Source organism: Mytilus galloprovincialis, chromosome 6, assembly GCF_965363235.1.
Source record: "Mytilus galloprovincialis chromosome 6, xbMytGall1.hap1.1, whole genome shotgun sequence".
NCBI classification, from domain to species: Eukaryota; Metazoa; Mollusca; class Bivalvia; order Mytilida; family Mytilidae; genus Mytilus; species Mytilus galloprovincialis.
In genome coordinates this window covers 98,207,054-98,268,001 of record NC_134843.1, presented here as the reverse complement: position 1 = coordinate 98,268,001, position 60,948 = coordinate 98,207,054, and the positions used below count along the sequence as shown (strand labels likewise).

Below are 60,948 nucleotides of genomic sequence, written 5' to 3'. Positions count from 1 at the left end.
TTGTTTAACTTTAAATATTCACGTTCTAGAAGAGCATACGATACTTTTTTTTCTTTTTTCTTTTTAAAGCGTTGGTATTTCGGAAAAGTCTTAAAAAATGAAAGTTTGCGTTTTTTACATGAAACATCAAAATTTAAAACTGGTTATTTTTTTTTTATTTTTTTTTTTGTGTATATATTTCGATTGTGCATATCAAAGTTGACTTTAAGTCAAAATTTGAAGGAATAATCAAAGTAAGTCGTATGCTCTTAATCGCTCATTCAACCATGACGATTGGCCTTTGATTTGCTTTCTATATGAGGATGTTAAACTGTCGAATAATATCATAAGATCATCGTATGTTTTAGAAGTTTTGATTGGACAAATAAAAATAGAAACCCAATTATGTATTAGATAACATACCTTAATTTAACCCAAATACACATCCGGGTAACTTAATAACTAGAAAAGAAGATGGCTGCGATTAGTGAATCGAGTTCCACTGAATCGCTGATTTCTAGTGTCCAGGACTCAGTTGATCGTATAAAATCTTTATATCCAGCAGTTAACGAAGAAGAGACACCACTGCCTAAATGTTGGAGCCAAAAAGACAAATTTACTTGCATCGGATTATCTCAAAATAACCTTCGGGTTCACTACAAAGGTATCGACTTTTTGTTGACTTTACGAAATCAACGTAAACAAACAAAAGAAAACGCAATTTATGAAAGTGTAAAATCACAACTTAGTGAAAAAAGAACGGAAACATATTCAAAATACATTTTTTGTACTATCGAAGAAGTTATTAGCTATGTTTTAATTTTGTGAACCAAAGAAGGCAAATGAACAAAGAGAATCTAAAAGTTGTCAACATGATCAGCTGATCATCTGTAGAGTGTTCAGTGACGCATTTAAATTCATCAATCTGATCAAAACAATAGATTTACCTGTCTGTTAATCAAGTGATTAACTCATTTTCATACAGTTAACTTGTTTGCCAGTTCATTTTTGTATTTAAAAAAGTAGAAATTTGTAAACAATAAGACTGATCTGCTTTCACTTCAATGGCCCCAGACTTGATATGATAATTTATTTAAATAATTAATTTTCACCTCATGTACTGTACATTTAGCTTCTTTTCTCTTTAATACAATCCTAAAGGTTCCACTTGTCAAACTGTAGGACAATTCCTAATCATCTAAACTTTACCTGTATTTTTCAACCTATAATGAATAAAATCCTAAACTATAGGAACATATGTTCATTTAAACATATGTAGCATATACACACTGTGTAAATTGTAAATAAACTTGAAATTGTTATGTTGTGGCCAAATCGGTTCTTGGGGTGAACAATAAATTTTCAAAAAATTCTGGAGGCCTGCGAGACGACTTAATTTGTTTAAAATTGGTATTGATGAATACTGTTATATCTTATGCAGGGCATTAGCTCATGTTGAATGAAGTTGTCTGTGCCATATAGTTTTACCCTTGTCTGTAATTCCGTCATTCTGCAACAAACCATTATACACATTTTTTTCTAAACACCTTCAGATATTGGGCTGATTTTTGGTATGCGAGTTAACCATAATGAGTTACAGATCAAGTTTAAGTTTCCTTCCGCTCCACTAATTTTTGCCGAAATTAAGGGCTTTGGACTTAGATAAATTGTTGAAAATCACAGTTATCATGGTTATACAGACTTTTTTTCTAAACTCTTTCAGATATTGGGCTGATTTTTGTATGTGAGTTAACCATGATGAGTTACAGATCAAGTTAAAATTTTTGTTCCACTCCCGTAATTTTTGCTGAAATTAAGGGCTTTGGACTTTGATAAATTGTTGAAAATCAGTTATACGGACTTTTTAAACTTTCAGATATTGGGATGTTTTTTGGAATGTGAGTTTTTCAACTTCAAAGACGGGGCCAATCGGCTTTGACACATCTAGTTAGAAAATGTATTGATTTTAGAGTTTCAGTTAATTTCATGTATCTAGGTGAACGAATATTGAAGGTACAAAACAGGAAATTGGACAAATATGACATTAAAACATATGTATGTGATAAATCAACATGAGCTTACATGTATTGATGTAACACAGAGATGCAAACAGTTTTTTTTTCCTGTCAGACAATGGGGCCTACAGGGTACCAAGTTTTGCCAGACCCATATTTTCACTCAAAAATCAAATGAAATTATGCTATTGAACAAACATTAATTTTGATTTTGTTGATATTATTATTATTTTAAAATAACCTGTGATTCATAACAATTGTAGTTTATTGAATAATACATTACATAATATTGATCTGATTAAAAGTTAATGATCTCCCCTCTTGCCATTTTGGGTTGAATGACCTTTCAGGTCGTTTCTCCTTTTCGTACAAAGACCGCTTTACAGCTTTATCAACTTGAATAGGTGACTGGTTTGGTCTTTTACCGGGTTTCGACCCACTTACAAATTTTATCGGCCATGACATATTTCCTGAACTTATCAACTATGCTTAATAGACCTCCTTCCTAGAGAGCGAATTTCTAAAACAAAAAACATGACGGAAATACAGAGAATTGTTCGGGGCGAGATGGACAAGGTACGAAAGACTATTACTGGGCGGAAATACTGGTTCCCGGAGTTAGAAAATGCGGGGGAACAGGACATTTACTTTTATTAAAGATGATCGCAATTTTATAAACAAAATACTCTGCCGGGGCCGACGGGGATTTCAGTTTTGGCGGACCCAAGCGGACTTAAATATTGCCGGCCATCAGGTCCTGCACAGCTATGAGTTTTGCCGGACCTGCATAAATTCTGCCCCTTAGGTCCGACGGGTCCGACGATTAGTTGCATCTCTGGTAACAGTATTTTATTCATTGGTAATCATACCACACTTCAGTAGAAAAATCATTTAGTTTCACTGGTGAGTTGTAACACAAATCCATGAAATTTAATAATAATAACGTGTTTTTTCCTGTAAATAAATTTTGTGCATGTGCAACTTCTTTAAAAAAAATTTGCTTGTTCTTCAAATTTACTGTAGTGGCAAATAAAAATGTAAAAATAGGGGTTTAAGGGACCCCTTTAAAGCTAGACATTAAAGTGCAATTTTTATAGAAATTTTATTGTTTTTTTTTATAAAATCATTTGTAAGCATATGCCTACAATGCTATATAGGGTGCTACAATGCATGCTACTGAACTTATGACCATATTTTGTACATTTAAAAAAAAATGGTGTGCACAACTCACCATATACATGTATATGTTTATTTTCTTCATTTTGATTTTGATTTTTTAAGGGATAGGAAAAGCTGCCAAAGATGCTGCCAGTGTGAGAGCTACACATGCAATACCTGCATCATGTGGGATATATTATTATGAAATCAAGATCATCAGTAAAGGCAGGGATGGGTAAGTTATGATTATTTAAATATGATCTATAATCAAAAGAGGAATTAAATTTGGTTTGTCAAGGACACATTATTTCTGTAGCAGTCAAAATTAGTTTATTTGTGATGTGTAATTTATTCCAGAAACAAATATATGTTGTACATTTATAGTCCCATTTTAAAATGGTTTGGTGGGGTTCATGTTGTTATGCCCCTATTTGAGACATTTTATTCATGCATATTTGTTGATTTAATGGAATTTGACATGACTGTCGTACAAGTGAGAGGTTTAGCGCTATAAAACTAGGTTCAATCCACCATTTTCTACATTTGATGTCTGTACTAAGTCAGGAATATGACAGTTGTTGTCCATTCATTTCATGTGTTTTGTCATTTGATTTTGCAATGTGATTAGAGACTTTCTGATTGAATTTCCTCGAAGTTCAGTATTTTTGTGATTTTACTTTTTGATTTGTAGATACACAATGCACCATACAGGATTAAATATTTCTCAATAAAGTAAATTCAGGAGAGTCCTTTTGTGAGATACCACATCTTTGCAGTGATAAATGCTCATTTTCACACATTGCCATATCTTCTGAAGTTTCCAACTGTCTTGTTTGTAAAATGTATGACTTATGTTCTTGATCTAAATTTCATGGTTCAATATCTGCTAAAAAAAAAGGATCAGTTAAGAATTGTAACAACAAAAAATCAGTTACAAGCATTTTTGATAAAATGTAGGTCAAATTTGATTAGTAAAATGAATCAGTGGAAGCTGATTAACAACTACATCAATCTGTGGTTCTGACTCTGATCTCTTTTCATTGGTCATTGAATAACACTGATCAACCTTATGTTAATATGATTAGGTCTTTGTCAGAGAGTATAAAAATGAATTATTAGATGATGTAGTTGTATGTACACGATGATGTACAGTAAAGGTGACTGTAAATTACCCTTCATCCTAAATCCCTTATCAAAATGTCTTTCTGAAATCTACTACAAAAGAACAGACTCATTCTGAAACCCTACAGACATCTTATTCTGAAATCGCATACTTCATGTATCATGTCCATGTGTATAAACACTTCTTTCTGAAGCCCCTGTATCATATATTATTGTCATCATCATGTCTTAGCTAAATATTATAACTTCTCCCTGTGGTATTATTAAAATGAGATAATGCTATTGATGTCAGCCTATGGGAATAGTTTAAAATTCAAGATATATGAATCATCATTTAAAGCTGTTTTTCAAGTTTATTGCCTTTCATTGATAAATAGAAGCATGCCTTGTCTTAATTGTTGTATACATGTATAATAGTGCAGAATAGATGCAATTTAGTACGACAAGTGTTCTCCATTAGGGCCCTGTAATTGGCATTAAGGTAAAGTGGTGCTTTATATTATTTGAATGTAATGCTACAATGATTTCCTTATACATGTTATAGATTGTGTGAGGAATATAAAATGCCATAATTTCAGTGAATTTAGGAAAATGGTATTTAAAGGTTCCTTGTTTACAGAATGCCATTTATAAGAAATTTATAGGGAGAACACCGAACTATAGCCCCTCTCTATAATGAGTGTATGTATAAAAAAAAACATCTTTTTACTACTTGTTTACCATCACACATTAAGGTGAATGATGCAGTGATGTTTGTAGATAACTTTATTGAAAAGAATGACAAATTATTGATTAATGTATATTATGACTAACAGGGGATTTTCATAAATGAATTGTTGTAACACATCTAGTTTACAAAATCATTAAAGGAAAATATTTGTGATACCTAGAAAAAGACTTTTTATACGACCGCAAAATTTAAAAAAAATTTCGTCGTATATTGCTATCACGTTGGCGTCGTCGTCGTCCGAATACTTTTAGTTTTCGCACTCTAACTTTAGTAAAAGTGAATGGAAATCTATGAAATTTTAACACAAGGTTTATGACCACAATAGGAAGGTTGGTATTGATTTTGGGAGTTTTGGTCCCAACATTTTAGGAATTAGGGGCCAAAAAGGGCCCAAATAAGCATTATCTTGGTTTTCGCACTATAACTTTAGTTTAAGTTAATAGAAATCTATGAAATTTTGACACAAGGTTTATGACCACAAAAGAACGGTTGGGATTGATTTTGGGAGTTTTGGTTTCAACAGTTTAGGAATTAGGGGCCAAAAAAGGGCCCAAATAAGCATTATTCTTGGTTTTCGCACAATAACTTTAGTTTAAGTAAATAGAAATCTATGAAATTTAAACACAAGGTTTATGACCATAAAAGGAAGGTTGGTATTGATTTTGGGAGTTTTGGTCCCAACAGAATAAGGGGCCCAAAGGGTCCAAAATTAAACTTTGTTTGATTTCATCAAAATTGAATAATTGGGGTTCTTTGATATGCCGAATCTAACTGTCATGACTGTGTATGTAGATTCTTAACTTTTGGTCCTGTTTTCAAATTGGTCTACATTAAGGTCCAAAGGGTCCAAAATTAAACTTAGTTTGATTTTGACAAAAAATGAATCAGTTAGGTTCTTTGATATGCTGAATCTAAAAATGTACTTAGATTCTTGATTATTGGCCCAGTTTTCAAGTTGGTCCAAATCGGGGTCCAAAATTAAACTTTGTTTGATTTCATCAAAAATTGAATAAATGGGGTTCTTTGATATACCAAATCTAACTGTATGTAGATTCTTCATTTTTGGTCCTGTTTTCAAATTGGTCTACACTAAAGTCCAAAGGGTCCAAAATTAAACTTAGTCTGATTTTAACAAAAATTGAAATCTTGGGGTTCTTTGATATGCTGAATCCAAAATGTACTTAGATTTTTTATTATGGGCCCAGTTTTCAAGTTGGTCCAAATCAGGATCAAAAATTATTATATTAAGTATTGTGCAATAGCAAGTCTTTTCAATTGCACAGTATTGCGCAATGGCAAGAAATATCTAATTGCACAATATTGTGAAATAGCAAATTTTTTTTTAATTAGAGTTATCTTTCTTTGTCCAGAATAGTAAGCAAGAAATATCTAATTGCAAAATATTGTGCAATAGCAAGATTTTTTTTAATTGGAGTTATCTTTCTTTGTCCAGAATCAACTTAAAATCTTTGTTATATACAATATACAATGTATATTCACTTTTTACTACCAACTGATAAATTAAAATAATCTTTACCATTCAGTGATAACAAGCAGTTTTTTTACATCTTAATATTTTATGATGTATTTAAATGAGTAGTTATTGTTGCAAACTCCATTAGAAATTTTAATTGAGATTATTATATTGATATGTGACAGAACATTATCTGTTCATGTGTGACAGTTGTGAAAGTCAGTGAGTGAATCTGTGAGAGTGGTAGCAATCAGTATGTGATAAACATGATGCATGTCAGAAAGGTTTGGATGCTGATATGTAAAAGGTTAAAATATAGAACTTTTGCTATTGGTATTGGAGACACCTTTGGATAATTATCATACATGATCTAAAACTTTGGTTAGTTTCTCTAACTTGTGCATGATCTAGAACTTCAGCCAACCATATCTATATATGTGATCTAGAACTTTAGCTAACCATACATTGTATATGTGACTGAGATTTTGAGCTAAACCATATGGGATCTAAAATTTCAGCCCAGCATATCTATAAATCGGATCTATAACTTTAGACAACCATACATTGTATACGTAATTTAGAACACAAGCTAACCATATATGATATAGAACTTCAGCCCACCATATCTATAAATATGATCTAGAACTTTAGCCAAATATGTATGAGCTTAGCATATGTGATTTAGAACTTTTAATTTACTTACAGTTGAACATATAAATTTTATCAAACCATTTGTCATCTAGAACCTATACTTACATGTACAATACAAGATCTAAAATTCTATCAAACCATATCATGTGATCTCAAACTTTTATCACCATAATAAAACATGTGTGTGATCTAGTCTTTAGAGCTTTAGCTTATCACATGTAATAACATATTAGTTTAAATATACCTAATATATTTCTGAAGAATCCTAGAAAAATAGCATGTACTTGTAGCTGTATAATCTTGAAATGTGAACAATTGCCTATACACAAGTCTTTTCAAGACTATTAGTGTGGACAATGTAAAATCATTCAATAGTCTTCCAATAATAAGTTTGTATTATTTTGATCTGTTTTCAATAAATCAAATGTAAATCATTTAAGGGCTATGTCTGAGTATGACCATGATGACAGATAAGGCAGGTGTGTATTTTAAAATGATATTGTATGCAAATGCAAAACTTAAAATACTTTTAATTAGCATATTATATAACAGTCAAACTTAAATTATCCTGTAAACAACTGAGCAATAAAGGCCTGTGTCACGCCTCATTGACCCAGATATTGTAGATACATTTATTATACTAATGTCACAAAAGGTAAACATGTGCAGCGTTACATGTACCTGTAAATGTGTAATACAAGTTACATATCCTACATATGTATAATCATACGACCTTTAAAATTCTCAAGGCCACTAATGTCCAGCGGTCAATAATGTTCTACCTATTATGATCTACAGGTTAAATACACTATTTATAGTAACTGATGAATAAACCAGAGTCATGACAATTTCATAATATTTAGATATTGATTGTGGTTAAAATACTTTTTCACCTAAGGAAAAATAACCTCTGTTTATCAAAAGTGTATTCTATTTGAATTTTATTGTTTATTTTTCTGAAAGATTTGTTTACATTTGAAAGCTCAGCCTAGACATCCTTATAGTTTCACTAAGTGGAGAAAGTTTCCTTTTATTTACTGAAAGTAAAAAATAACACTTCCTTAAATATGGTTTCTTTATTTGATAATACTGTTACATTAGTTAGTTATGTGCACTGATGAAGAAATGTTAGATACATTTGTACATGCGCATTATATGTACTTCCTAAGTAAACCTATTATTCATTAAAATTCACTAAATTAAGGGTGAGCGACCATATTTTGGAAATTGAAAGGGGTAGATACAAAAATATAAAAAGGGAAGAACGTTTATGTCAACATTGTTGTCTAAATAAAATAGATGGTGAAGAGCATTTTTTATTTACATGTACAAAAAATAAAGATTTAAGATTTGAATTTTTGCAGAAAGTTAGAAATATCTATTCCGATATAGATAATATGGATAATTTGGATAAATTGGTTTTATGTCTTTCTTGTCCGTCTATTATGCAGTATGCTGCTTCATTTGTTAAAAAGTCATGGTCACTGAGGAGGGTGGACTCAACAACTGCATGAAAGATACATATATGTATATAATGTTTTGTTCTTTTGTTGGTTTTTTTTCTGTATGATGTATTGTAAAATTATTATGTTGATTTATTCCTTCAACCCATATGGGTAAAAATGTGCATTCATATATTCAATTAAAAAAATTCTGTTCAAATGTCTTGCAATTTATTTGAACACAACATTCAAGAAATTCAGATTTTAATATTTGCAGTTTATGTGGTTGTGATAAGATGTTCACCAAAGGGTCAATAGTTTATCTTGGACATACAAGTTGTCCACTAATCTGAACAAAGAAATAGACCATAGGTTCATTAATGAAAAAAATATTTCATAATAAAAGTACATATAATGGATAATTACTAAAAATGTATAACTGTACAATAGACCACATCTTAGGAATTTGTAAGGTGGTACTTCAAAATGATGTTTTAGGCTTTAGTTTGTTAGTTTGTGATAAGGTCAGTCACTCAGTGTAAAGGGAACCACTCATAGATAGTAAATGTTAATTGTATGCATGCAGTTGTATTAGAATGGGCACATCTCCTTAGTACAAAGACTATTTTGATCTTTACTCTCTGTCATGATTCATTGACCTCTGTCATGGTTCATTGACTTCATTGACTTTTATTTTGAGTTTTGCATAGTTGTTAACTGTTACTATTTTTTGCATTATACATGGACCATTAAACCACATACATGCAAGAAGTATCACTGGGTATAGCAAATTATATTTGTAAATATACCTTCCATTGTTTAGGGAATAGTTATGACTAGCTACAAAGTTGTAAAAATATGTTGTTTGATCAACAACTCATAAAAACTCTAATAAGTCATTAAATGGTGCCTTAACCACAGGCTCACAGCATTCTTCAATGATAAAACTCTATTGATTAATAATATTATTGCACTAGATTATGAATAGGTGAAATTTATTGGAAAGTAAATATAACAATAGCATCTAAAATATATATTTACATGTAGGTCATGTTTATGTGTTTTATAGCTATATACAATGTAGGTCATGTTAATGTGTTTTATAGCTATATAGGTCATCTGAGATCTGTTTGACAAGATACATGTACAATCTATTTATGACTTTTATGGGATGAGATAAGATATTACCTACTAAGTATATGTTTCCATTGAAGCCAGACATAGCTATGGTTACAAGGTAATCATGGGCAAAACAACTTATAATTGTCACATTTCTTTAAGTTTAAGGCTATAAAAAACAATATTTTCCCAAAACAGAAACTTGGTATGAGTGCACTTGTCTTCTTAAAACTTTCAAATGATAATCTGTCCAGCTATGTACATATGACTGATCTATCTGCCACCATTATAAAGTCCATCTAGCTATTTAACTTTTAGAATCATCTTTAAATTCGATGAATGTTGATCTTTGATCTTTTGATCAGAAAACAAAATGAAGTTCAGATATACAGTCAATTCTATTAACTAGATTGAGCATCACTTCTTATGAGTTGATTTAAAGAATATAAAAAGAAGATGTGGTATGATTGCTTTTGAGACAACTATGCAGAGGAAACCAAATACCACAGAAAGTAATGGCTATAGGTCACCTTACGGCCTTTAACAAAGAGCAAAGCCCATAGCACATAAAGAAGCACTTTTCTTTTAATTTCTTAATGACAAGTTTATAGAGATGGAGAATCAGATTTAGATACTAATTTTGGCTAATCACTATACCTATCTCCATGAAATCATTGACATAGTTTTGTGTTGCACTGACAGGGAGACTCAAATTACTTACTTTCTAAGTTTTCTATGTAACACCAAACCAAACCATCCAATATATGCACTATTGAAATTTATTGATAGATGCACTGTAAAACCTAAGCTGTATGAATATTTAACAACTTATTGATGAATATACAGGACACATTTATCATAGCTTTAGATGACAGACATGATTCATTTAAAATGTTTACAAGTTTTTAAAAGTGTTTAATTAATTGATTTGAGTTTCTCCTCAGTAATCACATGTCATAAAAGGAAGGTTAAATAAGATGTTTTACTACTTGATATGTTAACCAAATCTGAATGTTGGGTACAATCGATGTTACATGTTTTTTCAGAAATACAAAATACTTTATTACAGAAAGCTCAATTATAAACATATTTGATAATAGCATAGCTCCAGAACTATTTTTCTTGATTGTGCCAAGCACATGGTACATGAGAGTAAGATAAAAAAAAAAATCTGGTTAGCTTTGTTGTAGTCAGAATTATGTTTATGGGTTTTTTAAGGTGATATGTCTTCATGCAAACTTTTACCTGTGCTATAGAACATTGTAAATGTGGCTCAGTATGTCAGTCTGATACAAAGTAGGGTTGATAGTAACATCACAATAACATGTTACCATCCAGATATACATGTAATGTTAAAACATGTTACCATCCAGATATACATGTAATGTTAAAACATGTTACCATCCAGATATACATGTAATGTTAAAACATGTTACCATCCAGATATACATGTAATGTTAAAACATGTTACCATCCAGATATACATGTAATGTTAAAACATGTTACCATCCAGATATACATGTAATGTTAAAACATGTTACCATCCAGATATACATGTAATGTTAAAACATGTTACCATCCAGATATACATGTAATGTTAAAACATGTTACCATCCACCAGATATACATGTAATGTTAAAACATGTTACCATCCACCAGATATACATGTAATGTTAAAACATGTTACCATCCAGATATACATGTAATGTTAAAACATGTTACCATCCAGATATACATGTAATGTTAAAACATGTTACCATCCACCAGATATACATGTAATGTTAAAACATGTTATCATCCAGATATACATGTAATGTTAAAACATGTTACCATCCAGATATACATGTAATGTTAAAACATGTTACCATCCAGATATACATGTAATGTTAAAACATGTTACCATCCAGATATACATGTAATGTTAAAACATGTTACCATCCAGATATACATGTAATGTTAAAACATGTTACCATCCAGATATACATGTAATGTTAAAACATGTTACCATCCAGATATACATGTAATGTTAAAACATGTTACCATCCAGATATACATGTAATGTTAAAACATGTTACCATCCAGATATACATGTAATGTTAAAACATGTTACCATCCACCAGATATACATGTAATGTTAAAACATGTTATCATCCAGATATACATGTAATGTTAAAACATGTTACCATCCAGATATACATGTAATGTTAAAACATGTTACCATCCAGATATACATGTAATGTTAAAACATGTTACCATCCAGATATACATGTAATGTTAAAACATGTTACCATCCAGATATACATGTAATGTTAAAACATGTTACCATCCAGATATACATGTAATGTTAACTACATGACATTAAAACACTAATCTATCACCATTATCTTCCATGTGGTTAATTCTAGTAATGCTTCATCAAAACCTGTTCTATATAAGGTCAGGTGTAAATCACACAAATTTATTTGAACACATAAAGATTGCCTAAATTACTATAAAGAGAAAGTTCCAATTGGACTCACATGTTCAAATAAAAAACGGTCCACACAGATAAAATATGAGTACTATGACTTGTTTCCGTAACTGCACATAGTTACAGATGTTTTTGTCAGAAAAAAAAAGACCAACATTTTCATGTATCAACAATACCTTCTAGAGATCATTGTAGAGACAGGGTTAAATTCTTACTTTACAAAGATGACCTTGTATTTCAAGTGGGAAAGTAGGACAACCATTATTCAAAGTAGAACTTCTAATATTTTTTTATGTTCTGTCAAGGAAATGGCTAAGACATTTAAAAGTTTATTTGTAAAGGTGAACGTCTTGTTTCTATTTATAGTAACTGATGTAATTTATAATCATCAGTACATGGATAAGAAGAAAGTACACCAACATTTCCCTATATCAATAATACTTTCTAGTGGTCATGGGAGAGACACGGACAAATCTTACTTTAAGTAGATTACATTATATTTCAGTTTGAACGTAGGACAAACTTTCATCAAAGTTATTAAGGGAAAGGCTAAGATATTTAAAAGTTACTGTTTTTAAAGCAATTCATTCAAACTCATTAATTGCAAAGTTGTTAAAAATTTATTCAAAAAGGAGCTCTCTATCTGAGATAAGGATGTTAATTATAATTTGTTTTTGTACATGTAAAAATTTGAGAAGCTACAAAGTTATTTTTGACCTAATTTGAGAGTATAGCCAAGCTGACACAGGAAGGACAGTAAACCAATTTATTTATAAATAGAATTAATGATATATTTGTATACTAGTTGACAAATGGTAACTTACATAAGAAGGAAGATACTTTATGACCTGTTATGGAATAATTTATACATGTATCTTATACTTCATTTAAAATGTCTTGTTTTATATTGATTTGTTAGTTTTATCAGGAAATGTCATAAGAAATTAGAAATACCGATTTAATGAATTGCAGTGACTTAATATTACATGTGTTGATACTGATCAGGTTTATTGGTGGAAGAAGACTTCAAGTCTTCTGAAGGCCTATGGTGCCGACTTTAAAATCATTGAACCTCTGTATACCGTATTCGTTTCTGTGTATTATAATTTCATAACAACTTCTGATTACTGACACCGATTTTTACACATGATTAAGCATCTGAATCATTTAATTTGTAAATTAGGATTGAAAAACAATCACTATTGTAAATATGTACTCTTTTATTTATGTAAATTATTAGATTTTAGCTCATCTACATGAACATTATTTGTTTACTTGTAACCGGATGTTTTTACTGTAGATATTTGTAGCACGCATGCGTGAATTTGGTATCAGGACAACTCACCCTGTTTACATGTTCGCCCTTGGTCTGTTCGTCCTGAGTTCTTTCGCCCGTATAGTACGTTCGCCCTGTGTTCATTCTGTTTACTCTTATCAAGGACGTTTTATAATACGTCCTTGCATTTATTAAAAAAAATATTAATATTAAGGGTATCGTTAAAAAACTCTAAAACACTATTTGCTTTGCACTATACATACTATTCTTTTCAAAACTCGAGAGTGACAATTTGTGAATAAATTAATGTACAATTTAGGTCAGTCAGTAGCGATTGTATCCTCCACGCTTCAGGAAAAATTCAGCCACAGGTCATCTCGTGCTTTGATCTAAGTGTCGTAATATTCTTACAGAAATTCTTTGCCATTCATTAATGAAGGCTGTTCGTAATTCCTGTAAATTCTTACTAGCTGGAACCTTGTTGTTGTCTATTCGAACAATATCATCTCAAACATGCGAAATGGAAATCATATCCGGTGATATGGGTGGCCAAAGAATCGTGCAAATTACCTCCTGACGTAAATTATCGGATACAATGCGTTCTCTGTGTGGTCTAGCATTATCGTCCACGAATATCGGTCTAGTTGCAAGATTGTTATTGTCAAAATGTGGCACAACGATATCGCGGGTAATTTTATCGCGATATTTTTAACCCTTTATAGTCCCATCCAGACCATAAAGGTAAATTTTTCAGTCGAATACAAAGCATCCCCAAACTGTCAAACCTCCACAACCAAACGCTGTAGTTACAATGATGTAAACGAGCCTCACGATGGTATCAGCTCCGTACGCGCCCAATACACTTTCGCACCCTACACGTTCGCATTCTACACGTTGCCTACGAGTCAGCAATGGTCTTTTGACTGGTCTACAGGCATGTAAATAGGCACAATTTAGTCTGCGGTTAACAGTTTCATTTCATTGCACTAAACTAGGAAGGAAAAAACGTGTATGTAGCTTTCGAAAACCCAATTTTAAATGTACCTAGGAATAAAATTCAGACCTGATTTTTTACCAGTCGATTAACAAAAGATTAACAAAACATATGTAATCAAAGCAGTATCAAATTTAATTGTAAAACAAAAATTAGAAGCAAAAACATTTAGGTGTAGCTTAACTTTTGGCGAGGTGTATAGTTGTAAAATCGTGAACATGGCATGTGAATTTTCATCTGCAAGCAGGTTCTTACACAGCTTAAGGATAAAAGCATGGCTGATTGACAAAATTCAATGATGCAGTACTACCATAAAGATAATAAATAGTTTTTTTCACTAATTTATTGACAAATAAATACTTGTTGTAACATATTTTATTTTTGTATTCAATTAAATGATTTAAAGGACAATGTACTATTCTTTTTTCACAAAGACCAACAAACAGGTTGGGGCACCGCCCCCTCCCCCCCCCTTTTTCCCCATTATGAGTGATGTCCCTTTAAATGAGGGACTGTCCCTAAAACAAGGGGTCATTTTATTGTTGAAAAAAAAAGAAAGAAAATTGTTAAGATTTTTAACTCAAAAGTGGGAAAATTCATTATATTTGGAACAACTTTTCTAAATGAGGGGTCAAATTAATAAAAAAGTTATAAGTTTAGAAACATCACAAAATTCTTTTGACATGTTTTGACCATTCAATACTTGATAGATCTTGGGGAAAAGTTTCATCAAATAATATGAATAGAAAGGTGCTCATTTTTTACAGTGGGTTGTAATGTTCTTCCAATGAGGGGTAATTTGGAGTGTTGTTCCCAACCTGTTAAAGGTCCATCTTTGTGCATAATTCAAAATTGAAATTTTAAACAAGCATCTAATATTCTTACACAAGAAAATAAACCCTGGTCTGTTAGCTACATGTTCATCTTTTCTACCGATTTAATAACTACAATCATGCAAACAGACTTAAGAAAAAGGCATGTAAGTTCATCATACAAATATGACACTTTTTCTAGACAATCCAGATCGTGCAAAATACTTCGCTAAAAAATTGTAACCTTTAAAATTGTTGTCGTGCACTAAAAACCCCCATGGGAACTTTCAAAAGTTGGCGGGTATGTAACAAGTCTTACTATTTTTATGCCCCATTTGTTGGCATTATATTTTCTTGTCTGTCCGTCCGTCCTGCTTCAGGTTAAAGTTTATGGTCGAGGTAGTTTTTGATGAAGTTGAAATCCAAACAACTTGAAATTTAGTACACATGTGTTCCTTGTGATATGATCTTTCTAATTTTACTGCCAAATTAAAGATTTTACCTAATTTTCACAGTCCACTGAACATAGAAAATCCATGTACTTATGACACATTCTTGTTTGAAGAAAAAAAATATGTCATAGCGATAATGGAACAAAGCAGGCTTGGTAAGTGGGGCTGCTTTTATGGTAATTCAAGTTACCTTTTAATCTGGTGCAGAAAAATTGGTACCGTTAATATAATTACTACCACTGGGTCGATGCCTCTGCTGGTGGACTGTTAGTCCCCGAGGGTATCACTAGCCCAGTAGCCAGTACTCCTGTACTGGCATGAACATACAGATTTTTTGTGTTATTAAATTTGCTGTTACAAAATGTTAAAAATTATTATAAATTAAGGAATGTATCTCCCTCATGCAAAGCTCTGATTCCTTTCACAGATTTGGCTATACTTTTTGGAATGTTTGGATTATAGCTCTACATCTTTTATATAAGCTTTGGATTTTACATATTTTGGCCACGAGCATCACTGAAGAGACATTATTTGTTGAAATGCGCATCTGGTGCAGAAAAATTGGTACCCTTAATGTTATTATTCACCTTCTTCCACCTCAGAGCTATCAGCTCTTTGATTCATGAGATGCACAACCTGCTTCCTCACATCGAAATATAAAATACATGTATTACTATACATGCTATAATTACATGTGAAAGAATAGAATTTAGAATCTGTGTTTGAAACAGATTATCAGCAGTAAGTTGGCCAGAGAATTGCATGGTTTCAATACAAATATAAAAAGAAAAGGCAGTGCATACTTATATTAATATATATTAGTAACAAAAAAAGGTGAATATTAAGAGAAATTAGTGTCAGTGCCAATGATATACCTACTGATCAACAAGATAAAAATAACATACAGAGGTTAGGATATGATTTTCAGTTATAAATAGAAGCCAATCTCCTCAGTTTGATTACTGTTGCTGTGAGAATATGGCTTTCATTACCCTGCAGTTGTTAAAAAATTTCAATACCAATAAACTTTTTATACAACCGCAAAAATTTGAAAATTTTTTGGTCGTATATTGGTATGACATTTGCGTCGTCGTCAGAAGACATTTGGTTTCCACACTATAAATTTAGTATAAGTAAATAGAAATCTATGAAATTTTAACACAAGCTTTATGACCATAAAAGGAAGGTGGGGATTGATTTTGGGAGTTTTTGGTCCCAACAGTTTAGGAATTAGGGGCCAAAAGGGCTCAAATAAGCATTTTTCTTGGTCTTCGCACAATAACTTTGGTATAAGTAAACAGAAATCTATGAAATTTTAACATAAGGTCTATGACCACAAAAGGAAGGTTGGGATTGATTTTGGAAGTTTAAGTCCCAACAGTTTAGGAATTAGGGGCCAAAAAGGGCCCAAATAAGCATTTTTCTTGGTTTTCGCCCAATAACTTTAGTATAAGTAAACGAAATCTATGAAATTTTAACATAAGGTCTATGACCACAAAAGGAAGGTTGGGATTGATTTTGGGAGTTTGATCCCAATAGTTTAGGAAATAGGAGCCAAAACGGTCCAAAATTAAACTTATTTTGATTTCATCAAAAAATGAATTATTGGGGTTCTTTGATATGCCAAATCTAACTGTGTATTTAGATTCTTAATTTTTGGTCCTGTTTTTAAAGCAATTGCTTTTATGCCGTCGCGTATGGCCATCTTTGTGACCCAGATCAGAGACTCCGCCCAGATCAAGCCATAGTATTTTGTTAAACAGGCTCCTGGTCAGTCATTCTTTAACACCTATGTATGTTTTCTAATGCAATACATAGCTTGAAACTTTAAAAAAAAGTTAGTGGATTTAAGAAGTTTCAGAATATGTTCTTGTAGATGTATTTTTGTATTTAAAGGGTCAACCGTTTGACTATCAAATAACATAGAAGTCCGAGTGAAAAAAAGTACATTTTTATAAATGCGATTCCGTTTTCCGCCGATTGTACGATGTTTCAACAAAATATGGATTCATTTCAGTTGTTGATTTAGTATTGAAAATTTAACTGAATTATCTCCTAATAAATACGTTTTTTTATGTTTAATTTGTGTTTCTTTAAGAGGTCAGGTGCTCTTGTTCATTCATAAAATTATCGTTCATTCATACATTTATCGTAAAATCAAAATCACTACACAGGTTAATGCGTAGTGTCAACTTATTACCTGTAATCTAAAAATAGACAAACTTTATTTGCGCAAATAATTTAGCGGAACGAAACCCTTGTTGAAAACACATAACAATAAGTTCGTTTTCCTTTTCTGTCAAAACTCCGTAATATTTATCGATCACCTTACTAATGAAATGGACCCGTCCAAACGTAGTAGATGCCAAGTCGGTCCAGATGAAGAGATATTTACAATTTGGAATTTTCTAGTTTATTAATACATAGATTGAAAAAAAGTACGTCTTTTTAAATATCATGATCAAAACTGGGTTTGCATAACAAATGTCAGATGAAACCATTATCCTCGTCTTTTCAGTGAACAAGTCTACTACGTTTGTTGACACTCGACGGTCCACCGTGTTAGCAATTTTATTTCACATGTTTTCGAAATATTGAAGATCATTTTTCGCAATGTTTCCTGAAAATTGATAAATATCAAAGCAACGTAGAGCTGTTTGTTCTTGTTCGTATAATAAAATTGAGAATGGAAATGGGGAATTTGTCAAAGAGACAACAACCCGACCATAGAAAAACATGCAACAGCAGAATTAAGGTTGAGAATTAAGGTCACCAACAGGTCTTCAATGCAGCGAAAAATTCCCGCACCCGGAGGCGTCCTTCAGCTGGCCCCTATACAATATATATACTAGTTCAGTGATAACGATTTAATGTCATGTTTGTCTGTGATGACCCCCCTTTTCGGGATTGCATGAGAATTGTAGTTATCTCGTACCCACATGCACTTGTTTCTATCCATAGGAAGGTCGACTATCCATATAAAACTATTTATATGGATAATCGACCTTCCTATGGATAGAAACAAGTGCCTGTGCTCGTACCGCATCAGAAGGACACATATCAACTGAGCAATAATGTTTGGAACTTAGTTTTAAAAATGATGACAAAGTAACATTATGAAAATATTTTTATTAAGCTGAAATATACATTTATTCTTTACATGTTTATGTCTTGTAAGATATTTTATTTCTTTCCCGTTTTTTAACATTTGCGTCTGGAAAGTTGAAATGTTTTAACTTAATCATTTGTGTTAATGGTTAAATATAAATTAATAATGAAAATTGTTAAAATTAAATCAATAAAGGAAATTATTGCCAAGGAAGTTACAAACACTACCAGGGGATAATCCATGATGATTTCTTTTTGAGTTATATGTTTCAGCACATGTATATTTGACCCCAACTTTAGCCTGTTGTCTCCTTGTGAAATATAAAACATATTAAAAATGACTTTCTGCTAAAGTCTTTTATCTATATAAAGTTAAAACCTTCTTACTTTTAACTAGACAACACTCATGTCAGGTTTAATTCTTGTATATATGTGGATGAAAAATAAAAGTCCCCAAAAATTAACATGGCAGCAATTGCTTTTACAGCCTTTAAGGCTTTGATTAAATTGGTCTACATTAAGGTCCAAAGGGTCCAAAATTAAACTTAGTTTGATTTTAACAATAATTCCACCTTATGTAATAATGCTGTATTTTGATTGGATGAGAAACATGGTATTTTTCACCAATTTCTATATATTGAGATTTTCTTTTCTCTGCCAGGGTATTTGCCATTAGGGAATTCCATGTGCCGGGGTATTTGCTAGCAAATACCATGGCAGATGGGAAAATACCCTAGCAAATACCATGGCAGATGGGAAATACCCTAGCAAATACCATGGCAGATGGGAAATACCCTAGCAAATACCATGGCAGATGGGGAATACCATGTCTAAAAATAACTCAATGAATTATTTCTATTCTGATATGACAAATTCATGGTCATTCTAAATATATGGTTCCAGATGAAATATTTAGGATAAAAAGTATCATTATTGAATTTGGAGCGAATGACGTAAACATTCTGGGAATGACGTCATAAATAAAACTCAACGGAAACGAATTGTCAACCGGTCACATAAAACTGGAATCCACTTGTATTACGCTTCACTGAAACTGATGAACAAGTGTAGTAGTCAGCCGAGAACCAGCTTATTATCATAAAAAGGGAGATATATATATACAGTCAGTGACTGTACATAAAAAAAATGATAAGAAATGATTATACAGTCAATGCAATTTGACTGCGCAAAGAGCACAGCTACAGTGTATACAAAAATTATACATTCAAGTCGAAATTTCATATGATACCTGATTATAATAAACTTTCTGAGGTGGAACATTTGGTGGAATTAAACAATTACATCATGCTTACAAGGGGTATTTGCCAAAAATACCGGTTTCGAGGTAATCAAATTTCCCTCGTCTAACGGCTCTGGAAATTTGTACCTCTCAACCGGTATTTTTGGCAAATACCCCTTGTAAGCATGATATATTTGTATAAAATTGAATTCTTGGGTTTCTTTGATATGCTTAATCTAAACATGTATTTAGATTTTTGGTTATAGGCCCAGTTTTCAAGTTGGTCCAAATCAGGGTCCAAAATTAAACTTTGTTTGATTTCAACAAAATTGAATATATGGGGTTCTTCAATATGCTGAATCTAACCATGTATTTCGATTTTTGATATTTGGGCCCGGTTATCAAATTGGTCCACATTGAGGTCTAAAGGGTCTAAAATTGAACATTATTTAATTTCATCAAAAATTGAATTCTTGGGGTTCTATGATATGCTGAATCTAACCATGTATTTAGATTTTGGATATTGGACCATAATAGGTAAATGTCAATTTTTTAAAGTTTTTAAGTTTAAGTTCTTAGACCACATTCATTCTGTGTCAGAAACCTATGTTGTGTCAACTATTTAATCACAATCCAAATTTAGAGCGGTATCAAGCATGTTGTGTCCATACTTGCCCCAACTGTTCAGGGTTCGACCTCTGCGGTCATATAAAGCTGTGCCCTGCGGAGCATCTGGTTAAAAGATGTGTAGCATACTGCATGGTTAAGCTTGGTCTTGTCTCCTGTGCACCACCACTTATCAATTTTCTTGACTTTTTAATAGAAATCATAAAAAAAGATGGGCTATACAATATGTATCTGTATATTAGACATTAATTTATGCAACAAATCTTTTCCTAGTCTTCTGATGCAATGATAATGGTAGTTGATTTCAAATTCATAATCATGGAAAGGATTACATTGAAGAAGCATTCAATCTATACCCTTCAATTCATATTTGATGGTTATTAAATATAAATTTCACTTCAAATTTAGTTAGATCACAGTACAACATGTAAAGCATAAGGTAAACAGAAACTAATAACGTGAAGAATAATGAAAATAGATATAAACCAAATTAATTAATAGGATAACTAGTTTTTATGACCCACCTACGATAGTAGAGAGGCATTATGTTTTCTGGTCTGTGCATCTGTTCGTTTGTTCGTTCGTTTGTCTGTCCCTTCGTTTCGTCCGTCTGTCCTGCTTCAGGTTAAAGATTTGGTCAAGGTAGTTTTTGATGAAGTTGAAGTACAATCAACTTGAAACTTAGTACACATGTTCCCTTATGCAGTGGTCTCGCTAGCCCAAAATAGAAGGGCGCCGCGCCCTGGGTGCCCTCAGCCACGCCCTGGGTGCCTTCATCCGCGCCCTTCTGCCCTGACGTCTTTTTCCAAAATTATCTTGTGCCGTTTTGGTAAAATTTTGTTTCATCGATTTCTGATCTCCAAGTTAATTACATATATCACCTGTGTGATTGCCCCCAGGTTAATCATGTCATTACAATCAATTACAATGATAAAGACTTCAGAGGTGTTAATAACTAGGTAATTTAATTAGGACAATGTATCTTTTTGTCATACTTTTGATGAATGTGTCAGCGAGTGTGTTTAGCTTGGGTGGGCATTTTCGATCTCCAAGTCACAATGGAAGAGCGTATATAAATGAAGACTTTCATGACTTTAGAAGTGAATTTAAGTCATCAAAATAAAACTATGCCTTTACAGAAATGCCTTCCATCTCAACTTGTTAGCGACAAGCACAGTTTTTAATTAACCCAAACGTGGTGGAAATTGATTTTGGAGTTACTTCCCCTGTTTTAGCTTATTACAAATTTGTGCTCTAAAAAAATTATCTAGTATCAAAAAAAGGAATAAATTACCAATTGAATATATAATAACATAATAATGTTACCTTAAAGATATTAACTGTCATAAGTTATGATATGGTCTTTCTAAATTTAATGTCAAATTTACCACAATTTCACTGTCCACTGAACATAGAAAATGATAGTGTGAGTGGGGCATCCGTGTACTTTGGACACATTCTTGTTGGAAGTCTTTTCATCCCAAATAGATAGATGGAAATAAAAAATAAAACAACAAAAATCAGAAGCTTGATCTATGTTTTTTTTTAATTCTTAAATATCAAACTTTTGGCTTACATGTATAAATATGCTTTCCTTCAAACTAGAGCTTAGATCATGTTACATGTCTAATGTTATTTGACTATTGATTAAATATATAGAATGGGACTACTTACTACTTTCATGTTTTATACCTTAGAAGAGAATATTTCCAAAATGACAACTGATTTAGCACAAGGAAATTTTATTGTTATTTTCATTTTGTAGGGTAGTTAATTTGAGCGTAGCAGAATTGTGAAGATTCTTTAGACGGATTTTCTAGAAAATATTTGGGCGCCATAAATGATGTATTTCTATTGTTTATTTGTAGGTACATGGGCATTGGATTATCAGCTCAGGGTGTTAATATGAACAGACTTCCAGGATGGGATAAGAATTCATTTGGTTACCATGGTGATGATGGTCATTCCTTCTGCTCGTCAGGTTCTGGTCAGCCGTATGGTCCAACATTTACTACAGGAGATGTGATTGGTTGTTGTGTAAACATGATTGATCACACATGTTTCTACACTAAAAATGGAATTAATTTAGGTACAGTAATATAGGTTTGGAACCAATTTTGGAAACATTTTTATACGACCGCAAAATTTGAAAAATTTTTCGTCGTATATTGCTATCACGTTGGCGTCGTCGTCGTCGTCGTCGTCCGAATACTTTTAGTTTTCGCACTCTAACTTTAGTAAAAGTGAATAGAAATCTATGAAATTTTAACACAAGGTTAATGACCACAAAAGGAAGGTTGGGATTGATTTTGGGAGTTTTAGTCCCAACATTTTAGGAATTAGGGGCCAAAAAGGGCCCAAATAAGCATTTTCTTGGTTTTCGCACTATAACTTTAGTTTAAGTAAATAGAAATCTATGAAATTTTGACATAAGGTTTATGACCACAAAAGAAAGGTTGGGATTGATTTTGGGAGTTTTGGTTCCAACAATTTAGGAATTAGGGGCCAAAAAAGGGCCCAAATAAGCATTATTCTTGGTTTTCGCACAATAACTTTAGTTTAAGTAAATAGAAATCAATGAAATTTTAACACAAGGTTTATGACCACAAAAGGAAGGTTGGGATTGATTTTTGGAGTTGAGGTCACAACAGTTTATGAACTAGGGGCCAAAAAGGGGCCCAAATAAGCATTATTTTTGGTTTTCGCACCATAACTTTAGTATAAGTAAATAGAAATCTATGAAATTTAAACACAAGGTTTATGACCATAAAAGGAAGGTTGGGTTTGATTTTGGGAGTTTTGGTCCTTACAGTTTAGGAATAAGGGGCCCAAAGGGTCCAAAATTGAACTTTGTGTGATTTCATCAAAAATTGAATAATTGGGGTTCTTTGATATGCCGAATCTAACTATGTATGTAGATTCTTAAATTTTGGTCCCGTTTTCAAATTGGTCTACATTAAGATCCAAAGGGTCCAAAATTAAACTTAGTTTGATTTTAAGAAAAATTGAATCCTTGGGGTTCTTTGATATGCTGAATTTAAAAATGTGCTTAGATTTTTAATTATTAGCCTAGTTTTCAAGTTGGTCCAAATGGGGGTCCAAAATTAAACTTTGTTTGATTTCATCAAAAATTGAATAAATGGGTTCTTTGATATGCCAAATCTAACTGTGTATGTAGATTCTTAATTTTTGGTCCAGTTTTCAAATTGGTCTACATTAAGGTCCAAAGGGTCCAAAATTAAACTAAGTTTGATTTTAACAAAAATTAAATTCTTTGGCTTATTTGATATGCTTTATCTAAATATGTACTTTGATTTTTGATTATGGGCCCAGTTTTCAAGTTGGTCCAAATCAGGATTCCATATCAAGTATTGTGCAATAGCAAGAAATTTTCAATTGCACAGTATTGCACAATAGCAAGAAATATCTAATTGCACAATATTGTGCAATAGCAATTAATTTTCAATTGGAGTTATCTTTCTTTGTATAGAATAGTAGTTGATAATATATGTTGGAAATTTGCCAGACATGACTATGATGTCATTTTCTATTTTTATTTGCCAATAACTTTATGTAAATAACTTCATTGGAAATTTGCCAATATAAAATGTTGCTGATGAAGCTGTTTTTCCTTATCTTATCTAAAATGTTTTTAGATAATGTATGTTGGACATTTGCCAGACATGACTATGATGTCATTTTCTATTTTTATTTGCCAATAACTTTATGTAAATAACTTCATTGGAAATTTGCCAATATAAAATGTTGCTGATGAAGTTTTTTTTATTGTTTTATACAATAAACAATGTATATTCACTTTTACTACCAACCAATCTTTACCATTCAGTGATAACAAGCACTTTATTTTACATTTTAATATTTTATGATGTATTTAAAAGAGTAGTTATTGTTGCAAACTCCATTAGAAATTTGACTTGATATCAGTTTTGGAAAAAAGGGAAATGGGGATGTGAAAAAAAGGGGGGGGGGGTAAATTTTTCTCATTTCAGATTTCATAAATAAAAAGAAAATTTCTTCAAACATTTTTTTGAGAGGATTAATATTCAACAGCATAGTGAATTGCTAAAAGGCAAAAACAAACTTTTAAGTTCATTAGACCACATTCATTCTGTGTCAGAAACCTATGCTGTGTCAACTATTTAATTTTAGATTTAAAAAGTTTGAAGAAGAAATCTTTAATTGTAAAATTTGTAAAATCTTGACCATTGTTTTGTGTAAAAAAACACCATGTAATGTCAAAAATTTGATCACAATCCAAATTCAGAGCTGTATCACGCTTGAATGTTTTGTCCATACTTGCCCCAACTGTTCAGGGTTCGTATAAAGCTGCGCCCTGCGGAGCACCTGGTTAACATTGAAATGTCATGATCAAAATTTAAAATTAAATTAACCATATCAAAAATTGAAAAATCATCTGGCATTATAATCATTGAGTTTACATAATTTAAAACTTCGTCAGATTTATTGGGTACCAGAATTTATTGATAAATGATGGTTATGATGATTCTTTTTCATCTAGAACAAAAATATTCAATAACAGGCAACAAAATCAAGATATCATCTTTAAAGGTTGTTTTGTTTTCCCTTGTTGGCATTAAGTGTTACCTTGAACTGTCCCTCTGTTTCATTTCATTTCCACATTCTAGCTTTTGATTGCCTCATGCAAATCTTATGAAACAGAGTTACAATGCTAAGAACCAAAACTTGCAGACAGAGATCTCATTTTGGCAGTGAGTCACTTACCATTTTAAAGTTATGCCCCTTTATAACTTGAAAACAAAATGATTTCTGCACTCTTACTTCTAACTTTTTAAGAAGGGCCATTGATGTCCTCAGCCATATTCTTTATTTCAGATATATTGACCAATGATTGCTGCAATTTCCTAAAAGTATATCATTTAAGCAGGTTGATATTCAAATAATATTGGATGTATGTTTTGATGGTAAATACCAGTACAGAATATATATTGATTGCTTTATTTCTCTTTACAGGAGTAGCATTTACAGATCTACCTATCAATACAGTAAGTCTTAGAATAGTTAATTAAATGCTGTAGTGGAACTATTCAACAATGAGCAAAACCCAAACTGTATAGCATGCTATAAAAGGCCCAGACAACAAAACCCAAACTGTATAGCATGCTATAAAAGGCCCAGACAACAAAACCCAAACTGTATAGCATGCTATAAAAGGCCCAGACAACAAAACCCAAACTGTACAGCATGCTATAAAAGGCCCAGACAACAAAACCCAAACTGTGTAGCATGCTATAAAAGGCCCAGACAACAAAACCCAAACTGTATAGCATGCTATAAAAGGCCCAGACAACAAAACCCAAACTGTATAGCATGCTATAAAAGGCCCAGACAACAAAACCCAAACTGTATAGCATGCTATAAAAGGCCCAGACAACAAAACCCAAACTGTGTAGCATGCCAGACAACAAAATAGAAAACTGTTCTAACTAGAAAAACTAACAGGCTGATTAAAGAACACAAGAAAAATTATAACATACAGAAACGACAACAACCACTGAATTACCGGCTCCTGACTGGGGACAGCCACATACAGAAACGACAACAACCACTGAATTACCGGCTCCTGGCTGGGGACAGCCACATACATATGATAATGTAACATGGTTAAATACTTTTGAGGGTGTTCAACCCTTCCCTAACCTGGGGCATTGGTGTAACAGCACAACATTGAAATTAACTATGAAATCATATAAAATGGTTTGTGTTTATTTGCATATATTGTATATACATAAGTTAATATCTAAATAGGAGATTGAAGTTAATGATAAAATGTTTAATTTGATTTGTAATTATTTACTTTTTCTAGCTGTCACTATACCCTACAGTAGGACTACAGACACCAGGAGAGGTTGTGGAGGCAAATTTTGGACAGTTGCCATTTATATTTGACATAGAGGATTATATGAAGGTACACAAAAACTAATAGCTAGGCTAGATGAAGGAACACATTCATTTTGATAACTAACTTTATAATGTAGCAGTTCACTGCAGTTGTCCCATAATGAAAACCATCATAAATGTTAGAGTTAGGTAAACAAATAAATTGCTATTTACTTTAAGCAGCAGTTAGTACTAATAAGGACAGTGTGTGTTTGATGTAAAAATGTTACGTTCCTATACAGATGCAGTAAACACAAATTTAAGTCTTTAATTTAACCAAGCTAACTTAAACATGATTCAGTTTGGCATTCCTGATTGTGACACTTAAAAAGTTAGATTTTAAAAATAAAAATGTGTTATTTTTGCAATATATGCAACTGTTAACTTAGAAGTAAAAGGCAGGAAAAGGAATATTTGAATCTCATCCTATTGTCAGTAAATCACAAACGTTTCTTCACAGAATAACATTATTTTGGAACTTGTATGGTAGGTTCATAGTTGTCAACTACAAATTTTGTTGATTCTTTCAAGTGTTAATTTCATTGAAACTTTTTCTGTTTAGGAATGGCACATGAAGACAAAACTGACCATAGAAAGATTCCCTGTCAATGACAAAAAGGGGGAATGGCAGACAGCATTACAAAGGTTAGTGTGTCATCATTTTCTCTGTCCAAGAATACTAGAGGATTATGTAGTAAATATTTTATAGACAAGGAAAAAATTGTAATCAGACATCTGTTTGATTTAATATGTGACTGACTTATCTAAGCTATGGAAAAGGTACTTTAAAGCTTATAAGGACCTAATTAATTTGAAAAAAAAGGATGTGGTATGATAGCCATTGAGAGAACTCTCCTCCAGAGATCAAATTAGCATCTATAGGTCATGATAGGCGGATTTTAGGCCCTTTGAAAATGATCAAAATCCATACTGCATAGTAAGCTATAAAGAGCTCTGAAATTTCAAGTATAAAACAATTCAGATTAGAAAACAAGCGGCCTGACTTAGGTACAAAACATGTAACAAATATGATATACAACAATGAACAACAAGAATTGTATGTAATTTTGAATGTTTCTTTCTGTAATTTGAATAAAATTGTTCACATGAATTAAGATTCTTGAAATCTCTAAAACTAAACCACTGATTAACTCAAATGTTACATTAAATTCATCTCTCTTTTATTTTAGAATTGTTTCCACATATCTAGTGCATTATGGGTATTGTGCTACAGCTGAAGCATTTTCCAAATCTACAGGACAGTCGTTTGATGAAGATCTCGCCTCAGTTAAAAACAGACAAAGTGGGTCTTTCTTTATTTAGTACACATGCCAGCTATAAAGTATATAGATAAAAGAAATGAAAAGAACGCAAAATAAGAAACATTAGTTTATTTCTATGTTTCAGTAACATAAAATCGTTGAAAGTATATACTTTTACACCAGAATATTGATTGAATTATATCAAATGGGTAATGTTAATCATGTTAATGCTCACATTTCTGGATTAGGAATGTAGTTATTTAGAGTCCACTAAAACGAGAAGTAACTTTCAGATTTTTAAGAAAATTGTTAAGTGGAAAGATATACTCGACAGCTACTTCTTTAAAAATTACCTCTTGACATTAAACAACCATCATCCATCATTTTTATAAATATTTATGGTGCTTATTTGGAAATTTGTTAAAAGGAGTACAGGATATCATGATATAGTCATATATAAGCAGTGCTTTATGCATGGTTGAGTTAATAAGAAATATTCCTTATGATACACAATCTCAACCCATAAAAAAATACACACAAAAACCCCAATTTATTTCAATTATATTATACAACAGAAGTGAAGAAACATATATAAAGTACTAGTAAATATAAAAATGGTAGTGAATGCCTAAAAATATACCAATTATTAAGTACCTTACAATTTATCTTTACTGTGATGATAAAAAGCTTAACAGTTAAAACAGGGGCAGTTTCAGAGCTTTTTTTTTCTTGCTTTGTAGTTATATAATTATTTAGAAGTAGTAATTGAATTTTTGCTCTATATTTATAAATAAATTGTAGGAATACAGAAATTAGTGCTAGCAGGAAGAATGGGTGAAGCTATAGAGACAGCACAAGAACTATATCCAGGATTATTAGAACACAATCTTAATTTATTATTTATGTTAAAATGTAGACAATTCATTGAAATGGTGAACGGTACTGACAGTGAAGTACGTGGCCCAGCCATAAGAAGCCCAAAATCACAAGGGAGTAACCGTTCAAGTCCGAATATGAGTCCGGTACATCACAGTTTGAATTCAGCTAGAAACACTCCAGTTGGATCTCGGGGCAGTAGTCCAAATAGACCCATTGGGGTCAAAGGTTACTGTTCAGGGTCAGCAAGTCAAAGTTCACAAATAAATAATCAGAACAGTAATTGTGATCTCAAACCAATAAATGAGGAAGAAATGAACGCAGCAAACATAGCCATGAATGGCAAAGACAGACCGGTGATTGAAAGTGACGATGTAGATATGTGTGACAATAATGTAATAGATGACAGTAAACATGTGACTAATGGTACCTCCCAGTGTGTTAATGGATTTAGTAAAAATGGTGAAGTGTGTAATAATTCAGAGGAAATGGGTAGGTTGGCAGTATTATAATTTATAATTCAGAGGAAATGGGTAGGTTTGCAGTATTATAATTTATAATTCAGAGGAAATGGGTAGGTTTGCAGTATTATAATTTATAATTCAGAGGAAATGGGTAGGTTGGCAGTATTATAATTTATAATTCAGAGGAAATGGGTAGGTTGGCAGTATTATAATTTATAATTCAGAGGAAATGGGTAGGTTTGCAGTATTATAATTTATAATTCAGAGGAAATGGGTAGGTTTGCAGTATTATAATTTATAATTCAGAGGAAATGGGTAGGTTTGCAGTATTATAATTTATAATTCAGAGGAAATGGGTAGGTTGGCAGTATTTTAATTTTAAAGGTGAGGGTATGATAAGGCTTCACTATTTAGCCTCATTAATTTGAAAATAAAAGTGCAATAAATCTTTCAAGACATTATTCTGTAAGGCATGAATATTTTTTATTTGGTCTTAAATATTTGCTTTAGGTTTCAACAACTTGAAATAATAGTTCTATTTTGAGATTTCTTAAATAAAATTAAGATATGAAAAACATTTTTACAACCATCAAATCCTCAATTAATGCCTTCGATCTTAAAAAACAATATTTACATGATATATCTCTATTCAAAAGAAACTGACAGAAAACAAGGTCAGATCATACATTTAAAATCTGTCATATGTTGTTTGTGCTTGCCATACGTTTTCTTGGCATCAATTGCATATTGATATATGAAAATTGGTTTTGTTATCCAATAAAAATGAACCTTACAAACAATAATGCGTTCGATGTTTTACCTTGATTTCTTTTCATTTTGTAATGTATTAAATACATATTTTGATTTGTATTTCATTAATGTTAATTTAATAACTTCTACTATTGCATTTGAATAATGGTGATCAGAAAGAGTCCAAATCGTGTTCATAAGAAATAACATCTACATGTATTTAGTAGTTGAAATTGATTTTTGTTTTTTCCAGATATAGATCACCACTCAGGGAAACGACATCTATGTGGTGGCAGTCAGGGAGCCATAGAAAAGATGTTGGTATTTGGTAGGGAACTTAAAGCCATGCACAACCAATTAAAGGCACAATATGGACATAATGATCCTAATGAAAAAATGTTACAAGTAAGATAATCATAGCTGATATAAGTGTAAAATCTTGAACAATATATACACACCTGTGACCCTATCACTGGCTTTTAGAAAGGCAGATACCGTAGGATATGTGCTCCCAATTACACATAATAATAAATGTTTGAGTAAAATAAATTTTGGTTGTTATTTCCCATTCTGTTTGCATTACAATGATTTATGTAATCATGCACAGCAGATTTAGATATGTGTTACCTATTGCATCTGCAATAATGATAGCTGGTTATTGGGTGGGATAAAGTTGCATCTTCAGTCCTTCAATTTTAGTTCTGTGAGCTTTAGTGATATTATTACGTCCATTGTTCGTAAGTTTTTCTGTAAAAATCTTCCCTAAAACTGTTATCTAAAAAAACAATGTATCCAGGTTAAAATGTAAATTGAAAAATTGCAAAAATGATCAGTAACACAAAAGAGTACGTACAGTATGTGCATATAATAGTCCTAATTAACAATTGGTGATGTTATAAGGCACAGGTTTAAACTATCCAGTGATTAAGATAGGTGATTTACAATTTCCTGTATAGACCATGTTTACCGATTACAAATGTTGAAGGGTTTCAAGACAAAAGTGATGGATGTATTGTATGATTGTTAAGTGTACATAGCAGGGTTTATCTGACCGTTTAGCTTTACCTCAATTCAGTGGTTCATTGTGTTAAGTGTACATAGCAGGGTTTATCTGACCGTTTAGCTTTACCTCAATGTACATAGCAGGGTTTATCTGACCGTTTAGCTTTACCTCAATGTACATAACAGGGTTTATCTGACCGTTTAGCTTTACCTCAATGTACATAGCAGGGTTTATCTGACCGTTTAGCTTTACCTCAATTCAGTGGTTCATTGATCAACATTAATTTTTTGGGGGTAATGCCTGTTTTGCAGATACTATAAGCCATAGATCATTTCTAGTTGTTGTATGGATTATATAGAAGGTGCATGTCGTTCAGGAAGGGTTCATCAGACCTTAACCTCATTCAGTCATTGGTCAATGTTAAGCTTTCAGAGTTATGTCTGTTAATCAGATAATATAAGCAATAGGTCAATTATATTTTATGAATGGAATGATTCAAAGATGTTCAAATGTGTCTGGCATAGTTCTTTTTACCTTGACCACATTTTCATTCACAACACCATATAAGGAAGGGTTCATTATCCATTCATCATGTATAAATTCAGAAAAGTATACACAGAAATTAATGGTGTTTTTTTTATTTCAGGATGCATTTAGTTTAGTAGCTTATTCTGATCCTTGGAGTAGTCCTATGGGATACCAGTTGGATCCAGTGCAAAGAGAAAAAGTGTGTGCTTCACTCAATAGTTCTATATTAGGTAAGAATGATATAGTATGTGTTATGCCCCCACTCTATGAATGAGAACTATATTACAAACCATGTCGGTCTCTGTCTTTTGCACCTCACATATTTTGATCACATTTTTTTTTACAGGTAAACAGTTCTTCACAGTGATTGAAATACCACTTTGATTTTTTTTTAAATTACAAAAAAGATTAATTTAGGAAAACAGCAAATCTCAGTGTGCCTGCCATTTAGTCAGATTCTTTAAATTTCATATTTTTCTACCTCCACCAACCATAGCAATCAAAACACCGCCATCTGTACAAGAAAATAAATATTGCCTTAGAAAGACCAAAGACAATTTTTTATCCTTAAAAAATCTTAAACTTTCTTAATATGTTTCAGAATCCTATGGTTTGCCAAAACAACCTCCATTAGAATTAGTGATTGCTCAATCAACAGAATGCATGAAACTGATGTCAAAAGCAGCAATCGGGTCATGTGCATTCGCCAGTGTGGCAGACTATCTACGTTGACCAACACAGTGCCTTTAACGAAAATTGTGATAAATCACGGCCAAAATCTCTACTACCTACAGTGGATCAGTTAAATCATCATGTTAACCCAGTTTGAAGTATTGTTTGACAGTAATGATATATGTAAATTAATGCTATATAAAATCGTAGAAAACAGTTGTAATGCTTGCTTGAGATACATTGTACAAAGAGAGCAATAGAATCGGCTGATAAAAGACACATGGTTCTTTATTACATGAACTGGTTCTTTATTACATGAACTGGTTCTTTATTACATGAACATGCGTATGTAGTATTGATTTTGTCCTGTATGAACCAACATCATTGAACAACCAAAGCTTCAAATATGCAGGCAGAACATTATTTATAAAGTTGTGATATAGAGTGAAAGTTTTATCATTCAGCCTCATGTTCACTTACTCATACTTTAGAAACATTGTCAGTCTTAGAAGATATCTGACTATAACAGATTTTAGCATTCCTGTTAGGATTTTATCAAATTTAAACCACAAACCATATTTATAGTCTATTAACCAATGCATCTTGTTTTGTGCCAATTTAATCTGATTCATAATTTCATTCATTTGAAAACATCCTTTATGAATTTAACAACTATCAAATGTATCGTCATTTTGGAGACTATTTGATAGAAAATATTGATAAGGGAATAAAAAAAGCATTTACATGTTGAAATACATGTTGCATTCAGAATAACGGGAAAAAAACTATGAAATCTGCTTTGATAAAATTTTGTTCCTGTTTGATTAAAAAATAGCTGTGGTTTCTTATGCCATATTTTACAGTTGTAATATTAATGCTGGTGAAAGGTATTGGAAAAGGCATGTTCTATAGGTTATTATTCAAAGTGCCAATTTAAAGTTGATATTTACACCATATCATGTGACAGTACTATGTGTATAGTCATGTGACTGTGTTATAAACGACAATTTATACAATGTGTAAAAGATTTTATGTAACCTGTTAAAATTATCACAAATGCTGCATAAAAGTCTTGTGAAAATCAAATAAGAATATGTGAAAATGTATAAACGTTACACACATTCTTTGATTTCACCATTGATGAAAAATGATTTGGGTTATGTCCCTTGGTATTATAAATGCAAATAATATATGAAGAGAAAACAAGTTGTTGCCCATGTGGTCATCATGTTGTATATGTTGACTTTGTTGATGAAGTGAAATATTTTATATTATTATTTATGAAAAAATACAAATATTTGGACATTTTTAATAAATAATGTCTAAAGAATTGTGTGATATACAAAAAAATAAATAAATAGATGGAATATTGGAGTATTATTTTATTGCCAAAATTTTAGTGTAAGTGCTATTATAATATGTTGTCAACATAACAATTTTAAAATGAGATGTTAAATAATTGCAAATGAGACAACTATCCACCAGAGTTCAAATTAATTGGATGTAAGCAATTACAGGAATCTGCACAGCCTTCAATCATGCTGTATAGTCCGCTATCAAAGGCCTCAAAAGGAAAATGTGACACAATTAAAGAGAACACTAACAAAACAGGTTATTTATAGCAAAACAATAGATATGAAACAAACACAACCACGACTATACTCCTGACGTATGACAGGATGGATTAGACATGTTTGGGAGCACTCAACCCTTCCCTAAACTGGGACAGTGGTGGTACAGTACCACATAGGAGCAAATGTAAAAATCAGTTGAAATTGGCATAACTCAAAATATTGGTACAAAAAAAAACAATAAATTAAAAACAAAAGACAAAAGCATAGAAATCAAAGTACTCACAGTTACTGAAAACAAGTTTTAAGCTGACAAGAACTAATAAATAAATCATGGTCTCCCAGACTTGAGTAGCCATAAGTACACAGCCAATAGGTTTATTGTAAAGACATCATAAAAATTCTAAGAAAGACTTGATAGCAGGAAATATCAATCAACACTCAACACCAACACCTGACTCGTTTAAGGTATTAAGAAAACATGAAGCAACACATTACTTAATTTGGTGGACAAGCACAAAATATTGAAAGATTAAGGTAGCACAATACAAAGATTTTAACCCTCCAATTCCCCAGTTTTAAAATGCTGTAACTTTCGTTATAATGCTTGAAAATTCATAATAGTGATATCCATGGATAGCTAACAGACTACTCTTTCAAATTAATGCAATGTTAGTATTATACAACAATTATGTAATCAATTATAATGATAACAGTGTCTACAAAATTTTACAACAAATTTCACCTTTCAATTGAAATTAGCTTCTTCATGGACCCCCCAAGAGGGTTGATTTTATTATATGTTGTTCCTTGAGTCATTATCTACAAAAGGGTGTCTCAGATTTTGGATAGAATGTATAGACCAAATTTTACACCTAATCATACATTATCTACTTTAATGTGGTAAGGATGTTTACACTAATTACAAATTTATGAGAGAATGGAATACGATAGAGATAATTTGAGACCCCCTTTTGAAGCTCCTGCTGTGCTGATTAAGATAACGTTCAAATTTCTTGTGTAGCTATAGAGAGGAAAGAGCTAAATTCATTCAAGTGAACTGACCAGGATTTTGCCACTAATTGCATATTCTTTTATCTATCTACATATACCTCTTTTATTAATTTATATGCAATTGTAAAAAAGTTACAGCATTTTAAAGGTTGGGGATTGGAAGTAAAAAAATCTTTGTATTGTGCTACCTTAATTCAGCCTTATTATTGGTCTGTTTTAAACAGAATGTAATGTTAATTTCTAATCTGTGTTTAAAATGCTATGAAATATCCAATAAAGCCGGTTGATTTTCTGTGAAATTTTGGCTGGAATTGCCACAATATCTCAATTTTTTGTCGAGTCTGTGATTTTTGTCGTAGAAAGCTTGACATGGGGATATTAATCTGGCAGCAACATTAACTTGCTTAATAAAAGCTTTATTTTTTAGAAGGTGGAAGACCCCAATGCTTCATAGTTTGTAGATAGATGCCCTCATTTTCACAGTTCAGTGACCACTTAAAAAAAGCTTTTTTTGTAATGTTTATTTCTTTATTAATATGAGGAATAGGATAATTATATTTATTTTGTGCCTTGTAAGGTCCTCATGCCTGTCGGAACATTTTAATCTGACCGTAAGTTAAGTTTTTGTGTTTGGTTTTTTGTCAAATACTTATGCAATACGTCAACTAGATTTGGTGTATGGAAATATTTTATGATGTACATGTCAGTCTTGCAGATTTTATTTGACCTTGACCTCATTTTCACAGTTCATTGCTCACTATGTTTAGGTCTGTTTAATTATTAGCAATAGGTTACCTATACTTGGTGTATGAAATGACTGTGAGGTGTATGTCTGTCTGGCAGGTATCAACTGACCTTGAACTCATTTTCATAGTTTTTTGGTCAATGTTAAGTTTGTTTCTAAGATATAACATGTATAAGCAATAGGTCAACTATATTTAATGCAAAGATTGATTGTTAGGTGAACATGTCTGTATGGCATGGTTCATCTGACCTTGTCCTAATTTCCATGTTTCATTAGTCGATGCTTTGTTTTTTTGGTTAAGTTTGTTTATTAGAAACTATAAGCAATAGGTCAACAATATTTGGTGTATTTATATGTTGTAAGGTGTTCATGTATTTCCTGTTTAGTTTATCTTACCTTGATCTCAATTTCTGTGATCATGTTAAGTTTATGTGATACTTGTAGAAAGCTTTATATTTAGGACTATCAACATATAATCAATGGTCAATAAAGAAGGCGAGAAATTTCAGTATATGCACTCTTCTTCTCATCACTTTGCGTCCGCTTGGCGTCGTCTGTTAACTTTTACAAAAATCTTCTCCTCTGAAACTACTGGGCCAAATTAAACCAAACCTCGCCACGATCATTATTGGGGTATCTAGTTTAAAAAATGTGTCCAGTGACCCGGCCAACCAACCAAGATGGCCACCATGGCTAAAAATAGAACATAGGGGTAAAATGCAGTTTTTGGCTGATAACTGAAAGCATTTAGAGCAAATCTAACAAGGGGTAAAATTGTTTATCAGGTCAAGATCTATCTGTCCATACATTTTCAGATGAATTTGCTGCCCCTGAATTGGTAATTTTAAGGAAATTTTGCTGTTTTTGTTCTTATCTTGCATATTTTTATAGATAGAGATAAACTGTAAACAGCAATAATGTACAGCAAAGTCAGACCTAAAATTAAGTCAACATGACCAAAATGGTTAATTGACCCCCTAAGGAGTTATTGTCTTTTATAGTCAATTTTTGTCGAGCCTGCAACTTTTGTTGCAGAAAGCTCGACATAGGGATAGTGATCCGGCGGCGGCGGCGGCGGCGGCGGCGGTGTTAGCTAACTTCTTAAAAGCTTTATATTTTAGAAGGTGGAAGACCTGGATGCTTCATACTTTGTATATAGATGCCTCATGTTACGAAGTTTCCGTCAGTCACATGTCCAATGTCCTTGACCTCATTTTCATGGTTCAGTGACCACTTGAAAAAAAAGTTCAGATTTTTTGTAATGTTGAATTCTCTCTTATTATAAGTAATAGGATAACTATATTTGATATGTGCGTACCTTGAAAGGTCCTCATGTCTGTCAGACAGTTTTCACTTGACCTCGACCTCATTTCATGGATCAGTGAACAAGGTTAAGTTTTGGTGGTCAAGTCCATATCTCAGATACTATAAGCAATAGGGCTAGTATATTCAGTGTATGGAAGGACTGTAAGGTGTACATGTCCAACTGGCAGGTGTCATCTGACCTTGACCTCATTTTTATGGTTCAGTGGTTATAGTTAAATTTTTGTGTTATGGTCTGTTTTTCTCATACTATATGCAATAGGTCTACTATATTTGTTGTATGGAATGATTGTAAGGTGTACCTATCTAGCGGGCAGATGTCATGTGACCTTGACCTCATTTTCATGGTTCAGTGGTCAAAGTTAAGTTTTTGAGTTTTGGTCTTTTTATCTAATACTATATGCCATAGGTCATCTATATTTGGTGTATGGAAATATTTTATGATCTTTAGGTCAGTCGCGCAAGTTTTATTTGACCGTGACCTCATTTTCACGGTTCATTGCACAGTGTTAAGTTTTTGTGTTTTGGTCTATTTTTCTTAAACTATAAGTAATAAGTCAACTATATATGTTGTATAGAAGCATTGTTAGCTGTACATGTCTGCCTGGCATGGTTCATCTGACCTTGACCTCATTTTCAAGGTTCCTTGGTCTTTGTTTAGTTATCTTGGTTAATGTTAAGTTTATGTGACAGTTGTATTAAAGCTTAGCTTTATACTTAGGACTATCAACATAATATCAATGATTAGTATAGAAGGCGAGACATTTCAGCGTGTGCACTCTTGTTAACAATTTTCATAAAATTTGTAAACTTTTACTAACATTTTCCACTGAAACTACTGAGCCAAGTTCATTATAGATAGAGATAATTGTAAGCAGCAAGAATGTTCAGTAAAGTAAGATGTACAAACACATCACCATCATCAAAACACAATTTTGTCATAAATCCATCTGCTTCCTTTGTTTAATATTCACATAGATAAAGGTGAGCAACACCGGCTCTTTAGAGCCTCTAGTTATTAAATGCAATGAAATTATTAATTTTATTGCTGTAAACATTTCTCTTAGGTATATGTACAAAACTGCATGTCTCCTGCGTTCAATATTTTTCCAGCTTTAATATTATTACCTTTTGAAAATTTTATAATACACAGGCCTACAGAAGGGGTCATAAACATTAATCTAGTTTAATGAGGTCCCAAACATCCAACATTCAATCTGAACCAGTAAGGAAATGAAAACCATAAAAGCAAAAAACAAAACTCTTGTAAGACCAGAATAATAGACATCATAATCACTTAGCAAACAAGTAAAAACTGGCTCTGATAACTGAAGCTCCCACACACTGAACTTTATTGAGAGAAAAACACTTATTCAAACAATCAAAATACTAGTTCTTTTTGAGGAACACATTATCTGTATTTCAATTAGATCAGATTAAAATTAATGAAGTTATATTAACCCTGCAAATTCTGTATGTGTATGTCCCAAGTCTGGAGCCTGTAATTCAGTGGTTGTCGTTTGTTGCTGTATATAATATTTGTTTTACATTCAATGTTATCTATAAAACTAAAATGACAAGGTCCAATTTGTCAGCCGTCATCACGTAAAAACGGCAAATCAAAGAATTCAACTTTATATATAACTAATATAGTACAAAGGTGTAGATTAAAAATTACACCACTCCAGGCCCTTTTGTTTTCCACGTAATTAATATTGCCAATAATTAAGAAGTTCCGGGTTGAGTCCGATACCGATACCGATAGTATATTCACCTGTTACCTATTACCTTATCTGTACGTTCCGCATCTGACAGGCGCATCACCAAACGGTGTATTCAGGATTTATATGCTATATACACGGGTCATAATCACAGGGTTGACACTACCAAATTGTCAAATTGTTACCTATTGTAGTATTTTAATCAGTAAGACTTTCTATTAAAGATAACCATACGAATACTAAAACTCTGGACTAAAAATAAGGCGTATAGCCGGTACAATTTTCAATTTGTTAGCGGACATGACGTAAAACAGCGAATCAAAGAATTCACCTTTATTTATAACTAATATACGACAATGCTGTTGATTAAGAAATACTCCATTCTAGGACCTTTTGTTTTCCAAATAATTAATATTACCAATAATTGATAAGTTCCAGTTCGACGGGTTAAAACAGAAAGATTTGAAAGCAGTGTATCTTAGGCATGACTTTATCAGATCACAATACTAGTACTAAAATAAGGCTTGCGCATAGTTAAATATTTTAATTCAGTCACAGACCTGCGATATCACGGGTGTGTTCTAGTGTTTATAAAGCAGGCTGTTAGTTTTCCTGTTTGAAATCTTGGTTTCCATACGGCATTTGTCATTTGAATGCTTTTTGTCGAGCCTGCAACTTTTGTTGCAGAAAGCTCGACATAGGGATAGTGATCCGGCGGCGGTGTTAGCTCACTTCTTAAAAGCTATTTATTTTAGAAGGTGGAAGACCTGGATGCTTCATATTTTGTATATAGATGCCTCATGTTACGAAGTTTCAGTGACCACTTGAAAAAAAAGTTCAGATTTTTTGTAATGTTAAATTCTCTCTAACTATATGTAATAGGATAACTATATTTAGTATGTGCGTACCTTGCAAGGTCCTCGTGTCTGTCAGACAGTTTTCACTTGACCTCGACCTCATTTCATGGATCAGTGAACAAGGTTAAGTTTTGGTGGTCAAGTCCATATCTCAGATACTATAAGCAATAGGGCTAGTATATTCGGTGTATGGAAGGACTATAAGGTGTACATGACCAACTGGCAGGTGTCATCTGACCTTGACCTCATTTTCATGGTTCAGTGGTTATAGTTAAGTTTTTGTGTTTTGGTCTGTTTTTCTCATACTTTATACAATAGGTTTACTATATTTGTTGTATGGAATGATTGTAAAGTGTACATGTCTAGCGTGCAGATGTCATCTGACCTTGACCTCATTTTCATGGTTCAGTGGTCAAAGTTTAGTTTTTGTCGAGCCTGCAACTTTTGTTGCAGAAAGCTGGACATGGGGATAGTGATCCGGCGGCGGCAGCTACGGCGGCGGCGTTAGCTCACTTCTTAAAAGCTTTATATTTTAGAAGGTGGAAGACCTGGATGCTTCATACTTTGTATATAGATGCCTCATGTTACGAAGTTTCCGTCAGTCACATGTCCAATGTCCTTGACCTCATTTTCATGGTTCAGTGACCACTTGAAAAAAAAGTTCAATTTTTTTGTAATGTTGAATTCTCTCTTATTATAAGTAATAGGATAACTATATTTGATATGTGCGTACCTTGCAAGGTCCTCGTGTCTGTCAGACAGTTTTCACTTGACCTCGACCTCATTTCATGGATCAGTGAACAAGGTTAAGTTTTGGTGGTCAAGTCCATATCTCAGATACTATAAGCAATAGGGCTAGTATATTCAGTGTATGGAAGGACTGTAAGGTGTACATGTCCAACTGGCAGGTGTCATCTGACCTTGACCTCATTTTCATGGTTCAGTGGTTATAGTTAAATTTTTGTGTTTTGGTCTGTTTTTCTCATACCATATGCAATAGGTCTACTATATTTGTTGTATGGAATGATTGTTAAGTGTACATGTCTAGCGGGCAGATGTCATGTGACCTTGACCTCATTTTCATGGTTCATTGATCAATGTTTAGTTCTAGGTTAATGTTAAGTTTATGTGACAGTCTTAATAAAGCTTTATATTTAGGAGTATCAACATAATATCAATGATTAATAAAGAAGGCAAGACATTTCAGTGTGTTCACTCTTGTTATAGCTGACTGTGGTATGGGTTTTTCTCATTGATGAAGGCTGGACAGTGACCAATAAGACTTCTATGTCATTTGGTCTCTGGTTGAGAGTTGTCTCAATGGCAAATATACCATATCTCCTTAGTTTTACATTCAATAAAACCAGATAAATTTGATTCATTGCAGTTAATCAATTGAAGTGATGAATTAACTTGAGGCTCTCAAGAGCCTATATCGCTCACCTGATTCTACTTGGGCTTTTGAAATCATATAAAAAAATATAAAATTTTGCTAAAAGTAACAACACTTGGCCAGCTACTCATAAGAAAAGGAAAATTCATGCTATGTTTGATTTCATTCAATTCAGTGGTTCTTAAGAAGAAGACTTTTGTATGCATTTCCCATAGGGTCCTATGTTAAACTAAGTCTCCCCACTGGCGGCCATCTTGGATGTTGCAATGACAACAAAGTAACAACACTTGGTCAGCATCTCATTAGGAACATTCATGCTATGTTTGGTTTCATTTCATTCAGTGATTCTCTAAAAGAAGACATTTGTATATATTTCCCATAGGGTCCTATGTTAAACTAAGTCCCCCACTGGCGGCCATCTTGGATGATGGATCGGCTACAAAGTAACAACACTTGGTCAGCACCTTATAAGGAACATTCAAGCCATGTTTGGTTTCATTCCATTCAGTGGTTCTCTAAAAGAAGTCATTTGTATGTATTTCCCATAGGGTCCTATGTTAAACTAAGTCCCCCGCTGGCCGCCATCTTGGATGATGGATCGGCTACAAAGTAACAACACTTGGTCAGCACCTCATAAGGAACATTCATGCCATGTTTGGTTTCATTCCATTCAGTGGTTCTCTAAAAGAAGTCATTTGTATGCATTTCCCATAGGGTCCTATGTTAAACTAAGTTCCCTGCTGGCGGCCATCTTGGATGATGGATCGGCAACAAAGTAACAACACTTGGTCAGCACCTCATAAGGAACATTCATGCCATGTTTGGTTTCATTCCATTCAGTGGTTCTCTAGAAGAAGTTCAAAATGTAAAAAGTTAACGACGACGGCGGACGACGGACGCCAAGTGATGAGAAAAGCTCACTTGGTCCGAAGGGCCAAGTGAGCTAAAAGCTGTAAGAATTTTAAAGTATACAACATATTTTTAATTATTATCTGTTAATAATAAATACAATTACAACAATTACATTGATATAACATCAATAATTATCAATTAAAAGTTACATTATTCTGTTTTAATTATATGATAATCATTATAACATTCTACAGTTGTGATTGTTACAAAAAGGGTTTAGAAAAATAATGTATTGGTTCACTCTTCTGAATTATGATCAAAGCCTTAAAGGCTGTAACAGCAATTGCTGCCATGTTAATGTTTGGGGACTTTTATTTTTCATCCACATATATACAAGAATTAAACCTGACATGAGTGTTGTCTAGTTAAAAGTAATAAGGTTTTAACTTTATATAAATAAAAGACTTTAGCAGAAAGTCATTTTTAATATGTTTTATATTTCACAAGGAGACAACACGTTTACCAGGCTAAAGTTGGGGTCAAATATACATGTGCTGAAACATATAACTCAAAAAGAAATCATCATGGATTATCCCCTGGTAGTGTTTGTAACTCTCTTGGCAATAATTTCCTTTATTGATTTAATTTTAAAAATTTTCATTATTAATTTATATTTAACCATTAACACAAATGATTAAGTTAAAACATTTCAACTTTCCAGACGCAAATGTTAAAAAACGGGAAAGAAATAAGATATCTTACAAGACATAAACATGTAAAGAATAAATGTATATTTCAGCTTAATAAAAATATTTTCATAATGTTACTTTGTCATCATTTTTAAAACTAAGTTCCAAACATTATTGCTCAGTTGATGTGTCCTTCTGATGCGGTACGAGCACAGGCACTTGTTTCTATCCATAGGAAGGTCGATTATCCATATAAATAGTTTTATATGGATAGTCGACAATCCTATGGATAGAAACAAGTGCATGTGGGTATGAGATAACTACAATTCTCATGCAATCCCGAAAAGGGGGGGGGGGTCATCACAGACAAACATGACATTAAATCGTTATCACTGAACAAGTATATATATTGTATAGGGGCCAGCTGAAGGACGCCTCCGGGTGCGGGAATTTTTCGCTGCATTGAAGACCTGTTGGTGACCTTAAATTAATTCTGCTGTTGTATGTTTTTCTATGGTCGGGTTGTTGTCTCTTTGACAAATTCCCCATTTCCATTCTCAATTTTATTATACCAACAAGAACAAACAGCTCTACGTTGCTTTGATATTTATCAATTTTCAGGAAACATTGCGAAAAATGATCTTCAATATTTCGAAAACATGTGAAATAAAATTGCTAACACGGTGGACCGTCGAGTGTCAACAAACGTAGTAGACTTGTTCACTGAAAAGACGAGGATAATGGTTTCATCTGACATTTGTTATGCAAACCCAGTTTTGATCATGATATTTAAAAAGACGTACTTTTTTTCAATCTATGTATTAATAAACAAGAAAATTGCAAATTGTAAATATCTCTTCGTCTGGACCGACTTGGCATCTACTACGTTTGGACGGGTCCATTTCATTAGGAAGGTGATCGATAAATATTACGGAGTTTTGACAGAAAAGGAAAACGAACTTATTGTTATGTGTTTTCAACAAGGGTTTCGTTCCGCTAAATTATTTGCGCAAATAAAGTTTGTCTATTTTTAGATTACAGGTAATAATTTGACACTACGCATTAACCTGTGTAGTGATTTTGATTTTACGATAAATGTATGAATGAACGATAATTTTATGAATGAACAAGAGCACCTGACCTCTTAAAGAAACACAAATTAAACATAAAAAAACGTATTTATTAGGAGATAATTCAGTTAAATTTTCAATACTAAATCAACAACTGAAATGAATCCATATTTTGTTGAAACATAGTACGAACGGCGGAAAACGGAATCGCATTTATAAAAATGTACTTTTTTTCACTCGGACTTCTATGTTATTTGATAGTCAAACGGTTGACCCTTTAAATACAAAAATACATCTACAAGAACATATTCTGAAACTTCTTAAATCCGCTAACTTTTTTTTAAAGTTTCAAGCTATGTATTGCATTAGAAAACATACATAGGTGTTAAAGAATGACTGACCAGGAGCCTGTTTAACAAAATACTATGGCTTGATCTGGGCGGAGTCTCTGATCTGGGTCACAAAGATGGCCATACGCGACGGCATAAAAGCAATTGCTTTAAAAAAAAAATTACATGAAATTGAATAAGGACTTTTTCTCAAATATGCGAATTATATAATTATATAATGACACAATGTATATGATATACACATTTTAAACAGCTTCAAAATTATTTACCAAAAGCATAGTTAACAGAAAGTTAAAACTAACATGTTTTATATAAGAGAGATTTATAATACATGCATGCATGATATAAATAATATATACTAAAGTGTTTCAACACCGTAAAATTTTTAGGTGTAAACTATGCACTGACAACAATTAATTTATAACTAAACATCATACATGATTAACAATTCTATAATTTTTCATGATGATTATTAAAAAATAATCTAAATCTTTGCATTAAGCTTGGTGACTGTCATGTATGTAATATGTTATCTTCTATTACAATAATATATATTATTATACTTCACGTTAAAATGCCATATTTTGATTGGCTGATAAGAGGGTGTTAATTTACTCTATCACATAGCTGAGAGAGTGACAATTTTTTTGAATGTTACCCTCTCGTCTAGACCAATCAAAACTGATAGTTTAAAGGACAATTCATTGACTATACATCAAGTCAGTAAATAAAATGCTAAAAATCTACGTTTTGGCTCAGATTTTATTATTGGACTGTTAAAATAAAAAAATAAAACATCTTGAATAACTTTTGTTATTTTTTTCTAACACCCGTAACGTTGTTATGTACGTGACATCATAGAAAATACTTTTAAAATAAAATTAATCTGTAAAAGACTATAATGATAGGACATTCAGTATAATAAATTAAATAACACATAGCTGAGAGGGTGATAGAGCAGATTGGTACCCCTCGAAAAAGAATTGTCAACCTTGGCTTCGCCGCGGTTGACAATGTTTTCTCTAGGTCACAATCTGCTCTATCACCCTCTCAGCTATGTGTTATTTATATATAGTAACATAGTCACAAAAGCTTTATCACACAAATCACAGACAAAACTTGATTCCGTATCTTATCTTAAAAAATAAATTTCAACAAACCTATTAATATTTTGCATACAAAATAAATAAGGAAAAATCTGTCATCTAGAACCACCAGTTAATTTGTATTAATTCAATATAGGATTAATTGTGGGGTAATTATGAATTTCATTGTTTAAAAAAACAAATTTCCTATCTATTGATTGGTACATTGTATGTAGTACTATAACAAATCTTAATCAATTCACCGAAGAAATGAGAATCAATAAAGAAATTATGTTTTACAAAAGTACAAACCAAGCCTAAACAGATAAGATGTTACTTTTGTAAGGGTTACATCCCTTTAATGCATTGTTACAGACTTATTATCGTGACGTTACGTTACCGTTAGTTACATTCATCTATGATTATCAAAAAGATGTGAAACCGGTTGGAGAAAAATTTCAGAGACATACATCATGTACATTTTATTTATCCTCCATACTATAATCTCCATTAACTTCCATGTCTTCATCAGAGGAATAGTCGTCATAAGTTGATTCGCTATCAGTTTCATTTGATTTTGAATTACTATGTCTGACCAGGGAAGATAACTCTGCATTGGACTCTTCATCGTCCGTGATTTTCTCTGCTGTATAAATGTTTTCAGTGTCACTATCAGATGTCAATTCTGAATTTTTATCTCTGCTTGTCAAGAAATTTGGATCTTTTTCGACTTCATCCATTATCATATCATTAAGTTTTTTAGAATGTTTAAATCTAAGTGCTCTTAATGCACACAAGCCCTCCTTTCTGTGTCTCAATAGATGTGGCATCCGTGTGTAGGTTTTCTCACAATACTCACACTGGTATGGCCGTTCACCAGAATGAATTCGTAAATGCCATTCCATGTTGGATTTCTCCGTAAATTTTTTCAAGCATATGTCACACTGATATGGCTTTTCACCAGTGTGAGTTTTGAAATGGGTCTGTAAATCTTTTGGTGAAAAGAATCCTTTTTGACAAACTCCGCATGTATATTCTTTAATTTGTAAATGTACTCGTCTCACATGTGACAATAAATTTCCTTTGGTGCTGAATTCTTTCCCGCAGTATTCACATTGGTAATCTTTTGTCCCAGCATGCATCATTAAGTGTCTTTCCAAGTGATATTTACGTGTAAACATTTTGTCGCACTGGTCACACTTGAATGGTTTCACACCAGCATGCAGGCTGAGTATGTGTTCTTTCATTTGACGTTTAGTTTTGAACTCTTTTCTACAAACTTCGCATGCATAGGTCATAACCCCATGCCTCGTGACATGCCTTTTTAATAAATATTCACTGTTGAATGTATCATTGCAAATACCACATACCAAATTTTCCAGCTCTTTTTTATGTACATTTTTAACATGTCTTATCAAATGATATCGCTGTGTAAATACTTTATCACACTCTTCACATTTATGATTTCTTTCTCCGGTATGAATAACAGAATGTCTTCGTAATTCACTTGGTCGGCCAAAAGATTTACCACATAGCTTACAAACAACTCGGTCCTTCGGTTTGTATGTTTTATTCTTATTTCTAGATTTTGAATCATTATCTGTTTGACATTCTTTAATTGCATTTGTATATGATGGGATATTTAATAAATTTTCATGCATTGGTTGTTTTTCAATGTTTTCCTCAGTTTTTTCTGAATCGGAATTTTCATGTTCCCGAATTATTCCAATATCTGAGTAAGTATCAACTAAACTTTTATTTTCTGAAATGTCAGCATAAGATTCTGATACATCATTTATATGAGCATCAGTATCAACATGATCAACAGGTTCAGTGATGGAGTTTGACTTCTCAGTTTTATCAGAATCAGTATTGGGAAGTACTGTTTTCCATGATGGAATTTTCAATAAATATTTCTTGACTTCTCTTTCCAGAAGATCTTCGTCATTAGTTATTTGCCTTGGTCTACGTATTGGTATGGTACTCTTTCTTCTGGATGTAACGGTTTTTTGCTTTAATTTGTTACCTTGGTTATGACTTTTTGAATTTCTATTATTAGAATTTTCTCCATGATTTATAGTTCCCTGTTCAAATAATGAAATTTGATCATATTCACTGGCAGCTAATGTGATTTGGTCTAAAATTCTATCACTCATTTGCTTTTGCATATCATCTGCAGGATGAAAATTACTTTTTAATTTACTAGCTCCATTTGACATCATATTTCTTGAAACTGTGACTTTACATTTTACATCTGGTACATTCAAAATACTACAATTTTTATAGCCTTTCTCTGAAGATGATATGTTGGTTCCCTCCTCTAAGACAGGCGACTGGTACCAGTGACTTGTAGATGACTGTTCAGACTTCCACGAAACAATATCACATTGAGTGAAGTTTACTGATTTAAATTTGTCTGTAAACAGCTTTTCACGTCCACGAGCATTTTCTGAGTCTCCGTTTTTCATTCCAGTAAACCCCAAACCATTTTCTTGTGTCATTTCTACACAAGATTATTTCTGTTTTCACTTTGAAACGTCTTTTTTATCAAATTTCAAGAACAGTTTTTACTTTTTCTTCAGATGAGGTCATATTTTTTTCCAATCAAATAATTATAAGTGATGGAGTTCCCATTTATGACAATGTTCCATTTCTATTATTAATTCTAACTTTTTAACTTTCATGTCAACAAAAGTGGGCGTTTCCTTGTCAACAAAAGTGGGCGTTTCCTTCATTTAAAGTTTCAATATTATTACTCCATTCCAATATTGTAATCAGCAAACAACTGAAATTATAAAATATATAAAATTAATCATATAATTGAACATGCTGAATACATATTTCTGTTTAACAAATTGACATTAATTTTTCTTTTATCAAACATAAAGTTGATGTATAAAAAAGATTTGGTATAATTGACAATGAGACAACTCTCCACAAATGACACAGAAATCAACAACTATAGGTTACCATACTGTCAATGATTTGAACTTCCACACTACATTGATTTCTTATACATCTACAAGTTAACTTTTTAATCACTGTAAACTGATACCGGTTAGGGCTATAATGTTAAATAGAGATACATGCAGTTTAAGACAGAATAGTGTCCTATGAAACAGTGTCCACCTGGACAGTTTTTCATAGAATTTTGGTATTAAATGATGTCAATTGCCATAAAATACTTTCCCTTAAATGGACAAATTTTTACTGCATAAGTTATGAAACAGTGTCCAACCCAATTGGTCCAACCCAAGGACAAGTTTTACAAAGCAATACAAAGGTCATTAAAAAGTTTTATTATACTTAAATTTTAATAAAAATCTGAATGATTGATAAGAAATTGATTAAAATGAATGTAAACAAATGATGGAATAGAGACTTTAAAATTCTAAGAAATTCCCTGCTACATTTTTAATGCTTATAACAAATGAAAGAATAACAATAACAATAACAATAACAAGAAAGTGTTTAAAGTATAAAATAAAATGTAGAGAGCTTTACTACTGTATATTTATCATGAGAAGAAGGTAATAGAAAATATAGAATTTTGGTATTAAATAATGTCCATTGCCACAAAATATTGTCTCCTACATATGTAAGTGGACAGCATTTTACAGCAACAGTAATAAAATATGGTCCACCTACAGAACAATTTTTTGTAGTTATTATTATTCAATTGTGTCCTCCCAAGGAAAACGATACTGAACAACATTTGTTACTTGTTTGAATTAAAATCAATATACATGACATTATATATAAATCAATATACATGACATTATGTATATATATATATATATATATATATATATATGAAGGACTCTAAAAGTGCAATGGGGACGCTAAAGTGCGATGGTTACGCTAAAGTGGGATGGTGTACGCTAAAGTGTGATGCATCCACACGCTAAAGTTCGATGGTCTGCAAAAGTATAGAAGTAAGAAACGTAGTTTGATTATGACGTTAACAGTCGTTTATACAAACCAAAAATGAACATGCCGGAAGATAGATTAAGAATATTTTATTAACAATTTTTACATCAAATGTCCATGACTTACTAGTAATTGATTTAAACTTAACATTCTTTGTCGGCTACAGCGCAATGTTTATTATTTTCGAGTTCTGGAAAAAGGACTTGTATTCTGCAGTCAAAAATTTTACTCTATACATACAAAACAGTATACGCATACTTAACGGATACATTTGAATCATTGTTTATGTGGCAGTTTACTTTGTGATCCCTGTTAAAATGCTGTCGATTTTGATAAAAGTAACGTCTAACAGTAAAATAGATATACAAGTTTTCATGCGTGAATTATAAATTATCTGCTTACACATTAGTTTGTACTGTATATTGTAGGAAAATAAAACATGTATTTGTTCTCGCTAAGAAAAAGGAGAAAGCTAGGCAAACATTGCCTTTCTCTCGTATTTGAATTAAAACTTATTAATAAAAAAATAAATGTTGCATATATATTCCGACAATGAACGAATTTTGTATTTATAATTTTTCAATGACGACTGTAAGGGAGGTTGTAACATTGGTGTGAACGATAATATATACCAATTATCCAAATATTCAATACCATGAATACGCTCCAAATTGTTAAATATTCATTTTACATGAAATTTAATATTTTGCAACACATAAATTAGTACCTTTATAGCAATTATTATTTGGTCGAACTTGTTTATTAAGAATCAATCACTTAAGCCTACCGGTAAATTATAAAGCCTATCACATTTGTTATACCTAGCATACTAGCTTTTGCAAAACTTTTTTAACCTCGATGTTTTAATACTTCGAATCTACCCTTTGGACCATCGCACTTTAGCATTTATAATACACCAACGCACTTTAGCGAACAAACAACCATCGCACTTTAGCGTGAGACACCATTGTACTTTAGCGTATACCATCGCACTTTAACGTGACCATTGCACTTTAGAGTACCATCGCACTTTAGAGTCCTACATATATTAAAAAATTATTCAGACGTTTAATATATTAAAAAGTATATATAAAATAGGATAGTGTGTTACAATGAAACCACTCTGTCAAAGTAACAATCTATTAAAGTTCGCAATTCTAGGTTTAAATATGTCCAGTGATAACAAAGCAATGGATATCATTTAATACTTTAATTATATAAAAAAATGTCCTGGTGGACAGAATGTCCAGTGAAAAAATGTCTATGTTCATGGTCACTTTTTTCGTATCCTGAGGACATATTTTCATACAGGAAATTGTGTCCAGGACTCATTCAAATACTTTCATTGATGATACTTTATTTCACGTTTAGACCTTTCTATTGCACTACATGGCGATTTAATTTCGCAATTTTCAAATATATTTAATGTAGTTATATAGGAAATATCTAAGATTTATATTCTTGTTACTTTTCTTCATGTCGCGAAAATAAGTTTGTTTACAGGAGGTAAATATTTTCCATGGACAGTATTTACTATGAAATAATTCAGAGTGGACATTATTTCATGGGGGACATTATTAAATCCTAGCACCTATTCATGTCAAATTATGAGCTACCAGACATAGCATCTTCCACAAACTGTACAGAAAAAAAACAATATCTTTTAAGCTAAATTTTTAACTTAACCACTCAGTACATTCTGCTTTGGTTAAATTTCAATTAAAACTGCATTCGAATAGTATGATTATGTAAAATTACACGCACTTGTGTCTATAGAAAAAAAAACTATATCTGTACAGACAACTGACAACATCTGAGCTCGTATGCTATCATTTGAATTTGAAACAAATATAGGACTACCACAGGGCTCTGTGCTAGCTCCTACTCTGTTCAACATCTATATAAACGATTTTCTGAATGACATCAAAGGTGAGAACACAAAATTTGCAGATGACGGTACAATGTGGCAATCCAGAAAGCCAGAGGAAATAGATGAACTGAAAGAGGAAATGGCACAAGACATCGGAAAAGCAATAGAATGGACCAGAAAATGGAGAGTTAACATCAGCATTGAAAAGACAGAAGTATGCATGTTCACCAAAAAAAAAATCAGCAAAGAGGATAAAACAATCCAATTAAATGGAAAAGAGCTAAATTATAATCCAAACCCAAAGTTACTCGGAGTAATATTGGACGAGAAGATGACGTTTGGGAAACACCTAGAAACCCTGGAAAAAAGAGCAAGCAGAAATCTGACCATATTAAGAGAAGTAAGACAAATCAGTAAGATGAATACCAGAAAACTATTACAACTGTACTTTTGTCTAATAAGATCTGTGGTGGAATATAGCTGCCCAGCTTGGCAGGTTGCTGAACAAAAAGACCTCCAAAAACTGGATAGGCTACAGAGGAAAGCGCTCACTCTGTGCCTAGATATGCCATCAACATCAGGCAGAGCAGCTTTAGAAATTGAGGCTGGGGTTTTACCAATAGACCTGAGAATCGAAGAGATTGCTATAAGAGAAATTGCAAAAATCCAATCAAAGTCCATAAAAGAACCTATTAAACAACAATTAATAAATTACCAAGAAGAAATAGGCCATGACATCCATATAACACCAATGGGCAAAGCGCTATGTCAATCATTTGAAATGGAAAAAGAAACTGACATTAACATCAATTTAATAGAGCCGGAATTTACCTATAGACTTGGAGAAACATCAAGGACAAAAACAACACCATCATACTGGAACAGACTCGGCAGCTCGAAATCAAGAACATCAGAACAAAAGAAATTATGCATAACAGTCATGACAGAATTAATAGGTAACACAGCAAATGACCAAGCAACTGCATACACTGATGGATCATGCATGGGAAACCCTGGACCATGTGGAGCTGGTGCAATCATATACACAGAAGACTCAAGACCAGCCATACGACTACACAGACCTGTCGCTCAAAGAGGATCCATCTTACTAGCAGAGCTTGTAGCAATTGTAATGGTACTGGAATTTTGTATACTGGAAAGACTACACAACACCATCACCACACTTAAGATCTTCTCTGACAGTCAAAGTGCTGTAGGACTCCTCACTCTTAATTGGGCACCCAAATCCTATATTGATGTGATTCGAGACATCAAAGAACACATCGAAGACCTAAGAACTAAAGGGATGGAAATTTGCATCCTATGGACACCAGGACATGCAAATATTCAAGGGAACGATGAAGCGGACTTATTGGCAAAGCAAGCAGCAGAAGAAGCAACACAACTCTTGCCAAAAAACAATATTATTACCCTTCAAGACGTAAAACAAGGTGCACACAAGAGTGTCATGCAGAAATGGCAAAGACGATGGGAACTAAGCGACACAGGAAGAGACCTCTTTGATATAACACCAAACGTCAAAAACATCCCAATCTTTGACTTTCCTTCCAAAGAAATCTTCAGCATCCTTATACAACTTAGAACTGGCTACACAACCCTTAATTATTATAAACAACGTACAGGGCAAGACACCACCGACTTATGCAGCTGTGGAATTAAGGAAACACAACAGCACTACCTCACAGAGTGCCCCAACTACGAGAGTTATAGAGAGGAAATGTACCAGCAAATTACAAAGGAAATTGGAATACGCAAGATCAACACATGCACCCTGCTAGGAAGACTAGACCACGAAAACACAGAAGAATATAAACGGAAGTTAGAAATCATTTCGGCCTTTATCTCAAAAACAGGACGTTTCGACTTACCCGAACATCCGCAACCTCAATCGTAACAGCAATAACAAAATTAAAGTACATGGAGGAAAATACATGGAGGAAGATACACATAGGGCGTAATATGCACCAATGAGAAGAGTTGTGCCATAAGGCCATAAGATTGAGGATTGAGGATCATTGTTTCATTCAGTTGGTGTTTATCTATTTCAAGGGAATTCTATGACACCTATCTTTCTTTTGTTTACCTGATATTATTGTAAGAGTCAATAGCATTTAAGAAACAAAGCTGTCAGATATGTAAGTATTAGAAAAACGGAAAGCAGAAATCAACATTAAAGACCGGAAGTATTGTAATTTCAAAGTTTTAGCAGGTCGGCTTTGTAAATTTTCCGTGTGGAATGAGCATATGTTTTTAGTTGATGAGAGCAGGAACGTAGTATTATATTGTTAGTCTATAAGATATACTGTTCCCAGATGAGAGACATAGATTCTATTGCACAATAAACATATTTGATTCTGTTTTTTACTTCCCATCTATTCGAATACATAGAATTGAATTAAATATACCTACGGCATTACTGAAAAACAAACTATAACGTAGAAATTTACTTAACTGATGATTTTTTAGCTGGGACATACACCAATATGTTTATAACTTTTAGTTTTTGTGTTACAAAAAATAATAATTTATAGAGAGAGAGAGAGAGAGAGAGAGAGAGAGAGAGAGAGAGAGAGAGAGAGAGAGAGAGAGAATTGAAGTATAATATAATGATCATGTCTGTAAACCAAACAGTTTATAATATGATAGAAGCTATCATAATATCCTTTATTTCTTTTAATTCACTTGGATTTCTGAAAACTTACTTACAGTGAGTTTTAGATTTATGAGTTTGACTGTCCCTTTGGTATCTTTCGTCCCTCTTTTGTATCAAATTCGGGTAAATCAACATGTTTTCATCTAATTTGGAAATCATACAAATCTTCTCATCTTCATATACAATATCATTCAGTTCATTATTATTCATAATATTTTGGAGAGGGGTATGTTTTTGAACCTTTTTGGATTCAATCAACGTTTGTTTTGTGTTCACATATACCCAGATATAAATTTGTTCAACGTCTTGTTGTTTAATAATTTTGTTCACTTGTGTAAACTCATGTATGTATATGTTCATTTGATGATAATCTAATGGCTAGACTTTATTTCAATAAAATTACTTACTTACTTACTTACCACATACCTCGTTTTGATTCATCTGAGACTACTATAACATTATATATAGTCTTAGGAATCATACAGAAGAGCCTATGCGCTTTGTTTAAAATTGTTTTACTTTTTAAATACAGGAATGCAAGGGCCAAATGAATTAAAGAGCCGCATAACTGATTCTTTCAATTTAATAATTTATAAAAAAAGACAACTTCATCTATGATACTCGAACTAATGTTCTATTTCTTCTTTTCTTCAATGCAAATTGTCTTTCTTGTTAAACTATGCACTTGCTTTCAAGTGTTGTTAGTAATAATAAAAAAAAAGGATGAATTGATATTGAGTGGTTTAGGAAATATAACACCATTTACTTCTTTATATACTCCAAGGTGACATTCAACAAGAGAACATGTTAAAGCAAATGTCCAACTCACAAAGTAAAAATGGAAAAATAAAAATGATTTCTACGTATGATCTTTTATGACAAAGGCAGTCGTGTTTTCTACTTAAAACCCGAAGATACTTGTTCTAAGACTGTTGCTCGATTGAGGTTTTATTTTATTTCTGCTATTTAGTAATGATTTATGTATATATGAAATATTCATTTTCTTTGTGATCTTGGTTAGCTTTGAAGTTCAAAAAATATTTTTTCTTAAAGGAGCTTGAGTTTCTTTTTTTTTTTTTTTTTTTTTGCAAACCTATTTAGCATAAGCAATAGCAATCTGAAATGTTTTACATATCAAAAACAACAAGAAGCATCAATTTAAATTCTAATAGTAATTAATATAGAACAATATGTGTATATGTTCCGGACCATATGAGTATTTGGACCATACGCGTATGGTCATGACCATATGTGTATACTCATATGGTGACCATACGCGTATGGTCGGACCATATGAGTATAATACGCATTTGGGTATTAACGGGCCGGACCATATGAGTATTTGGATCATATAGGTATTTTTTTCAATTTACACTATACACGTTTCAATAATACAAAAAAAAAAATATCTTAAACAATAGTGATGGTTACATGACAATTTATTAATTTTATAATCCAAAAACTACGTAAAAATTAAATACTGATGCCATAGTTATAGTTTCCATCGATAGTTAAAATCTTGCAGGTAGGCTTGGGGTGACATTCACTTCCACACGGTAGCATAGCTTTTTTGCATATAAGAAATTTGTGCATGATCTTTTTCATTTACACCTTTTGTTTTATGGAAAGTGAAAAGCTAGCCTTTTTGCAGCTGCGTACAGTGATACCGAGCTAGGTCTTTGGCCATTCTGATGTCTACGTTGTTTTTAAGAAGCTCTAGATCTCAAATATCGTAAAATGACTGCAATAAATCATATTCACAGGACAACTTAAATATACAATGTTACTTTCCAGTGACTTCTTGTGTAACAGTTCATTAAGATTTTTTTTTTTAGTCGACGTATTGCCATTCACTCGTAATAACAAATCGGTAGTGACCATCGGTAATGACCATCGGTATAATAAGTGTTTACTATAAATTTGACAATTAAGTATAATTAATTATGTAAAACTAATTACTTCTTATTTTTATTTAGCTTATCTTTTTATTATAATATAATAATAAAATTACCTACATGTATATGATAGCGTTTTTTTTTTAATGAACGGTCATACATTGTACCATATGAAGCGTTTAGAAGTATGAAAAGTAAACTGTAATAGAATGTTAATTACCCCGACCATACGCGTACGGTCGGACCATTTTGGAAAATGTTGTTTGTGCTGTTTTTAGACCCTTCTACAACGAAATTTGTTTTACATGCACACGTATAAAAATGGCGGTTTTTATCCAACGATCATAGGTTTGAACGTAGTTTTCAATTTAGACTCGTTTATATTTTTTCGTTTGGGCTTGTATCATATTTTCCCTCCGGTTTATATGATCCGTTCATCCTATATTGACTCTTAAAATTCAAGAGTCTATCTAAAAATGAGGGTACTTTTTATATGGCCTTCTAAATACCGTTTCGATCCTTAACATCACTGAAGAGACATTTATTGTCGAAATCCGGATCTGGTGTACTAAAAAAATATTGTCAACGTATGTTTGTGGCATAACATCATGGCCACAAGTTATTTTTTTTCTGTTTAGTATTAAATTTATATTAAGATCCATTTTATTACATCTTGTGATCAATTTTATTTGGCAATCGCCAATGGCAGTCAGCAGGATTAAAGAACATCAGTTGTTCGACCTGTTAGTCAAATGCGATACTTTTTCACTTTTTTGGTCTTTTGGACAAATGTTGTTTGTGCTGTTTTTAGACCCTTCTACAACGAAATTTGTTTTACATGAACACGTATAAAAATTGCGGTTTTTATCCAACGCAATCATAGGTTTGAACGTAGTTTTCAATTTAGACTCGTTTATATATATATATATTTGCCCTATACCGTTGTCAAATTTGAAATATTATACAAACTTGGATCGGTTAGGACATTTTTGATTTTTTTTTGTTTGAGGACTGCCCTCAATGCAGTTATAACATCTAAACTGTCACAACCTTTGGAAATTTAGAGTTGTGCCAGTTCACATCGAAAATAACTATTTTCATTTGGCATATCTTTGCGCCGTGTTTGGAAATTTTAAAATTGTATCAGCGTCTGTGGTGTTCGCTTAAATTGTATAAATTTCGAGATTTAGAAAAAGTTTCTCAGTTTGAATATTTTGACATGATTCATTTGACATAGTGCTATTATTGAAGAAGGATATCTGTTATCCGAAATATCTAATATTTGTTTATTTGTTCATTTTAAAGTTATTGTACCCTTTTTGACTTGTTATATATTATATTTTGTAGTGTACAGAATCATATTACATGATCCATCGCCCTGTAAGATTGATCGTTGACTATTTATTCAGTCATTTTTTATATATATATATATACGTAAAAGATGAAAGCATCTTCTGCAAGTGTGAAAGTGCTGGATACGCGAAAATAGTGGGACAATGTTATAAGAATAATTTTTTTTTATCTAATAGTAAAGTGTACTGGACGCTTAATTTGAAAACACCAACAGACCATTTCGATTCAATATACGAATCTGTTTTTTTTTTTTTTTTTTTTTTTTTTGTGAAAAGTATCAATGATATCAATGATACTTTTCACCAAAACACAAAATCTCTTCATGTTTAATTTTCTAAAGTCATTTTTAGGTAAATCCTGAAAAGCACTTCGGAAAAACAATATTATAAAGGTTTATTTTAATTTTCTAGTACATGTTCCATGCTGCTGCATTTGAACTGTTAGTTTCCGAGAGTATCATCAGCTCAATCAGTATAGTGTCTATAGTCACTGGCATGATTTATGTAATATTTATTTCTAATTCGGCTGTTGGTAATTTTGAAAACGTTGACGAAAGGCAAAGTTTAAATTTAGCTTCTATACTAGTATACTGTATTCCTTGTATATTCCACTTTATCTTTTCGATCCTCATCTTATCTGAATTTACGCTGAAATCGCCTGATTAAAAACAGGCTTGCAAGCGCTAAACACATAATGGATTATTTCCCTTTAATCGAATATACTTACTAACTAATATGTTCTAGCCCTGCTAAAGTTAAAGAGTAAATAATTATATCCTTCTAAAGAGACATTAATCTAGTGGATACAGTGTGTTGTGTATACATTTTTCCTTTTTATTGGTGGAGGAGTGGACTTTAGAACAGTTATATATTTTTTTATTTTTTTTTACATATCAGATATCCGTGTTTATATATATTCTTGGTGGAGGATAACTATTTAATACTCCCAATAAGTGCCTTTATTGGCAGAAGTTAGTGACATACAGAATACAGATAGTAGACATATAAACCACGCGCATTTCCCATTGTAATAAACATTTTGATGGGTTGTCACCTTCCGCTATCCTAAATCAAACGTTTCAGATATATATGAGGAATCGATTGAAGGGGATATTTACCCCTGTATCTCATATAAAAATAAGAAGAAATGGCAATGAGACAACTATCCACTAAAGTTCAAAATGTAGTAATAGTAAGCAATTATAGGCACCGTATGGCCTTCAACAATGAGAAAAAAACCATTCACGGTATAGTCGGCTATAAAAATATGAACTAATTCAATTGAGAAAACTAACAGCCTAAATTATTATTAATTGTATTCTTGTCTTTAGCTTTTGCTTATGTGCTTTATCTTTATGCTTTTTTGATTTTCTTTGTTGACATAATTGGTTTTTTTTTTATAGTGATTAAGATTATAACACAATGTTGACTGCTGTACCTTAATTTTTTTTTTATATAGGAAGATGTGATATGATTGCCAATGAGAACTCTCTCATCCAAGTCATAATTTGAAAAAGTAAATCAGTATAGGTCAAAGTACTTCAACACGTATATCTCATTATCTGTTTGTTTTGTCCACACATTGTTGTCAATATAGCCTAATGATTTTTTTTGCGACTGTTACGCAAGTGAGGGGTTTAGCTAGCTATAAAACAAGGTTTTATCCGCCATTTTCTACATAAGGAAATGCATGTGCCAAGTCAGGAATATGACAGTTATTTTCCATTCGTTTGATGGTTTTGAGCTTTTATTTTTAGCCATTTGATAAGGGTAGACTTTCCGATTGGAATATTCCTTTTTTTTTCAGTTTGGTATTTTTATTATCATACTTAGCTTCTTGCATTCGTGCTGTTTGCTTGTTTTTTTTCCTTATCGGCTTGAATTGGTTGACTGTATAAGGAATTTTGATTGGCTTTTGACGTCGCTCTACTTTTTTGCTTCGTTTTGCATTCTAAATCACGTTTGAAAGAATTTAATGATCTACATTATTATTGAAGTATACTTATTTCTCCTTTTATTTATCCGATTAAATAGAGCTGTCTTAATGACAGAATACAAGTTTTCAATTTAGAACGTGTATTGGTTTTTGATTGAACCACGTGCAAACACTTGATTTTTGATGTTAGAAGTCATTGATTCTCCTGTCTGAAGCAATATGTACAATGCGAGCGCACCTGTTTAAGACAGCACGACAAAGCGATTCCTCGTATTAATTTTCATAATCAAAAGAAAACTAAAATGAGTCTTGTTAATGGGCGCCAATAGTAAATTTCCTATAGAAAAGACGGTTGTATTCTTTATTATAAGTATTGCAATTACAACCCGTTTGACTTTATACTACATGTACGTACTTATATCTTATTTATTGTTGTAAAAGTACAAAGGAGAGGCACACATTATAAGTCATATAGATGGGGGGCGAAAGAGGGTAGTTCGATTTCATAGATTTCGGAAACAATACATTATTATGGTGTTATTTATTCAAGCATTATTATTAGATTCACGAGAAAGAAAAGAATTTGAAAATGACTTATTGGAATAGTTTCACTGAAAGAACTGGATTTTACAAAAAAACAAATACTGTGGAAACCTCAGATTCGTGTTATTTTCTTGTTATTTTCTTGTTCTTTTTTCAGTTTTTCAAAGTGAAGATGCAAGTGAATACATCGTTTAATGAAAGTAGCTTAAATTCCATTTTATAACCTATCAACTTACTCTACTTTGAAATAATAGTGTTTAAAATACCTCACAAACGCAGGAATTTGAAGAAAACAGGTTCACACTTACAATATAAAATTTTATCGCACGTCAATGCCTTTTCTTCTAAGTTTTCCCCTTTGCTAAAATTCCAATCCGTTGCATACATATATTGATTATTGAAAAAAGTGGGAAAGTTCACAATTAGAAAATCATCATCAAATTGACTTATGCAGATAATAAAGACTAACTGTCTACAAACAGCTGATACATCTAACACCAGACTTAAATACCAGAAATACAAATCAACTGGACAGACAACTAAGGTATATACAATCAGATTAACACAACAAAAGTTCTGGACAGACAACTAAGGTATATACAATCAGACTTAACACAACAAAGGTTCTATTGTACAGACAAAAACAAGCATCTGAAATTTAGGCCTTATACTCAGCAGACGGTAAAGACAAACTGCATGGACAACAGATCCATATACAATTAAGGAATGACTGTAATATTTTTTCTGTCTATGAAGAAATAACATAAAAAATTTGGTGCACGCTGAATAACGCGCGTAGCGGGTTATTTAACAGTGTGCACCACATTTTTTATGTTATTTCGAATAGACAGAAAAAATATTACAGTCATTTCTTATAATTTAATTCTAAATTCCATTTTAAACCGTAGAAAACCATTAAAAAAACGTTGATGACGTCACGGTCACGACTAAATTATGTCTATGGGCTCATAACAAAATAACGTCAGCCAATCAGAAGACGCGTTACATCCAAAATTAAATTATTCTTAGATACTAGTAATACAAATCAGCTGTATAGAAAACAGATACATCTAAAATCTTTGTTAATACAAGTCAACTGTACAGATAACAGAGGCGATACAATCTAATTGTGCAGATAACAAAGATATCTAAAATCTTAGATAATACAAACAACTGTACAAATAACAGAGACATCTAAAATCATAGATATAACAAATCAACTGTACAGATAACAGAGACATCTAAAATCTTATGTAATACAAATCAACTGTACAGATAACAGACACATCTAAAATCTTATGTAATACAAATCAACTGTACAGATAACAGAGGCATTCAAAAAATCTAAGATAATACAAATCATCTGTACAGATAACAGACACATCTATAATCTTAGATAATACAAATCTACTGTATAGATAACAGAGACATTAATAAAATCTCAGATAATACAAAAGAGGGACGAAAGATACCAGAGGGACAGTCAAACTCATAGATTGAAAATAAACTGACAACGCCATGGCTTAAAATAAAAAAGACAAACAGACAAATAATAGAACAGAATATACAACATAGTTAACTAAAGACTAAGCAACACGAACCCCACCAAAAAATGGGGTTGATCTAAGGTGCTCCGGAAGGGTGAGTAGATTCTGCTCTACATGTGGCACCCGTCGTGTACAAATCAACTGCACAGATAACAGAGACATCCAAAATCTTAGACATTTAGAAGATGCAGAAATACATAATATAGGTTACTAAAGAAATATTTAAAGAAGTCTTATCCTTAGACAAAACAAATCAAATTGTACGGACACCAAAATACATGCATTTATGGAATATTATTTATTTATATTTCGGGAGTATGGTGATTTCTTGTTGTATGCAGTTACGTTGTGTCTTCAATAATTATGC

General features: G+C 32.2%; 2 protein-coding genes across 2 annotated transcripts; one reads left to right on the top strand and one right to left on the bottom strand.

Moving 5' to 3' along the window:
- The first annotated feature begins 423 nt into the window (after window positions 1-423).
- Window positions 424-32,410, top strand: LOC143080888 (ran-binding protein 9-like). The gene is made up of 11 exons (XM_076257041.1): window positions 424-643; window positions 3,276-3,387; window positions 22,538-22,758; window positions 25,683-25,714; window positions 26,536-26,637; window positions 27,172-27,254; window positions 27,800-27,912; window positions 28,673-29,239; window positions 30,215-30,366; window positions 31,611-31,722; window positions 32,094-32,410. The coding sequence occupies exons 1-11, from the start codon at window positions 454-456 to the stop codon at window positions 32,222-32,224; spliced, it is 1,815 nt and encodes a 604-aa protein (XP_076113156.1). The 5' UTR covers window positions 424-453; the 3' UTR covers window positions 32,225-32,410.
- Window positions 32,411-43,488: 11,078 nt separating this feature from the next.
- Window positions 43,489-52,840, bottom strand: LOC143080887 (uncharacterized). Its single transcript, XM_076257040.1, has 2 exons — window positions 52,739-52,840; window positions 43,489-47,619 (listed from the first exon to the last, which is right to left on the bottom strand). Exon 2 carries the CDS (start codon window positions 47,333-47,335, stop codon window positions 45,317-45,319), a length of 2,019 nt encoding a protein of 672 aa, XP_076113155.1. The 5' UTR covers window positions 47,336-47,619; window positions 52,739-52,840; the 3' UTR covers window positions 43,489-45,316.
- Window positions 52,841-60,948: the final 8,108 nt, after the last annotated feature.

Coding starts and splice junctions, on each gene's coding strand:
- LOC143080888 (XM_076257041.1), top strand. CDS start 454: ATGGCTGCGATTAGTGAATCGAGTTCCACTGAATCGCTGATTTCTAGT. Junction 3,388..22,537: donor ATCAGTAAAGGCAGGGATGG/GTAAGTTATGAT, acceptor GTTTATTTGTAG/GTACATGGGCATTGGATTAT. Junction 26,638..27,171: donor ACATAGAGGATTATATGAAG/GTACACAAAAAC, acceptor TTTTCTGTTTAG/GAATGGCACATGAAGACAAA.
- LOC143080887 (XM_076257040.1), bottom strand. CDS start 47,335: ATGACACAAGAAAATGGTTTGGGGTTTACTGGAATGAAAAACGGAGAC.